The 68,051-nt window shown below is 45.2% G+C and overlaps 2 protein-coding genes and 1 pseudogene across 2 annotated transcripts; all 3 read left to right on the forward strand.

The window, feature by feature from the left end:
- Positions 1 to 27,445: 27,445 nt before the first annotated feature.
- Positions 27,446 to 45,796, forward strand: LOC103235191 (uncharacterized). The gene is made up of 5 exons (XM_073016048.1): positions 27,446 to 27,569; positions 30,203 to 30,321; positions 31,523 to 31,609; positions 36,309 to 36,435; positions 43,187 to 45,796. The coding sequence occupies exons 3-5, from the start codon at positions 31,595 to 31,597 to the stop codon at positions 44,698 to 44,700; spliced, it is 1,656 nt and encodes a 551-aa protein (XP_072872149.1). The 5' UTR covers positions 27,446 to 27,569; positions 30,203 to 30,321; positions 31,523 to 31,594; the 3' UTR covers positions 44,701 to 45,796.
- On the forward strand, positions 31,872 to 33,536 carry LOC140711945 (zinc finger protein ENSP00000375192-like). The gene is made up of 3 exons (XM_073017203.1): positions 31,872 to 31,920; positions 32,069 to 32,223; positions 33,185 to 33,536. Exons 1-3 carry the CDS (start codon positions 31,872 to 31,874, stop codon positions 33,341 to 33,343), a joined length of 363 nt encoding a protein of 120 aa, XP_072873304.1. The 3' UTR covers positions 33,344 to 33,536.
- Positions 45,003 to 59,168, forward strand: LOC103235192 (uncharacterized; annotated as a pseudogene).
- Positions 59,169 to 68,051: the final 8,883 nt, after the last annotated feature.

The following is a 68,051-nucleotide window of genomic DNA, read 5'->3' on the forward strand; positions in this document are numbered from 1 at the left end:
AGGTTGCAGTGAGCCAAGATCACGCCATGGCACTCCAGTCTGAGAAACAAGAGTGAAACTCCTTCTAAAAAAGAAAAAAGAGAGAGAGATAATGGACAGTGTTGTGGAATGAATGTGTCCATCCCAGAACATATATGTTGAAATTCTAACCCTCAATGTGATGGGATTAGGAGTTGAAGACTGTGGGAGGTGATTAGATCACAGAAGGGAACCCTCAGGAATGGATGCATGCCCTTAACACAAGAGACACCGAGCACTTGGTTCCTTGTCTCCCTGCTCTCTGTCTGCTTGAGGCCACAGCAGAAGATATATCACCCAGCTACATCTGGACCACATCGGCTGCAAAACACGTCGTTAACCTTGGCAAAGTAAACTTTCTAAATTGAGACCTATTAGATTCTTTTGGTTCACAAGCTCATGAACACAGAAGAAATCAAGATGGAAAACAAACGATCTAATGAAAAGCATAAAATAAGTTCATAAATCTGAACTCCATATATATTGAACATAGAGGAAATGGTCTTCTCAAACTGTGTGTGTTTATATTAGATCGCATTTTTGAAAGACATTTCTAATATTTGATTAACCATCCTATGTAGTTTTAGCCAATATAAAACTGAAAATAATAAATGATCAATTGTATACATACATTTAACTTCTTAATATTTCCCATAGCATTGCTATTACTATTTTATGTTATTGGAGTAGGTACTTAGTCTATCTTTGATATATTACTGGAGTGGTGTCTTCCACAATGGTGCTCAGACTCTGTGGTGTACGAGTGGATAAACTGTTAAGCAGGAACCTAGGAGAGCCAGGATGTCAAAACTCAAGTCCTTTAAAACTAGGAAGACATACTCCTTACTGCACAAGTCAAGGTCATAAGATGTTAATGGTTAAGGAAAGCAGCTTATGGTATCTGCAAGGACAAACTCCTACAGAAACACAATGTCCACATGACCCAATATCCCATGACAATGTATGCTTCTAAGATAATTACAGTCATGCTTTCAAGTACTTGCACACTAAAATACCAAGGATCGCTTTAAATCAACAAAGTAGTAAGTTTTGTCACACTATCAGCCCACCAGCAGTTAGCTTAGCTTTTACGTAAGCCCCTAAACAAGAAAAACTTGAAACAAGAGGCATTCCCCCTGCTTTCTGAGGAACCCTACTGTGTAACTAGTAGCATTTAAAAAAAAAAAAAAAAAAAGGAGTTTCGCTTTTGTTGCCCAGGCAGGAGTGTGATGGTGTGCTCCGGGCTCACCACAACCTTCACCTCCCGAGTTCAAGCCATTCTCCTGCCTCCGCCTCCCGAGTAGCTGGGATTACAGGTGCCCACCACCATGCCCGGCTAAGTTTTGTATTTTTAGTAGAAAAATACAAAATTAGAGACCAGCCTGTTGACTAGGCTGGTCTCTAACTCGACCTCAGGTGATCCGCCTCCGGAAGTGCTGGAATGACCTGTTTTTCTTCTTAATTTGAAAGTGGTTTAAATGCAAAGCGCCTTTTGTGAGCAGGTAAAGACGCCTGCGGGGGGGTAGGTGGTGGTGTGGTGGCGAGCTCCCCACAGCCTGGGGTAGCTGGGGTAGGGGGAGGGCGAGGTGGCAAGGACCTCGGTAAGGGGGTGGAGTGCGGCGCTGGTTGCAGCCAGGACCGAGATTTAGAACGGCTTGTTTAGGTATCCGGAGCGGTGGCTCACGCCTGTAATCCCAGCACTTTGGGAAGCCGACGCGGGTGGATCACGAGGTCAGGAGATCGAGACCATCCTGGCTAACACGGTGAAACCCCGTCTCTACTAAAAAACACAAAAAACTAGCCGGGCGAGGTGGCGGGCGCCTGTTGTCCCAGCTACTTGGGAGGCTGAGGCAGGAGAATGGGGTGAACCCAGGAGGCGGAGCTTGCAGTGAGCAGGAAATCGCGCCACTGCACTCCAGCCTGGGCGACAGAGCGAGACCCGTCTCAAAAAAAAAAAAAAAAAAAAAATATGCTTCTTTAAGCAAGGACCTGTGTTGTTTGAGTGGATAATGGAAAATGGAGGGTGACATGCATGTGGAACTGCCTATTGCACACTGGAGGTGAAGGACAACATTCCCGTCCTTTCTTTTCTCAGGACATTTACTTAGAAAACTTGTAACTGTATTTTCTCTGTCTTCTTTGTTTTTTGTTTGTTTTTGTTTTGTTTGTTTGTTTTTAGACGGAGTCTCGCTCTGTGGCGTAGGCTAGGGGCGATCTCTGCTCACTGCACCCTCCTCCCTGGTTCAAGCGATTCTCCTGTCTCAGCCTCCCGAGTAGTTGGGACTACAGGCGCAAGCCACCACGGTCAGCTGATTTTTGTGTTTTTAGTAAAGACGGGGTTTCACCATGATGGCCAGGTTGCTGTTGATCTCCTGACTTCGTGATCCGCCCGCCTCCGCCTCCGCCTCCGCCTCCGCCTCCGCCTCCCAAACTGCTGGGATTACAGGGTTGAGCCACCAGGTCCGGCCTCCTATAATTCTTAAACTGGAAATTACCCAGATAGCTAATGTCAAATAATAACCTTAGATCCTAAATTATGACAAGTTTGTTTACAAGCATGTAAACAAAATTACATTTACCCGGCTAATTTTGTAGTTTACCTGGATTATTTACACACAGAAAGAAACCCCGTGCTAGCTGATGTTTAAAGTTATTAAAGTTTACTTTTTTGGCCGGGCGCGGTGGCTCACGCCTGTAATCCCAGCGCTTTGGGAGGCTGAGGCCGGCGGATCACGAGGTCAGGAGATGGAAACATGGTGAAACCCCGTCTCTACTAAAAATACAAAAAATTAGCCGAGCGTGGTGGCACGCGCCTGTAGTCCCACCTACTGGGGAGGCTGAGGCAGGAGAATTGCTTGAATCTGGGAGGTGGAGGTTGCAGTGAGCCAAGATGTCGCCAGTGCACTCCAGCCTGGGTGACAGAGCAAGACTCCATCTCAAAACAAACAAACAAACAAACAAAAAACCAGAGGTTGTTTCGTTTTTGCAGGAACTCTGATGAAGCAGGCATTTTAGGTAAAAACGATTATAATTTTATTCTGACATCAGAGCAGAACTTATTGTTAGAGAAGATGGAGCCATATTCTACCTATTATTAAACTGTTTTTTAAATTTTAAACACCACACAATGTATGTATGTGTTGTGTAGTAAAAGTCTAAAGAAAAGTGCATTTATGCGTCCCCTTTCCTGTCCAGACTTCCACCCGTTCCCATGGCTCAATGGGGAATCACTGCTGAGAGTTCTGTGGCAAGTCAGCATAAGTCCTGCAGAAATATATTCAGACATCATTTTGAGATTTTAGAAAAAATTCGTTGATGAATGCGCCTGTCGCCCAGACTGGAGTGCGGTGGTGCAATCTCAGCTCACTGCAGACTCTGGCCCCCAGGTTCAAGCGATTCTTGTGCCTCAGCGTCCCGAGTCGTTGGAGTAGTTGGGACTACAGGTGTGCGCCACCAAGCCTGGCTAAGTTTTTTTATTTTTAGTAGAGATGGGGTTTCACCATGTTGGCCAGGGTGGTCTGGAACTCCTGGCTTCAAGTGATCCTCCCTCCTCTGCCTCCCAAAGTGCTGGGATTACAGGCGTGAGCCACTGAGCTTTGCATGAGAAATGTTTTGTTGCGGTATTTTATCCTACAAGTTTTGAAAATTTCCATGTTTTGAAGGTAGGAAACAAGAGAGCTTGCTGTTTTTCATCTTTTTTGGTGCATTCTCTGAATAAAGACACGTGAGTCCTTCCCAGTTTTTCGCTGTTACCGCGGACGCCACGCTGGCCGCCTGTGAGTGTGCTGATTTCGCTACATGTATCTGGAGGGTTTCTGCAGGGGGAGCTATTGAGAAACTGATGGCTTCTTCTAGGATGTGGCATTTCCTCTTTTCTTAGATCTGGGAAGATTCCATCTCTACTCCCAGCTGTAAAAGCGCCCTCTCTGAGAACATGAGAGAGCACCATGTGTCCTGCAGCCTCTGCATTTCAGGCCCAAGCGATTCTCCCAGCTCAGCCTCCCAAGTAGCTAAGACTACAGGTGTGCACCACCATGTCCAGCTAATTTTTGTATTTTTGGTAGGAACAGGTTTTCAGCATTGTTGCCCAGGCTTATTTTGAATTTTTGGTCTGATTATTTCTAAGTCTCTGTTTTGTTAATTTGTGTTTAATTCCTTGGGATCATCCATGTTATCTCTTTGTATATCTGGTTAAGGTTGGAACTTCAGCAGTTCAGAAATCAGCCAGCTTTCATGGTTTTTGGTGTCTGACTTCAGTGAGGAAGGACACTCTCCAATCAGGCTGGCTAGAGATTCCTGAGACCTCTCCAGATTTTTCTGTATTTTCATTTTTTAATTAATTAATTTGAGACAGAGTCTCTGTATGTCACCCAGGCTGGGGTGCAGTGGCACAATCTCAGCTCACCACAATTTCTGCCTTGCAGGTTCAAGTGATTCTTCTCTCTCAGCCTCCTGAGTAGCTGGGACTACAGGTGAGCGCCACCACACCTGGCTAAGCTTTGTATCTTTAGTAGAGATGGGGTTTTACCATGTTGGCCAGGCTGGTTTCACACTCCTGATCTCAGGTGATCTGCCCACCTCGGCCTCCCAGAGTGTTAAGATTACAGGCATGAGCAACTGCACCCAGCCTTACGTTTATTTTCCTTTTTTAATTTATTTTAATTTATTTTTTTGTTTTTGGGGACAGAGTCTCGCTCTGTCGCCCAGGTTGGAGTGCAATGGCTTGATTTCAGCTCATTGCAACTCTGCCTCCCGGGTTCATGCCATTCTCCTGCCTCAGCCTCCCGAGTAGCTGGGACTACAGGTGCCTGCCACCATGTCTGGCTAATTTTTTGTATTTTTAGTAGAGACAGGGTTTCACCGTGTTAGCCAGGATGGTTTTGATTCCTCAGGTAAGTGATATTCCTCAGTGGATTATTCTGTCTTTTTGCTTTCTGAAATGCCAAGTATTGTAGCCAATCTTCTCGGAGCCTGAAGCATCCTGCCTCAGTGGTGCACACCTGCAATCCCAGCTACTCAGGAGGCTGAGGCAGGAGAATTGCTTGAACCCGGCAGGCGGAGGTTGCAGTGAGCCGAGATCACAACACTGCACTCCAGCCTGGGTGACAGAGTGAGACTCTGTCCCAAAAAAAAAAAAAAAAAAAAAAGAAAAAGAAATGTTTTATTTTTATAATAGTTGAAATGATGTTAGGTATTTTCAATTGTCATCAGCTATCACAGTAGTGACTTAAAAGTAAGAAGAATTGGGCCAGGCGTGGTGGCTCACACCTGTAAACCCAGCACTTTGGGAGGCTGAAACGGGCAGATTACTTGAGGTCAGAAGTTCAAGACCAGCCTGGCCAACATGGTGAAACCTCCTGTCTACTAAAAACACAGAAATTATCTTGTGGTGGCAGGCACCTGTTATCCCAACTACTGGGAAGCTGAGGCAAGAGAATCGTTGGAACCCAGGAGGCACTGGTTGCTGTGAGCTGAGATCATATCACCACACTCCAGCCTGGGTGACAGAGCAAGACTCTGCTTCTACCCTTGGAATTCTCTCATGTTCTCTCCACTAGGTAAACCCCTGTCAGTTTAGTTTTGAAGCTGTATCTGTTACTTAGGTGGTTATATTCAAAGCTGAATCCCAGACATCTGGATTCAGGTGCTTAGGTTGACATTTTTAGCTCTTTGATATGTGGCCACTTTCCCAGAGTGTGTGTGAGGCAGTTCTCTCCCAGTACAAATCTTGTCTCATGGGACAGTGTTTTCAGCTGAGGACATGGGAAGCGCTTAGAAGAATGTATATAGCACATGGGAAGCATTCACAAATGCTCGTCATGGCTATTGCTGTGATCATGACAGTTTTCCGATTTGGACATTCCTTTCTTTTTCTTTTTCCTTTTTTTTCCTGTCTTTTTCTGCCTCCCAAAGTGCTGGGATTACAGGCGCGAGCCACTGCGTCCAGCCCTGACTTTCCTTTCTTTAAACCCACTGAACTTTGTCCTCTCTGAGACAGCTCTTGTGTTTTAGCTCATCCAGATAATGAATATCACATGTTATGTTTAACATAATATCTAACATATCTGTAGACCCTCTGGATTGCTGAGGCTAACAGGTCGATGATTCGCCGGGCCTGGCATTCATTCTCTTTGTGGTTTTCCTTACAGCTAACTGCGTCCCTGTTTACAAACACCTGGTTATCTATCTATCTATCTATCTATCTATCTATCTATATCTGTCTATCTATCTATCTATTTTTGAGACGGAGTCTTGCTCTGTCACCCAGGCTGGCGTGCGGTGGCACGATCTCGGCTCACTGCAAGCTCCACCTCCCGGCTTCATGCCATTCTCCTGCCTCAGCCTCCCAAGTAGCTGGGACTACAGGCGCCCGCCACCACTCCTGGCTAATTTTATGTATTTTTAGTACAGACAGGGTTTCACTGTGTTGGCCAGGATGGTCTCAATCTCCTGACCTCGTGATCCACCCACCTTGGCCTCCGAGAGTTCCAGGATTACAGGCGTGAACCACCGCGCCTGGCCTCTGGTTAGCTATTTCTAATAACTGTGACGTATTCATCCCTGCAAACCCAGCCTGTTTCTACAGTTTTCTTCTAATGTTTTCTGCGCTTTGACTAAAGTCATGCTAATCATGCGCTGATTTTCAGGGCTATCGGGATGGAAGGGAGTATACATACCATAGGCCTCACACAGCCTCTCGTAGAATTGTGCTGGAGTTTCTTCTTTTCCCTGGATGACCTCAGAGACCTTGTTAACGTTTATGGCCTTCCGGGCTCCCTCTTTAATCCTTCCAGGAGAACTTCCCTGTCTTGGTTCAGCCTTTGCATGTCCTCTCTTTCATTTGGATCCCACCGGGGGTCGGTTCCTGGGAACTGGGTCCTTACATACTCTTGGGGGTTTTGGTAATTAGCTGGTGCCTATTCCTCCAGCCACTTAGTCGCTGCTTAGAGCACTCTCCACCTTTCATCTGTGTTAAAGAGGAACATGAGCATGTTCTTCCTGATGAGGTAGCATCAGCCTAAGTGGGGTTATAGGTCAGGATGATAGTTTGGAAAAGAACAAGTAGAACTTGTGGCTTTTCAGTATAGGACAAAGTGTTTTTCCAGTTGAGAAGGTCGGCAGAGGTGAAGGGCTGATACACAAAACATGCCTCTCCACCACGTGACCATCCTCATCTATCCCAGTATACCGCTGTTCTCTTAGGGGCATTTGTATCCCAGTTTTGGGTCGTAAAGGAGCTGCCAAGGGAGGGGTTTCTCCCTAGGCTTCACATCCTCTCTTGTCTACTCTGGGTGGCCTAGAGGTGTGTGTGTCTTGTGGACACGCAAGTTCTGTGGCCTAAAGAGTGGGGAGCCTGTCTCCCTGGTAAGGGGAAGGCACCACCAGGATCACTGGTGCCATCTCCTGCAATGGGTCTTCTGGTGTTGGGTCAGACAGAACTTTAGGAGTTTTTTTCCTCTGGCAGGTGGAGCAGGATCCTTCCTTGGCTATCTGTCCCTTTGCTACTAGCACTGCTGCTGCCAGCCTTCTTAGCCACTGTGGGGGGTCTAGTACCAGCTGTAACCAAGTGTCTATGTACGGGAACTGGTCTGGGTGTCCTGGCTTTCCAGTTACCTTGTGCCATTTGAAACAAGAGACCTGTCCAGGCTTCCTTCTGAGGGCCAACCCACTTCTAATGCTGGCCAATCTATCTCACACAAAGTTCTAAGTTTCTCTGGTGTCATAGTAACTCCATAGTCTCTGTTAAATCCTTTCTTGAAATTTTTCAACACAGTTCGTAGCAGAGTGGGCTTACTTTGTGTCTGACCCATTTATCCTCAAGCAAAACAACACTCACGCTACAAGAAAGAAAGGGTAAAAGGTCACCGACTCATCTAATTCACACTAAATCAAAATCAAAACCAAAGCCAAAGTGTCATTAAAGGCACACCTGTTCATCAAGCAATTCAAGCCGAGTTAAAACCAAAACCAAAGTGCCAATGAAGGCACGCCATGGGTGATCAGGCCACGCTTCCACTCAAATGGAGTGGGCAAGTTCCCAAGACCAGTCTTACTGTGTTTCAGATGACTGGGTTCCAAGTGCCAGTTCCTTCCCAGTGTTCAGCCCCTGCATTGATCCTCCATGGGGGCCTGCCAGGCACTGCTCTGATGAGGTGTTCCACTGGGGCAAATGCCTACCCGGGAGCACTCTCAGGATCCATGTCGCTCAAGCTGGCCAGAGTTCTGGAGGGATGCTCCACAGGACAGGGCTAAGCCGCCTAAGGGGCTGCCTCAACCATCCATTAATCACCTTGCTTCCCACTCAGGGAATCAAGAAATATAGCAGGACGAGCAGAAGACAAAACCCCTCAGACACTGGGTTAAAGAAAGACGTGGCTTTATTCGGCCGGGAGCATCAACGGACTTGCGTCTCAAGAACCGAGCTCCCTGAAAAAGAAATTCCTGGCCCTTTTAAGGGCTTACACCTCTAAGGGGTCTACGTGAAAGGGTCGTGATAGATTGAGCAAGCATGGGGAATGTGACTGGGGGCTACATGCATCAGCTAATAGAACAGAAAGTTTTGCAATGCTTCTTCACACAATGTCTAGAATTTACAGATAACATAAGTAGTTTAGGTCAGGGGTTGATATTATTATTACTATTTTTTTTAACCACCAGGGCCGAATGGTGGTGCCAAGGTTGTCTGGCTATTTATCTTTCTTCTGTTTCTTTCTAACTTTTTGTTTTCTTCCTTTCCTCCTGTCTTGAGAACTAGGCAAGGGGGAAGGAGGAGGGCCTTCTCCTATCTCAGAATATTCTCCTGTCTCAGAATAGAAAGAATGGGAATGGTCAACTTTACACCAAGACATTCCATTCCCAGGGACGAGCAGGAGACAGAAGCCTTCCTCTTATCTCAACCTCAAAGAGGCCTCCCTCTTTCACTAATCCTCCTCAGCACAGACCCTTTATGGGTGTCGGGCTGGGGGATGGTAAGGTCTTTCCTTTCCCACGAGGCCATATCTCAGGCTGTCTCATTGGGGAAACCTTGGACAATACCCAGGCTTTCTTGGGCAAAGGTCCCTGTGGCTTTCTGCAGTGCATTGTGCCCCTGGTTAATCGAGAATGGAGAATGGCGATGACCAAGCATACTGCCTGCAAACGTGTTGTTAACAAGGGGCATCCTGCACAGCCCTAAATCCGTTAAACTTTGATTCGATACAGTACATGTTTCTGTGAGCACAGGGTTGGGGCTAAAGCTACAGGTTAACGGCATCTCAAAGCAGAAACAATTTTTCTTAGTACAGATCAAAATGAAGTTTTTCATGTCTTCCTTTTTTACATAGACACAGTAATAATCTGATCTCTCTTTCTTTCCTCACACAGGAAATTGAGAAAGATATGCATGACTTTGAGTTTCAGTGGCAAGAAGATGAAAGAAATGCCCATGGAGCACCCATGACAAAAATAAAAAAGTTGGTCGGTAGTACAGACTGATATGATCAAAGGCATGCTGGAAACAAGCCTATTAAAGACCAGCTTGGATCAAGCTTTTATTCACATTGGTCTGAACTCCACATATTTCAGACCGAAGGGAAAATTGGTAATCAAGTTGAGAAGTCTACTAATGCTGGTTCTTCAGTTTCAACATCCCAAAGAATTTATTGTAGGCCCCAAACCCATATTTCTTATAACTATGGAAATAATTTCCTCAATTCATCATTACTCACACAAAAACAGGAAGTACACATGAGAGAAAAGTCTTTCCAATGTAATGAAAGTGGGAAAGCCTTTAATTGTAGCTCGTTTTTAAGAAAACATCAGATAATCCATTTAGAAGAGAAACAATATGAAAGTGATGTATGTGGCAAGGTCTTGTTATTGCAGTGGAGATGGTATCTCATTTAGGGGAATTTTTGTTTGTTTGTTTTCAATTATATTTTCTCAACATTTAAAAAGTGAAGTGAAGAGTATTTCTTGGCCAGGCGCGGTGGCTCACGCCTGTAATCCCAGCACTTTGGGAGGCCAAGGCGGGCAGATTACAAGGTCAAGAGTTCAAGAACAACCTGGCCAACATAGTGAAACCTGGTCTCTACTAAAAATACAAAAAATTATCCGGGCGTGGTGGCAGGCGCCTGTAATCCCACCTACTCGGGATGTTGAGGCAGGAGAATAGCCTGAACCCGGGAGGTGGAAGTTGCAGCAAGCCAAGATCGTGCCACTGCACGGCAGCCAGGGTGACAGTGCGAGACTCTGTCTCAAAAAATAAAATAAAATAGGGTGTTTCTTGGGCCAGGCACGGTAGCTCACGCCTGTAATCTCAGCACTTTGGGAGGCTAAGGGAGGCAGATAACTTAAAAGTCAGGAGTTCGAGACCAACCTGGCCAACATGGTGAAACCCCATCTCTACTAAAAATACAAAAAAAATAGCCAGGTGTGGTGGCTGGCGCCTGTAATCCTAGCTACTCAGTAGGGTGAGGAAGGAGAATCACTTGAACCCGAGAGGCAGAGGTTGCAGTGAATTGAGATTGCACCACTGCACTCCAGCCTGGGTGACAGGGCGAGACTCCATCTCAAAAAAATAAAATAAAAAGCTACTTCTCAAATAAGCTTTGGTAGAATTTTATGAGCTCATATCGGTTTTCTTTGTTTTTTTGTTTTTTGTTTTTTTGAGATGGAGTCTTACTGTGTTGCCCAGGCTGGAGTACAATGACACGATCTTGGCTCACTGGAACTTCCACCTCTTGGGTTCAAGTGATTCTCCTGCCTTAGCCTCCTGAGTAGCTGGGACTACAGGTGCCCGCCACCACGCCCGGCTATTTTTTGTGTTTTTAGTAGAGACAGGGTTTCACCATATTGTCCAGGCTGGTCTTGAACTCCTGACCTTGTGATCTGCCGACCTTGACTTCCCAAAGTGCTGTGATTACAGCTGTGAGCCACTGCACCCCAGCCTCACATCATTGTTTTTTAACTATGTGTTCAAAATTTTCTCCTTTGACCCCACATTTCATTAGAAGTATATATTTTTAACTATTTTAATATAGTTTCTCTATGAAATGTATTGTGTTCAGTTTACATCGAAGACTGCATGCTTTCTAGTCTGTATCATATATTGGAAACTTTTTCTTGTACCTGATAAATGATTTTAGGTTGTTTCAATGTGTATTTGATAAAGATGTCAAGGACCTACTTTCTTTCTCTTTTATTTATTTATTTATTTATTTTTGATGGAGTTTCACTCTTGTTGCCCAGGCTGGAGTGCAATGGTGTGATCTTGGCTCACCGCAACTTCCGCCTCTGGGGTTCAAGCGATTCTCCTGCCTCAGCCTCCTGAGTAGTTGGGATTACAGGCGCCCACCACCACGCCCGGCCAATTTTGTAATTTTGGTAGAGATGGGGTTTCTCCACGTTGGTCAGGCTGGTCTCAAATTCCCGACCTCAGGAGATCTGCCTGCCCCGCCTCCCAAAGTGCTGGGATTTCAGGTATGAGCCACTGTACCTGGCCCTAGGACCTATTTTCTTTACACTAACATAAAAATTTAGTTCAAGTAGCCTGTCACTCCATTCTCTTTCCTTATGTCATCTGATAAAATGGTGAACTGTGAGCTTCTAAGTAAACATTCCCCTCAAGTTCCTCTAGTCCATAATATTCTTTGCAGATGTTGAAGGATGGGCTGGATTGACCTGGAACCTTGTTTCAGCAGAGCCCATGTGTTCATGAAGAAAACATTTGCTCACAGCTTAGTTCTACCGCTGCCTCAATTTCAGTGTTTTAAAAACCTATAGCTATATGTTCACAATTGTGTTTATTTTGAACGTTATTACTGTCATTTTTCTGGGAAAATAATTACATGTTTACGATTCGTGCCATCAGAATCTTGGATGTTGAAAGGGACATTTCTTTTATATAAATGATGGTCCTGAAATTGTTTTTTTTCCTTTTTCTGAGACGGAGTGTCACTCTGTCACCCATGCTTGAGTGCAGGGGCACGATCTTGCCTCACTGCAGTCTCTGCCTCTGAGGCCCAAGTGATCCCCCCCGGTCAGCCTCCCGAATAGCTGAGACCACAGATGCACACCACCAGGCGTGGCTAATTTTCTGTACTTACGTTAGAGATGGGGTTTCACCATGTAGCCAGGTTGGTCTCAAACTCCTGGGCTCAACTGAGCCACTTGCTTCAGCCTTCCAAAGTGCTGGGACTACAGGAGTAAGCCACCACACATGGCCAGTCCTGGAATTTTCTAGAGGAGGATGACCAACGCAGCCTGTTGACCCCTCCTGGCCATCACATGAAAACCAGCGACTCCTCCTTCCAAAACTCAGAGCTTCTCAGGATGACTTGGTGAAACATCCCCCGCTGTGAACCTCAGTGAGCCCACCTGTAATATACAGGTTAGGGAGAAGACCAGAAAAGCTCAGTCAGAGTGACACTGACCCTGAAATGATGAGCACAATGGAGTGTGTGGCTTTTCCTGTAGGAGAGGGAGGTGCTTAGTTGTAATTTGAATTTTAAGTGGATTCCAGTCCTCCAAAAATGTAAAAAACAAAAGCACAAGAATGGGAAAAACAGGGGATTAGACTCAAATCACCTTGAACCTTATCATCTCATGGCTTCAATGCACCTACACGGCTCCATGTTCCCTGCAGGCCTCTCCCCTGAGCTCTACAATTCTGTGTCCAGTGGCCTCCTCTTCTCTCTACTGGGAGATCAAACAGTCATCTCCACTTTCAGGCGTCCATAAGTGACTTCTTAAACCCCAAACACATTCCCTTGCAGTCTTACACGTCTCAGATGAGGATGACAGTGCACTTCTGGGAGCTTAGCTGAAATTGACAGCGTGTATTTTAAATATGGGAAATAAATTCCATTATTTGTAAGTGTTGTAATTTATAATGTAAAGAGAAAGTTGCATGTATACATGAAAGGAGTGAGAAAATACATCATTTCCAAAATTCTTTTGAGATATGAGAGAAAAATGTTTCATAACCTCATCCTTAGGGATCTGTGCTCCCAGGACCCCTCTGACCTCATCTCCTGCCTGTGTCCTCCTCACTCCCTCTGCTCCAGCCACGCAGGCCTCTTTCCTTTTTCTGGGACTGAGGTTGCTTTTGTCTCAGTGCCTTCACCTGAGATGTCCCTCTTCCTAGGACTCTCTGGCCCCTCAGCTGCAAGTAACAAGCAGCGTTTCATCCGTAAGTCTTTGTTCTGACATTACTTTCTCTATGGAAACGTTTGTGATCGCCCACAGTCCCCATTTGACATGGTAGCTCCACCTTCACCCCCACCTCTGGTCCACGTTGCCTGTTCTGTGTGATTCTTTTTTCTCCTTCGCTGTTCACTGGATCCTGGTGGGAACAAGTAGGGAAGCAGAGAGCAGAGCCAGAAGGTAGGGCTGCGCTGGGCTGGTGCCGTCTGAATAGAGCAAAACCCTAGCTTCACATTAGGGTTCTCAGGCATTTTGCAAATACATCTTTTATGCTGTTTTATCGGAGATTGCTGTTATTCACAGGATTAAACCCACCCTCAATAATTCTTACAATGATGTTGGTGATTCTCATCTGTGTCCAGCACTGAACGTCAAGGAAATTTCTTTCATCTTGAGAACTGAGATCAGCCTGTGATCCACAGGGAAGTGAGGGGACTGTGCTCTGCATGGGGTTTGGTTAGGGCCAGATCTGTGCCCTGAAGATCTGTGCCCTGCTTCAGTGTGTGTGGACTTTTCCAGGAGGGGAGCAAGATCTGAAGACAGGTCAAAATTACCCTTGTAGACCTTCCTGTGGGATGTTCTTATCTCTGCATGATCTCTGGTGCAGTGGGCAGCAGAGGACCATCTTTCTCCCGGGTGCGGTCTCCCCTGTGTATATGTTTTGTCACAGGAAAGGAGTGAGTGGTTTCTAAGCATTAAATCTCTTTTTTTTTTTTTTTTTTTTTCACATACAGGATTGATTTCCAAAGAGTCATGTTACTTGGCTTGGTGGAAGCCACCAAGAAGAGCAAAGAAAAGGATCCAGGGATGGCTCTTCCTCAGGTGAGTGATATTCTTTGGTGGATTCTGCTGTCTCTTTCCTTTCTGAAATGCCAGGTATTGTAGTAGCCAGTCTTCTCTGAGTCTGAAGCATCCTGCCTCACACATTTACTCACACTCACCCATGCCTTTTCTCAGTCCTTGTCATCTTCACTTAAATTCCATCTCCTATAACCTAGTGAATGAGCTTGGGAAGAGGCTCCCCTGGGCATGGTCCTGGGAAGGGCTCACACCAGACATGGATGGAGATGGGGTGTGGACCCCATGCTGTCAGTGATGTTGGGCAGCAGGGATTGTTCAGGGGCCACATCTGGATGCACGTTCAGTACTTTGTGGACCAGATCAGAGAAACTGTGACCAGATCAGAGAAACTGTATATGAAAGTCATACATTAATGTGCAGTAATATCTGGTAAATTCTGGAAATGGAGACAAATTAGGGGAGATATTTTGTGTCTGATTTTGTAATGGATTTGAAGCTACACTAGTGAGTCAATATGTCTGACTTGAAACTTTCTTTTTTTTTTTTTTTGAGACGGAGTCTTGCTGGGCTCACTGCAAGCTCTGTCTCCCAGGTTCATGCCATTCTCCTGCCTCAGCCTCCTGAGTAGCTGGGGCTACAGGCGCCCGCCACCATGCCCGAGTAATCTTTCATATTTTTAGTAGAGATGGGGTTTCACCGTGTTAGCCAGGATGGTCTCGATCTCCTGACCTCATGATCCACCCGCCTCAGCCTCCCAAAGTGCTGGGATTACAGGCATGAGCCACTGCGCCCAGTCGAAACTTTTTTTTTAAGAGACAGAGTGTCACTCTTGGGCCCAGTCTGGAGTGCAGTGGAACAATTCTAGTTTACAGCAACCTCAGATTTGTGGGCTCAAGTGATATCCACATTAGCCTCCTAAGGAGCTGGGATGACAGGCATGTGCCACCACACCTGGCTAATTGTAATTTCGGAGAAGGTGAGAAAGAGCTATGTACAGAATGAGGGAGGGAAACAGTAATGAAGACAAAGGGGGACCCTGGGTGCAGATGTGCGGTGAGTTGATTGGATGTGATGATGAAGTGATGACATGTTGCTTTCTCTGTTTGGAAGGTAACAAATTTAAAATTTGTTTAAATTATACAGATGAGAATGAGAGTTGCCAAACTCCTGGGTCTAAGTGTGGTGCATTTTATAATTAGGGCAGCAGAGGCGAGCTTCCCTTTGCAACCCCTCTTCAGCCAGAGGACAGTGACTTGACTCATTAGTTATGGATCCCCCTCTTCCCTTTTCATGGATGGGGTAGGGGATGGGAGAGTGGGGTAAGAAGCGACTGAGTCTCTGTTACTACATCAAACCTGATGAAAGAAATATTAAAAGTGCTTTTGTTCTCTTTTTGTGCTGGGTTTTCTTTTTTTTCTAGTTCCTCCTCATTTCATTAGTTTTTTTTTTTTTTTTTAATTTTAATTTTTTGAGACCCTCTTACTCTTGCCCAGGCTGGAGTGCAGTGGCAGGATCACTCCTCACTGCAGCTGTAACCTCCTGGGCTCAAGTGATTTTCCCACCTCAGCCTCCGGAGTAGCTGAGACCACAAGTGTGCCCCACCATGCCTGCCTAATGTTTGTTTTATTACTATTGTTATTTTTTGAGACTCTCTTTGTCACCCAGGCTGGAGTGCAGTGGAAGGATCCAGGCTCACTGCAACTTCTGCCTCCTGGGGTCAGGCGATTCTCCTTCCTCAGCCTCTCAAGTTGCTGGGATTACAGGCGTGTACCACCACGCCCGGCTAATTTTTGTATTTTTAGTAGAGATTGGGGTTTCTCCACATTGGCCAGGCTGGTGTCAAACTCCTGACCTGAAGTGATCTGCCCACCTTGACCTCCCAGAGTGCTGGGATTATAGGTGTGAGCCATTAAGCCTGGCCAGATATTTGTATTTTTTTGTAGATACCGGATTTTGCCATGTTTTCCATGCTGGTCTCGAACACCTAGGCTCAAAAGATCCAGCTGTATAGGTCTCCTAAACTGATGCAATTACAGGCATGAGCCACCACGTGCAGCCTGTTTTTTAATTAAAAAAAGAATTACTTGCTGGGCGCGGTGGCTCAAGCCTGTAATCCCAGCACTTTGGGAGGCCGAGACGGGCGGATCACGAGGTCAGGAGATCAAGACCATCCTGGCTAACACGGTGAAACCCCGTCTCTACTAAAAAAATACAAAAAACTAGCCGGGCGAGGTGGCGGGCGCCGGTAGTCCCAGCTGCTCGGGAGGCTGAGGCAGGAGAATGGCGTGAACCCGGGAGGCGGAGCTTGCATTGAGCTGAGATCCGGCCACTGCACTCCAGCCTGGGCGACAGAGCGAGACTCCGTCTCAAAAAAAAAAAAAAAAAAAAAAAAAAAAATTACTTATGAAGTAAGTTTTGGTAGAATCGTTTTTTTGAGATGGAGTCTTGCTCTGTCACCCAGGCTGGAATGTAGTTTTGCGATCTCGGCTCACTGCAACCTCCACCTCCTGGGTTCAAGCAATTCTCCTTCCTCTACCTCCTGAGTAGCTGGGACCACAGGTGCATGTCACCACGCCCACCTAATTTTTGTATTTTTAGTAGAGACAGAGTTTCACTGTGTTGGTCAGGCTGGTCTCGACCTCATGATTTGCCTGCCTCAGGCTCCCAAAGTGCTGGGATTACAGGTGTGAGCCACTGCGCCTGGCCTCTTTTTTTTTTTTTTTTAAGACGGAGTTTTGCTCTCGTTGTTCAGGCTGGAGTACAATGGTGCAATCACGGCCTATTGCAACCTCTGCCTCCCAAGTTCGAGTGATTCTCCTGCCTCAGCCTCCCAAGTAGCTGGGATTATAGGCGCCTGCCACCACATCTGGCTAATTTTTTGTGTTTTTAGTAGAGACAGCATTTCACATTGTTGGTCAGGCTGGTCTTGAACTCCTGACCTCAGGTGATCCACCCGCCTTGACCCCCCAAAGTGCTGGGATTACAGGCATAAGGCATCTTGCTTGATCATCCATGTATTGTTGATTGAAAAATTTTGCTTGTGTTCTACAGCTGACCTTCTTTCCCTGTTCTCACAGTCAATAACTGTGTGTTCACACTTCTTCATTTCACAAATGTTACTGTATTTTCTTGTAAGAAAGAATTAAATGTTGGTAGTCAATGGCATCAGAGCCTTGCAAAAGAAGTTTCTTTAGCCCAGGTTTGTGAAAGATGCTTCTCTAATTTTCAAGGACAGGGGTGATAAAGACCAGCCCTCCCATTAGCCCTTCCAGGCCCCCATGTAAGAATTCAGGCACACCTTCTCACTCATCTCAGACCTTCTCAGGGTAACATGGTGAAAATGTTCCCGCTCTGACCCCAGTGAGCCTCCCTGCAACTTGGAGATGACGGGCTAGACCAGAAAAGCTCAACCTGAGTGACCCTGGTCCCTGAAATGGTTGGCAAAATAGAATGTGTGTCTGGGTGTGGCTTTTCTTCTGGGAGAAAGGAGTGCCCAGTTGTAATTAGAATTTTAAATAGGATGCAGTACCCTAAAAATGAAAAAAAAAAAAAACATAAAAACGCAGAAGAATGGAAGAAACAGAGGTGTAGACTCAGACACAAGAGACCATCTTTGGAGCCTTTCTCTGTATGAGGATATCACAGTGAAATCTAAAGCAGGTCGTGTCAGTCCCTGGCAGGGAACCCTCCACCAGCTTCCCGTGTTCCCCAGGACAAAAGCCCAACTCCTCACTGTGGCTCCACAGCCCTGTGTCCAGGGCCCCTGCCAGTGTCCAGCCTCCTCCTGGGCGCTTGCCCTCATCTCATGACTCCGTCTGCCCCAGTCATGTTTGCTTTTCTGTTTTCCCAAACATCAAAACCCTTCCTGTCTCAGGTCGTTGTCCCTGCTCTTATCCTATGTCCCCTGCCCCTTTCTCCTTCAGGCCTAGGCTCAGAGATGTCTCGCATGCCCTCCCACTGCCATCTGAAGTTCCTCTGCCTGTCAGTGTCTATCATGTTACTCACGTTACTCAGGTTATTCAGGTTTTATTATCTCTACATCAGTCACATTAGAAACGCGCTTTTTTTTTTTTTTGAGACAGACTCTTACTCTGTCCTCCAGGCTGTGAGTGCAGTCTCATGACCTTGGCTCACTGCCTCTGTCTCCTGGGTTCAACTGATTCTTGTGCCTCAGGCTTCCAAGTAGCTGGGATTACAGGTGTGTGCAACCACACGTGGCTAATTTTTGGATTTTTGTTTTTATTTTATTTTATTCTATTTTATTTTTGAGTCTCACTCTGTCGTCCAGGCCGGAATGCAGTGGCACGATCTCGGCTCACTGCAACCTCCACCTCCTGGGTTCAAGCGATTCTCCTGCATTAGCCTCCTGAGTAGCTGGGATTACAGACAGCCACCAAGTCCGGCTATTTTTTGTATTTTTAGTAGAGATGGGGTTTCACTATGTTGGCCAGGCTGGTCCGGAACTCCTGATCTCAAGTGATCTGCTCGCCTTGGCCTTCCAGACTGTTAGAGTGCTAGGATTACAGGCATGAGCCACCGCGCCTGACCCAATTTTCGTATTTTTAGTAGATACGGGGTTTCCCCATGTTGGCCAGGCTGGTCTTGAACTTGTGATCTCAGGTTATCTGCCTGCCTTGGCCTCCCAGTGTGCTAAGATTACAGGCGTGAGGCCTCACTAAGGTCAGAAAAGCCCTACAGACCAGACCTTGTGTCCTCAGGCAGTGCCGAGGCATCCCCATTTTTGTCATCTGTGTCACTGCCTCACTCGAGCTCCCGGGTCTTCGTGCTCTGCACATCACCAGGGCCCAGTTTGGCCATCAGGGGCAGGGGCTTTGCCACCAGCAGGTGATGTGCTCAGAGTCAGGGGTGCTGGATTCCCTTCAGGAAGGATGAGGAGAAGGTCAGAGGCCTTGGAGGCGTGAAGGACACACCTCTACACAACTAGTTCTGTTCCAGAGGAGCTAGAAGCTCTACGACTTCAGGAAAGATTCTTCCAAGGATCAGAGTGCAAACAGCACAGTGAACTGCAGCCCGAGGGCCACCTCCTCCTGCCAGGCCAGTGGCAATGACTCTCTACTGGCTCTTCCTTGCCTGTCACAGCACGTGAGTGCGCGCGCGCGCACACACACACACACACACACACACACACACACACAGAGTCACAAGGCAGCTGGGGAGCCAAGGGTCAAGATGTTATAATGTAAATATGGGCCAGGCGTGGGGGCTCACGTCTGTAATCCCAGCACTTTAGGAGGCCAAGGCAGGCGGATCATGAAGTCAGGAATTTGACACTAGCCTGGTCAATATAGTGAAACCACTTCTTTACTAAAAATACAAAAAATACAAAAAAAAAAAAAAATTAGCTGGGCATGGTGGTGTGCACCTGTAATCCCAGCTACTCAGGAGGCTGAGGCAGGAGAATCACATGAACCCAGAAGAGGGAGGTTTCAGTGAGCCGAGATAGCTTCATTGCACTCCAGCCCGGGTGACAGTGCAAGACTCTGTCTCAAATAAAGATGAAAAATGAAAAATGATGGCCGGGAGTGGTAGCTTATGCTTGTAATCCCAGCACTTTGAGAGGCCGAGGTGGGCAGATCACAAGGTCAAGAGATCAAGACCATTGTGGCCAACATGGTGAAACCCCGTCTCTACTGAAAAAATGTAAAAATTAGCTGGGCTTGGTAGCACATGCCTATAGTCGCAGCTACTCAAGAGGCTGAGGCAGGAGAATTGCTTGAACTCAGGAGGCGGTGGTTGCAGTGAGCTGAGATCGTGCCACTGCATTCCAGCCTGGCAACTTAGTGAGACTCCATCTCAACATAAATAAATAAATAAATAAATAAATAAATAAATAAATAAATAATAAGATGCTATAATCTAAATGTGGAGCACAGATGTTTTTCCCACAAAGAGGGAACACTGGGTCCTGGGAAGGGAGTTTGCGTATTTATCCTCACAGGATGCCTCTGTGCTCAGCAGTGGGTAGAATAGATGGGCTAAGCTAATGGAGTCCCATTTAGGGAAAGGAGTTTTTCTCCAAACAGTACACACCATCACCCACCCTATGCACACTCCCCGCTTTCCCATTGTCTTCTCAAGGATAGCAAAGTTGGTGCTTCCCCAGGTGGGTGTCTGAGGGAGGGGAGTGGTTTCTCTGTGCCTGTTCTTGATCCCCTCCCTCAAGTCTTCTACATTCCTGTCCACTGGTCTATTCTGACACTCATTGCCTGCAATTCTATCAGTTTGCATCATCCCAAGACCCAACCTAAGACCCAAGGATTTGAGTCTGGGAATATTTAAGCCAATGTCATTGCCAAGTGAGAAGTCTCAGACCCCAGGAATTTTTCTTCATTGAGAGTCTGGGCAGCAAGGAAGCCTCTCCTCTTTCTGCAGAGTTTAGGGTCTTTAATTGCCAATGTAAGTTTGCTCAGAGTCCAGCAGTTACTCCTTGGGTCAGCCAGATGTGTTTCAGAGTGAACATGCACTTGTCCTTCTTACTGATTGGGCAAGCAGAGTGGTCTGCCTGAGGGACCCTGGGCTGTCCTGCTCAGCTGTTCCTGCTCACCTCCCTCATCACGATGAAGACCATTCCAAGGTCAAACAGGGCCCTGGCACACATGAGACCCCAGAGAGGACATACTAGTATCACTCTGTCATTCTCATTCATTCACTGACTCAGTAGCTATGGAGCCTATACTGTATGCCAGGGGACAGGAGTAGAGGAGCTGTTTGTATCAGGGATAAAAATGGTAAACCAAGGCCGGGCGTGGTGGCTCAAGCCTGTAATCCCAGCACTTTGGGAGGCCGAGACGGGCGGATCATGAGGTCAGGAGATCGAGACCATCCTGGCTAACACGGTGAAACCCCATCTCTACTAAACATACAAAAAACTAGCCGGGCGAAGTGGCGGGTGCCTGTAGTCCCAGCTACTCGGGAGGCTGAGGCAGGAGAATGGCGTGAACCCGAGAGGAGGAGCTTGCAGTGAGCTGAGATCCGGCCACGGCACTCCAGCCTGGGTGACACAGCAAGACTCCGTCTCAAAAAAAAAAAAAAAAAAAAAAAAAAAAAAAAAATGGTAAACCAGCAGACTATACTCTGCTTTCTTCAGGTTATCTTTCATTTTTATGCTGTGTTGTTGAAGTTGGTCTTGATCTCCTGGGCTCAAGAGATCCTCTTTGGCCTCCCGAGTAGCTGGAATTACAGGCCCTAACCCCCATACCTAATTATTGGTTTTTACTTTTTAAATTTTAGCTTATGTGTGTCCTTAGGGCTAATACGAGTCTTCTGTGGGCAACATGTAGTTGATTCCTGTTGATTGAGGCAGTCTTTGCCTTCTGAGTGCAGAAGTAAATATTTACATTTTAATAATTACTGATGGAGAAGACCTTACCGTTGTGTTTTTGTTCTGTATTTCTTCTAGGATTTTTTTGTTCTTCATTTCTCATTTCCTACTTTTTGGGTTTAATTGCTTTTTTTGTGTAGACATGCGTTGATTCCCTTCTTTCTTACTTTTTTTTTTTTTTTTTTTTTTTGACAGAGTCTCAGTCTGTTGCTCAGGCTACAGTGCAGTGGTGCTATCTTGTCTAACCGTAGCCTCCATCTCCCAGGCTCAAACGATTCTTGTGTCCCAGTTCCGAGTAGCTGCGACTACAGGTGCCCACTACCACACCCAGCTAATTTTTGCGTTTTTATTAGAGATGGGGTTTCATCATATTGGCCAGGCTGTCCTCGAACTCCTGATCTCAAGTGATCCACCTGTCTCGGTTTCCCAAAGCACTGGCATTACAAGCACAAGTCACCATGCCCAGCCATTATCATTATTTTAAATAGTTTTGTCTTTTAGTTTTTAGTAAACTTATAAGTGGTTTAAGCATAATTCCAGTGTGAATATAAAAACCATGTTAGTGTCCATTTCTTTCAGTATGAAGAACCAAAGTGTGGGCCGGGCATGGTGGCTAACGTCTATAATCCCAGCACTTTGGGAGGCTGAAGCAGGCGGATCACAAGGTCAGGAGATTGAGACCATCTTGGCCAACACGGTGAAATCCTGTCTCTACTAAAATACAAAAAATTAGCCAGGCGTGGTGGTGCGTGCCTGTAGTCCCAGCTAGTCAGGAGGCTGAGGCAGTGGAATTGCTTGAACTCAGGAGGCAGAGGTTGCAGTGAGCCAGGTGGCACCGCTGCACCCCAGCCTGGAGACAGAGCAAGATTGTGTCTCAAAAAAAAAAAAAAAAAAAAAAAGAACCGAAGCATGTTGTATAGATATTTGAGGGGAGGTTATTGTTGTAGGTATGTTAAATATCTTAAAGTTATAGCATAAAAATGAAACTTGAAATTTCCATTACCTGGCTGGCTCACTCCTGTAACCTCAGCACATTGGGAGGCCAAGGCAGGGCAAATCACCTGAGGTCAGGAGTTCAACACCCGCCTGGCTAACACGGCAAAACTCCATCTCGACTGAAAATACGAAGCACGGTGGTGGGCACCTGTAATCGCAGCTACTCAAGAGGCTAAGTTCTTTGAATTCAAGAGGTGAAGATTGCAGAAGCCAAAATGGCACCATTACACTCCAGCCTGGGCGACAGAGCAAGACTCCATCTCAAAAAAACAAAGAAAGAAAGAAACAAAAATTTCCATAACCTGCAAAAACTACTGTTTCTCCACTAGAACTCTTTGTTATTTATGTCAGAATTACTTCTGTGTATGTATGTTGCATTTTCATTAACACATGTATAGTGTTTTTTCATGCTTTTTTCTGCTAAATAATTGGAAAAAATGTTGTGTTATAACGAAAAGATACACTTATACCGGTCTCTGTATCTGTTTGTCTATTTATTTATTTATGAGACAAAGTTTTGCTCCTGTCACCCAGGCTGGAGTGCAATGGCACAATCTCGGCTCACTGCACCCTCCACCTGCCGGGTTCAAGCAATTATTTTGCCACAGGCTCCCGAGTAGCTGGGATTACAGGTATGCACCACCACACCCAGCTAATTTTGTATTTTTAGTAGAAACAACGTTTCTCCTTGTTGGTCAAGCTGGTCTCGAACTCCCAAACTCAGGTGATCTGCCTGCCTTGGCCTCCCAAAGTGCTGAGATTTCGGGCGTGAACCACCTTTGGTGGGTGCACGGCAACATAATCAAGCTTATGTACAAGGCATTTGAGATTGAGGCATGGAAAAATACTGAGGCACTGTGTATATGTTGTTTGTGTATGAGACTAACTCCTTGACCCTGAAATCAGGACAAGGAGTAGACTGTGTGATAAGGAATGCTGAAAACAGTCTCCTGTGAATGTGGTCTGAGTGCTTTCACAAGGCCATATGTGCCTCATGATCTGCCTGCAAAGAGCTCCATGGTGGATGTCTTTTGTTTGTCTGAAGTGTAGTTTAAACAAGCCCTTTCAATAATCACTTGGAGGACGGATTCTGGGGTGGCTCTCTCTCAGAAGGGTTGCTCCCCGCCCCACTCAGCTGGAATTATCTGAGTACTTCATTCTCTGCATTCACTGCAAGCTGTAAGCTGCGTCACTGCACCCAGCCTATCTGTCCTTTTATTTACCTTTTCTGGGGAACTTTATATATATTTGTGGGTTGGAGTTACTCTTTAGCCTTCTTTCATTTCTTTCTTTTTCTTTTGTATTTTGAGATGGGGTCTCCATCTGTCGCCCAGGCTGGAGTGTAGTGATGCAATCTTGGCTCACTGCAACCTCTGTCTCCTGATTTTAAAGGATTCTGCTGCCTCAGCCTCCCAAGTAGCTGGGACTACAGGTGCGTGTCACCACACCCGGCTAATTTTTTGTATTTTTTTAGTGAAGACACGGTTTCCCCGTGTTAGGCAGGATGGTCTCAATCTCCTGACCTCGTGATCCTCCTGCCTCAGCCTCCCAAAGTGCTGGGATTACAAGCGTGAGCCACCATGCCCTGCTTGCCTTGAAAACTTGTTAGTGCTATTAGATGGCTTCAAGTATTGCAAGTTTCATAGTACAGACTGTTAACTTCCTTTGTTTTTTTGTTTGTGTTTTTTTCCTGAAACGGAGTCTCGCTCTGTCACCCAGGCTGGAGTGCAGTGGCCAGATCTCAGCTCACTGCAAGCTCCGCCTCCCAGGTTTACTCCATTCTCCTGCCTCAGCTTCCTGAGTACGTGGGACTACAGGCGCCCGCCACCTCACCCAGCAATTTTTTTTTTTTTCTTTTTGTATTTTTTATTAGAGACTGGGTTTCACCGTGTTAGCCAGGATGGTCTCGATCTCGTGACCTCGTGATCCACCCATTTCAGCCTCCCAAAGTGCTGAGATTACAGGCTTGAGCCACCGCGCTGAGCCAACTTCCTTTGTTTAATAAGATTTGTAAGGCTTTGGTGAGGCTGATGATGATGCTCCTTTTCCTGTCTCAGTCATTTCACTGTCCTGTCAAAAATAGCTTAGACTGGCCGGCCCTGGTGTCTCACGCCTCTAACCCCAGCACTTTGGGAAGCCAAGGTGGGTGGATCTCTTGAGGTCAGGAGTTTGAGACCAGTCTGGCCAACGTGATGAAACCTTGAATCTACTCAATACAAAAAATTGGCCACGTGTCGTGGCTCACACCTGTAATCCCTGTACTTTGGGAGGCCAAGACGGACAAATCACCTGAATTCAGGAATTCGAGACCAGTCTGGCCACCATGGTGACTCCCTGAAAACTGCACAAACTCGCGTGGGGATTTCAACATCCCGAAACACCCAGATTCCTGGTGTGGCTGGACTCAGGGCTGGGGTCCTGCGAAAGACAGGCTTGAAGCAGAAACACACAAAAAACCACTCATTTGAGTCAGCCCCGGGCGCTGCAAAACAGCCGTGGGCGGGCCCTGGACGCTGTCTGGGCCGGTTCTGGACAGTGGGCGGGGACGGAACGGAAAGGGGAAAATGTCTCCTAGCGGGCGGGGCCAGAACAGGTGCTTGGGCGGGGCGAGAGGGTGGAAGCCGCTTTGGGGACGGGGCCTGGAACAGGACTGGGGCAGGGCAAGAGGGAGGAGGCTGCCTGGGGGCTGGGCCGGACAGCGGGAAGGGGCAGGGCCAGAGGGGGCGGTCCAGGCTCTCTTCTCAGCTTGGCCCCGATGTCGCCTGCTGTCATCCTCTTGCCCCCCAGGACTGGATCCTCCGGGTTCTGATTGGTGGATTGTTTCTGATGTGTCGTGATATTACCCCTAATATCATAGGATGCTTCCTGCCCGTTTTAAGTTAATATTTCATATGAAGTTAGTATTTCAATGGAAGGTAAAACAACATATTGTAGTGGGCCACCAGTACCAAACGCTGAATTGTTTTTCCTTTTAAGTTGAAAATGGTTTTAATGCAAAGCGCTTTTTTGGAGCAGGTAGAGTTGTCCTGCAGGCGGGGCGATCTCCCCTCAGTCTGGGGTAGGGCGGGGGAAAAGGGTAGGAACCTCGGTAAAGGGGTGAAGTGAGGCGCTGGTTGCAGTGGGGACTGACAATTAGAACGGCTTATTAAACTAATCAAAATCATGAGTTGAGTGGATAATGGAAACTGAAAGGTGACATGCAAAACTCTCTATTACACACAGGAGGTGGAGGACAATTTCACATTTTGTGGAAATAAAGCTAGAACCTGGAGGGGTGGCTCACATCTATAATCTCTGCACTTTGAGAGGTCAATACGGGAGGATTGCTTGAGCCCAGGAGTTCGTGATCAGCCTGGGCAACATAGTGAGACCTCAACTCTACTAAAAATCAAAAAACTCAGCCAGGTGTGGTGGTGCACACCTGTGGTCCCAGCTGCTCAGGGCGCTGATGTGGGAGGATCACTTAGCCACGGAATTGGAGGCTGCAGTCAGCCCTCTTCTCGCCACCACACTCCAGTCTGAATGACAGAGCTGGACTCTGTCTCAAACGAACAAGCAAATAAATAAGAGATATAAGTCCTCCTCTGAAAATAAGGGAAGACTTTTTTTTCCTTGCATCTCTTTTATTAGGACATTTATTTAGAAAATTCGTAAATGCATTTTCTCTCTCTTCCAAAGTGGTTTTTATTTTTATTTTTTTGGACGGAGTTTTGTTCTTATTTCCCAAGCTCTAGTGCAATGGGACGATCTCAGCCCACCACAACCTCCACCACAATCTCCACCACAATCTCCACCACAATCTCCAGCGTTCAAGCGATTCTCCTGCCTGAGACTACCAAGTAGTAGTCTCCGGAGTAGTGCTCTGGAGACTGAAGCAGGAGAGGGGTTCAGCGGGGAGGGGTTGCAGTGAGCCGAGATCTTGCCACTGAACTCCAGCCTGGGTGACAGCGAAATACTCTGTCTCAGAAAAGACGAAAAGAAAAAAGTATATATAATGAAAGAAAGTAATAGATCTCTTCCACAAATGTGCTGGGACAACTAACTGGATATTCACATGGAAAAAAATGTTGCATCCCTATGTCACACCATCAAAAATTTTATTTTAAAAAGTTAAAAAAAAAAAAAAAGAGACTAGTAAGGGTAAGGGAGCCCAGCGGGAGGGGGTGTTACTTTGTCGCCCAGGCTGAACTGGACCCCCAGGCTCAGAGATCCCCGCGCCACCCGGAAGCAGATCGCCTCAGTGACGGTCATAACCGCAGGGCGTGAGTTTCGCTCTGTCTCTAGTTAAGTCGGCTCTTCGCAGGCCGCCGACTCTGCTATATTCGAGAGGTGGGGTCCCCAGAGACCTGGAAATTCCCACCTTCCTTCCTCCACACAGACCATATTGAGACGTCCTTGTAGAGTCCGGGGGTCGCTTCCTTTTGAGTCAGTTTGTTTGAGACTCAGTCTCAGTCTGTCGCCCAGGCTGGAGTGCAGTGGCGCAATGTCGGCTCACTGCGACCTCTGCCGCCCAGGTTCAAGCGATTCTTCTGCCTCAGCCTCCCGAATACCGGGATTACAGGCGCCTGCCACTTTGCCCGGTTAATTTTTGTAGTTTTTAGTGTAACAGGGTTTCGCCATCTTGGCCAGACAGGTCTTGAAGGCCTGACCTCCTTATCCGCCCGCCTTGGCCTCTCAAAGTGTTGGGATTACAGGCATGAGCCACCGCGCCCAGCCTCCTTTAGGGATTAACGTCAGTCTGAGGCTGGTCCAATCCCTGCGCCTTCTATCGCGTAGTTCTCCTGCTCAAAACCGTTTCCTGACCCCGCCTCCTGCCCGCGCTTTTTAAAGTCCTCATCCCGGAGGTGGATTCCCGTCCTGGGCGCCTCCCAGCCTCTCCCTTGCTGGCCCCTGGAGCGCAGCCTCGCAACCCTAGTCCCCGGGAGGCCGTTCCACATAATTCCAGGGCTTTCGAATCACGCCTCAGTCTTCCTGGCAGTTCTCGCCTAAAAACCCCGAAAAACACTGGCGCTGGGAAAAAGGCTGAGAGACGCACAGGTCCCGCCCCGGCCCCGCCCTCTGCCGGTTCTAAAGGGTGAGGTCTCTCCGCCTCGCGCCCAGCCTCTACCTCACCCAGGCCCCACCCACCTCCTCGGGGGTCCCGCCCAGGTCTGGCTTCTGCCCTGCGCGCGCAGATTCGCGCAAACCCGGAAGCGGATCGTGTGGAGTAAAGGTCCTACAACCGCGCGTGAGTTTCGCTCTGCTTTTATTAAGTCTGCGTTTCGCAGGCCCCCGGCGCTCTTTTTTGTTTGTTTGTTTTTGTTGTTGTTGTTGTTTTTTGAGACAGCGTCTAGCTCTGTCGCCCAGGCTGGAGTGCAGTGGCTCGATCTCGGCTCACTACAAGCTCCGCCTCCTGGATTCACGCCATTCTGCTGCCTCAGCCTCCCGAGTAGCTGGGACTACAGGCGCCACCACGCCCGGCTAATTTTTTTCTATTTTTAGTAGAGATGGGGTTTCACCATGTTAGCCAGGATGGTCTCGATCTGCTGACCTCGTGATCCGCCCACCTCGGCCTCCCAAAGTGCTGGGATTACAGGCGTGAGCCACCGCGCCCGGCCTCCCCAGCGCTTCTTTACCTGGAATGTCGGGTCCCCACAAACCTGGAAATTCTCGCCCATCTTCTTTCACCAACAGCAAATTGAGACGTCCCCGTGAGAGTCCGGAGGTCATTTCCTTTTGGGTTTAAAGTCGCCCTGAGGCTGGTCCTGTCCCTGGTCTTTCTGCTGTAGGACAATATATAGACTTCCTATCGCGTAGTTTTCCTGCTCAAAACCGTTTTTTGACTCCTCCCGCCCCGACTTTTTAAAGTCCTCACCTGAGAGGTGGATTCCCGCCCTGGGCGTCTCCCAGCCTCACCCTCGCCGGACCCTGGAGGGCAGCCCCGCGACCCCAGTCCCCGGTAGGCTGGGTTTTCTGCCTGGTGCTGGGATCCTGCGGACCCCACGCTTTTCCGAAGGCGTCGTTGTCCCCCACCTCCCTCCTACTCAGACTAGGCCCTGCTGCTCTCCATGTCTCCCCTCTGCAGTCACCGCTTCCCCTGAGCCCGCGCTGGGGAGTGGTGCCCGGGGCCTGTCCTGGGACACGGGGGTGTTCTTGTCTGCCCAGCTCCAGCCCCTGGAAAACGCGCTCCTTCCGGATGCAGGCGTCTTCCTCCAAACCCTCCTGTGATTGTGTGGGCCAAAGGGATCAGGAGACAGAGAGAGGGACTGAGAGAGCAGTAGAAAACCTGAGACAGAAAAGAAGAATGAGAAAGACCCATAACAGATAGCAAAGTAGAGGATGGGTGAGGGATTTGCCAAGAGACAGCAAAAGTGATTAAACAAAAGATAAGAAAGCAGGAGGAAAAAAGCAACTGGAGAAATGTAGAGAAAAGCTAGATGTACAGAGAGATGAAGAACAGCAAGGTAGGGAGAGGGGCAGCAAAGAGGGAGGCTCATCAGAGTGAGGGAGAGGAGGAGGGATTTGGAGCCAGGGCATACAGAGCAGAGTGGTGCTGGTGGCAAAGAGAACAGAGGGGAAGGACAGCAGGGAGGACAACTGGGGATCTGCGGTGCCTGAGAGTGAGGACATGGGGGTATAACACGGAAGAGAAAATTTAACAGGGAGAGCAGAGGAGGCACAGAGATGGGAGAAGAGGTGGAAATCTATGGAGATTGAACACGATCTAAAGATTGGGGAGAAGGAGAAAAAAGAGGTCAAATGAGTTGGGAGGATGGAGCCTGGCTAATTTTTGTATTTTTAGTAGAGACAGGGTTTCACCGTGTTGGCCAGGCTGGTCTCGAGCTCCTGAACTCAGGTGATCCACCTGCCTCGACCTCCCAAAGTGCTGGGATTACAGGCGTGAGCCACCATACCCAGCCACCCATGTATTCTTGATTGAAAAAATTTGCTTATGTCTTAGTTCTACAACTGACCTTCTTTCCCTGTTTTCAAGGTCAATAGCTGTGTGTTCGCACTTCTGCATTTTATGAATGTTACACTGATTTTCTAGTAAGAAATAATTGAATGTCGGGAATCAATGGCATCAGAACCTTTCAAAATAAGTTTCTTTAGCCCAGGTGTGTGAAAGATGCTTCCCTAATTTTCAAGGATGGGGTGATAAAGACCAGCCCTTCCCATTAGCCCTTCCAGGCCCCCATGTAAGAATTCAGGCACACCTTCTCACTCATCTCAGACCTTCTCAGGGTAACTCAGTGAAAATATCTCCAGCTCTGAGCCCCAGTGAGCCTCCCTGCAACTTGGAGATGACGGGCTAGACCAGAAAAGCTCAACCTGAGTGACCTTGGCCCCTGAAATGATTGGCAAAATAGAGTGTGTGTCTGGGTGTGGCTTTTCCTCTGGGAGACGGGAGTGCCCAGTTGTAATTAGAATTTTCAATGGGATGCAGTACATCCACAGCTACATCTAAAGCAGGTCATGTCAGTCCCTGGCAGGGAACCCTCCACCGGCTTCCCGTGTTCCCCAGGACAAAAGCCCAACTCCTCACTGTGGCTCCACAGTCCTTTGTCCAGGGCCCCTGCCAGTGTCCAGCCTCCTCCTGGGCGCTTGCCCTCCTCTCCTGAATCCCTCTGCCCCAGTCACATTTGCTTTTCTTTTTTCCCAAACATCAAAACCCTTCCTGTCTCGAGTTGTTGTCCCTGCTCTTACCCTATGTCCCCTGCCCTTTATCCTCCTTCAGGTCTGGGCTCAGAGATGTCTCCCATGCCCTCCCACCCCCATCTGAAGTTCCCTCTGCCTATCAGTCTCTGTCACATTACTCAGGTTTTATTATCTCTGTGTCAATCACATCAGAAACGCGCTTTTTTTTTTTTTTCCAAACAGGTTCTCACTCTGTCCTCCAGACTGTGAGTGCTGTCTCGTGATCTTGGCTCACTGCAACCTCTGTCTCCTGAATTGAAGCAATTCTTATGCCTCAACTTCCCAAGCAGCTGAGACTACAGGTGTGTGCGTGCCACCACACCCCGGCTAATTTTTGTATTTGTATTTCCTTTTATTTTTGAGTCTTACTCTGTTGCCCAGGCTGGAGTGCAGTGGCACAATCTTGGCTCACTGCAACCTCCACTTCCCAGGTTCAAGCGATTCCCCTACCTCAGCCTCTCGAGTAGCTGGGATTACAGATGCCACCAAGCCTAGTTACTTTTTGTATTTTTACTGCAGATGGGGTTTCGCCATGTTGTTCAGGCTGGTATCGAACTCCTGACTTCAAGTAATCCAACCCCCTTTGCCTTCCAGAGTCCTAGTATTACAGGCGTGAGGCAACGTGCCCAGTCTACTTTTTGTATTTTTTTTTTTTTTTTTTTTTTTTTTTTTTTTTTTTTTTTTTTTTTGAGGCGGAGTTTCGCTCTGTCGCCCAGGCTGGAGTGCAGTGGCCAGATCTCAGCTCACTGCATAGCTCCGCCTCCCAGGTTCACGCCATTCTCCTGCCTCAGCCTCCCGAGTAGCTGGGACTACAGGCGCCCGCCACCTCGCCCGGCTAGATTTTTGTATTTTTTTAGTAGAGACGGGGTTTCACCGGGTTATCCAGGATGGTCTTGATCTCCTGACCTCGTGATCCGCCCGTCTCGGCCTCCCAAAGTGCTGGGATTACAGGCTTGAGCCACCGCGCCCGGCCTACTTTTTGTATTTTTAGTAGAGACAGGGTTTCACCATGTTGGCCATACTGGTCTCAAATTCCTGAGCTCAAGTGATTTTCCCACCTCAGCTTCCTAAGTAGCTGGTACAACAGACAAACAGGCGTGCACCCCCAGACCTGGCTGTTTTTGTATTTTTGGTAGAGATTGGGTTTCACCATGTTGCCCAGGCTGGTCTCAAACTCCTGAGCTCAAGCGATGTACTCACCTCGGCCTCCCAGAATGCTGGGATGACAGGCATGAGCCACCGCACCCAACCTCTGCATGGGGTTTGGTCAGGGCTGGGTCTGTGCCCTGAAGGGGAGCTCATTCCAGCCCAGCTCCCCACTCCTGTAGTGTGTGTGGAGGCTTCTCCAGGAGAGCCGGAGTTTTCCTGTAGGAGTTTATCATCCCTGCTGCAGTGGGCAGCAGAGGGGACTGTATTTCCTCAGGGTGAGGTCTCCTTTGTATGTGTCCTACAGGGATGGGGTGTGTTGATTCTGAGCAATAAACAACATATTCTGACATTCAGGATTGACTTCAAAGACTCTTAGTCCGTGGGGAAGAAACCCAGAAGAGGAAGAGGAAAGCAGAGGAGTCAGGGATGGCTCTTCCTCAGGTGAGATGATATTCTCGGTGGATTGTTCTGTCTCCTTCCTTTCAGAAACGGTGGGCCTTGGAGTAGGGAATCTTCTCTGAGTCTGAAGCGTCCTGTCTGACAGGTTTGCTCACACTCACCCGTGCCTTCCCTCAGCCTCTCTCATCTCGCTTAGATTCCATCTCTCATGACCCAGTGACATGAACTTGGGAAGAGGCGGCAATGGGTGTGGGCCTGGGAAGGGCTCACACCCAGACATGGATGGAGACGGGGTGAGGGTCCCATGGTGTCTGGGCAGCAGGGATTGTTTAAGGGCCACATCTGGATACACTGTGAGCTCTCTGTAGACAAGGATTAGAGCAGCTGCCAATAGAAGTCACATATTAATGTGCACAAAGTACGTGGAAAATTCTAGAATAGGAGAACAATAATGGGAAATCTTCTGCTTAATTTCTTTTTTTATTTTTATTTTTTCTTGAGACGGAGTTCTGCTCTTGTTTCCCAGCCTAGAGTGCAGTGGCGCGATCTTGGCTCACTGCCACCTTCGCCGCCCAGGTTCAAGCGATTCTACTGTTTCAGTCTCCCGAGTAGCTGGGATTACAGGCGTGTGCCACCACCCCTGGCTAATTTTGTATTTTTAGTAGAGAGGAGGTTTCTCCATGTTGGTCAGGCTGGTCTCGAACTCCTGACCTCAGGTGATCCGCCCGCCTCAGCCTCCCAAAGTGCTGGGATTACAGGCATGAGTCACTGTGCCCAGCCGATTTCTATCTGCTTTTATACTACATTTTTAGGTAATTGAATGAGTTACTGTGTTTCTGACTAAAAAAACTTACTAATTGGAATAGAAAGTTCTTAGATTGACATGAATGACACATGAATGATTCCGTCAGTTTTTGTTTGTTTAGTTTTTTTTTTTTTTTGAGACAATTTTGCTTTTGTTGCCCATGCTGGAGGGCAATAGCGCAATCGCGGCTCACCACAACCTTCACCTCCCACTTTCAAGCAATTCTCCTGCCTCAGCTTCCCAAGTAGCTGGGATTACAGGCATGCGCCACCATGCCTAGCTAATTTTGTATTTTTAGTAGAGACAGGTTTCTCCATGTTAATTAGACTGGTTTCGAACTCTTGATCTTAGGTGATCTACCCGCCTCGGCCTCCTGAAGTGCTGGGATTACCGGCATGAGCCACCGCACTCAGCCAATTCCATTATTATTTTAAGAATATGAAATCAACCTCAGTAATAGCAGGAGATTCATTCAACCATTCTTAGCCCATTTAGCTTATGGAGACTGTGGAATTGCTGTGGAGAGCCTTGTGAAACAGGTGTTTTTGATAAAAATGGTTACAATTTTTCTCAAATATGGGAGCAGTACTTCTTTTTTGTCCTATGGGATAAAGCCATATTCTCATTCCACCTATTATTGTTATTATTATTATTTCTGAAACAGAGTCTTGCTGTGTTGCCCAGGTTGGAGTGCAGTGGCATGATCTCGGCTTACTGCAACCTCCACTTTTCGGGTTCAAATGATTCTCCTGCCTCAGCCTCCCGAGTAGCTAGGATTATAGGTGTGTGCCAGCACACCAGGCTAATTTTTTTTTGTATTTTTAGTAGAAACGGGGTTTCACCATGTTGATCAGGCTGGCCTTGAACTCCTGACGTCAGGTGATCTGCCCACCTCAGCCTCCCAGAGTGCTGGGATTGCAGGTGCACCAATTGTTATTAAATATATATTGTTATATTTAAACATCTCATGATGCATGTATTTGTTTTGTGGTAAAACTCCAAGCAAAGCTGCAGCTTAGGCTCTTAGCTATAAAGCATCTCCTCTCCCTGTCACGTCCTCCACCCTCCTTCCAGCCTCACTGGGGAGCCGCTACTGCCAGTTCTGTGCCATGTGTCAGAGCTAGTCTCGTACTCGTGTATTTCTGCATCGTTATGAGACTTAAAAAAAAACCTGTACTAAATTAAAAAAAGAAAATTTTATATGTATATATATTTTTTACTTTAGGTTTGAGACTACATGTGAAGGTTTGTTACATAGGTAAACTCATGTCATCAGAGTTTGTTGTACAGATTATTTCATCACTTCAGCATCAAGCCCAGTACCCAATAACTTTTTATTTATTTATTTATTTTTGAGACTGAGTTTTGCTCTTGTTGCTCAGTCTGGAGTATGATGGCACGATCTCAGCTCACTGCAGCCTCCATCTCCAGGGTTCAAGTGAGTCTTCTGCCTCAGCTGGGATTACAAAAAACCTGCCACCACGCCTGGCTAATTTTTGTATTTTTAGTAGAGACAGGGTTTCAACATGTTGGCCAGGCTGATCTTGAACTCCTGACCTAAGGTGATTCACCCTCCTCAGCCTTCTAAAGTGCTGGGATTACAGGAGTGAGCCACCACGCCCGGCACCCAATAGTTATTTTTTCTGCTTCTCTCCTTCCTCCCACTCTCCACCTTCAAGTAGACCCCAGTGTCTGTTGTTTTCTTCTTTGTGTTCCAGGAAACATTTTACTTTGATATTTGATCCTGCTATTTGTGAAAATTTACAAGTAAATATGGATAGCTTGCTCTTTGGCATTGGAAATTGGCTGAGTGACAACCTGTGGGTCATTTGCGATTTTTCTCTGTATAAAGAGTGCCATAGTGGCTGCCTCTGCGCACGCTTGCATTCCTGCAGATACCTGAACATTCCTCCAGGTCAGGCAGGTGAAGGAGTGATTGCTTCCTCTAGGATGGGGCATTTCCTGTTTTCTCAGATCTCTCAAGATTCCCCCCTGCCCCCAACTGCCAAAGTGTCCTTTTCCAGCAAGATGAGATTCCTCTTCAGTTAAACAAAACTTGCTACTTTTTGTATTTTTTTTTTTTTTTTTTTTTGAGACGGAGTCTCGCTGTGTCACCCAGGCTGGAGTGCAGTGGCACGATCTCGGCTCACTGCAAGCTCCGCCTCCCGGGTTTACGCCATTCTCCTGCCTCAGCCTCCGAGTAGCTGGGAGTACAGGCGCCCGCCACCACGTCCGGCTAGTTTTTTGTATTTTTAGTAGAGACAGGGTTTCACCATGTTAGCCAGGATGGTCTCGATCTCCTGACCTCGTGATCCACCCGCCTCGGCCTCCCAAAGTGCTGGGATTACAGGCTTGAGCCACCGCGCCCGGCCTACTTTTTGTATTTTTAAAACTCATATATATATATACATACACACACACACACATATACATATATATACACACACACACACATATATATACACACACATATATATATACACACACATCCCCACACATATACACACGTATGACATACACATACTTATATAAACACACATGTATGTGTTTTGAAAATCTGGGACAAAGGATATAGCAGGACGAGCCGCAGAGAAAACCCCTCAGACACCGAGTTGTAGAAGGAAGGGCTTTATTCAGCTGGGAGCATCGGCAAGCTACTGCCTTAAAATCCGAGCTCTCCGAGTGCACAATTTCTGTCCCTTTTAAGGGCTCATGACACTAAAGATTTCACATGAAAGAGTCGTGATTGAGCAATCTAGGGGATAGTGACAGGGGTTTCATGCACTGGTGGTCAGAGAGAAACAGAACAGGGCAGGGAGTTTCACAGTGATCTTCTATACAATGTCAGGAGTCTATGAATAACATCGGTTTCTAAGTTATGAGTTGATTTGTAACTACTGGGTTTAGGCCAGGCAGACCCAGGCCTGGTTTTGGGCCTGGCACCGGGCTGCCTGTCTTTGGTTTTAGTTCCTTGTTTTTTTCTTAAAACAGGCACTGAGTATAAAACAATATACAACAATGTGAGAGGGTCTCTCTCTTTCCTCATTGACAGTGCTTTGTATTAACATCTAGTTTTTTGTCAGTCTGAGTAGGTTTTATTATTTTATAAACATATATATGTTTATAAATGGATTTTTGTGTTTTGGATTTTTGTACAAATTGTACAATTTGTACAAATTTTGTACAAAAATCCAATGTAGATGGATTTTTGGACTTTGAATAATTTTGTTTTCATGTATTTTATTTTATTTTGAGACGGGGTCTCGCTTCGTTGCCCAGGCTGGAGTGCCCTGGCATGATCATGGCTCACTGCAACCTCCACCCTCAGGGTCAAGCTGTCCTCCCACCTCAGCCTTCCAAGTAGCTGGCACCACAGGTACCTGCCACCACGCCAGGCTAATTTTTTTTTTTCTTTTTTTTTTGAGACGGAGTTTCTGTTGCTTAGGTTAGAGTGCAGTGGGGCCATCTGGGATCACTGCAACCTCTGCCTCCTGGAATCAAGCGATTCTCCTGCCTCAGCCTCTGGCATAGCTGGGATTATAGGCATATTTCACCGCACCTGGCTGATCTTTTCCTGTGGACGTTGTCATCTCTGAAGACATCACTCGTGCTGTGTCTCATCTAGATACTGAATGTCACTTGGTGTGTCAATATAAGTTTCAGACATTTCTATAACAGGGAACCTGCTTTCATTTTTTACTTATTTCTTGTATTTTTCACAAACATAAATTCATACTGAGAGGGTGCCATGACCTCTTCAAAAAGTAGAATCAGACACAACTGGGAAGACATCATGTGGTGAAAAGTCCCTTACTCGGATTTGTCAGAACATTCACTGCAATGAAATCTGTGCTTTCCCCTCTCTCCTCTTCTCATTTTCTGTAAAGATAAGAACTCCTCCCAGAACCATTTGGTTAAAATGTGTTTTCATTTCAGGGTCTGTTGACATTCAGGGACGTGGCCATAGAATTCTCTCAGGACGAGTGGAAATGCCTGGACCCTGCTCAGAGGACTCTATACAGAGACGTGATGTTGGAGAATTATAGGAACCTGGTCTCCCTGGGTGAGGATAACTTCCCTCCTAGGGATGTGCCCTGTGTGTCTTTGTATTTTCTCTTATTTCTTTTGGGAACCCCTTTCTTGCTTGACTAAAATGGAAACTGTATTGAGTTTGAAGTGAAACGCTTCATGATGTAGCATCTGGACTTTCACCGTCCCCTTTGTTTAGATGTTCTGCATTCTTCATGATACCTCAGCGTGGGTTCCAGAACTAAAGTATGCATAGAACATTATGGCAGGCTGGGCGTGGTGACTCACACCTGTCATCCCAGCACCTTGGAAGGCCTAGGTGTGTGGATCACGTAAGGTCAGGAGTTCGAGACCAGCCTGGCCAACATGTAGAAACCCCATTTCTACTAAAAATAGAAAAGTTAGCCCGGCATGGTGGCACGTGCCTGGCGTGGTGCATGCCTCTAATCCCAGCTCCTAGAAAGGCTGAGGAAAGAGAATCACTTGAATCCAGGAGGCGAAGTTTCCAGTGAGCTGAAAACACTCCACTGCACTCCAGCCCGGGCGACAGACTGAAGAAACAAAAACAAAAATAAAACCTTCTGGCAGACTTTAAAGATATCCAGTTCCCTGTTTGCTTCTCCTGTGCTTTGGATTCAGTAGTTCTTGGAAGAGAGCTCGATGTCCACATATTACATATTATAATGCTCCCCAAGCATTCTGAAGGAGGCGGCCAGCAGAGCAGTCAGTGAAATATTTTCCTAGATCCATCTGTAATGTCTTCTTTCCTACTGAAACGTAGGGCTGGGACTCTAGAAAAGCTCCAGCATGTTATGGTTTTTTCTTTTTATAAGCAGAAGCCTCTTTCTCACCTGTTATCTCTATGTTGGAGCAAGGGAAAGAGCCCTGGACTGTGGAGAGTGAAGTGAAAATAGCAAAAAAAATTCAGGGCTGGGCACAGTGGCTCATGCCTATAATCCCAGCAGTTTTTCAGTCCAAGGTGGGTGGATCACTGGATGTTGGGAGTTCGAGAACAGCCTGACCAACATGGAGAAACTCTGTCTCTACTAAGAATACAAACTTAGCCGGGCGTGGTGGTGCACGCCTGTAATCCCAGATACTCAGGAGACTGAGGCAGGAGAATCGCTTAAATCCAGGAGGTGGAGGTTGCGGTGAACCAAGATCGCACCATTGCACTCCAGCCTGGGCAACGAGAGCAAAACTCCGTCTCAAAATAAATAAATAAATAAATAAATCCAGCTGGGTGGGAATGTGTTACAGGTATAAAGGCAGGTAAGAGCTCAGATGGGCAGAGTGGAAGCTCCACCTTCAAATAGTGTGTGGGGAAACTCTCTGCAAGTGGGAGAATTCTGTGGGAAAAGGAAAGGTTCAATCCTGAGATCTCTGAATAGACATCTTTTTTCCCCCGCTTATTTCTCTGTTCTTTTTTTCTCCTCTTTCTTTCTTTTCCTTTTCTATCTTTTCTTTGTCTCACACTGTTGCCCAGGCTACAGTGCATTGGCGCAGTCTTGGCTAACCGTAGACTCTGCCACCCGGGCTCAAAGGATTCTTGTGCCCCAACTTTCCATGTAACTGGGACTGCAGGCACTCACCACAATGCCCAGCTAATTTTTGTGTTTTTAGTAGAGACTGGGTTTCGCCATGTTGGCCAGGGTGGTCTCAAACTCCTGATCTCAAATGATCCACCTTCTTCGGCTTCCCAAAGCACTGGGATTACAGACGTGAGCCACCATGGCCCAACCATTGTTATTATTTTAGATAGTTTTGTCTTTTAGTTCTTAGTAAACATGTAAGTGGTTGAAGCATGATTCCAGGGTGAATATAACAACCACGTTAGTGTCCATTCCTTTCAGTATGCAGAAGTGAAGTGTGTTGTATAGATATTTGGGCCAAGGTTATTGTTGCAGGTATGTTAAACATCTTAAATTATAGCATAATGATGAAACTTAACATTTTCGTAACCTGGCCGGGTGCAGTGGCTCACGCCTGTAATCCCAGCACTTTGGGAGACCAAGGTGAGTGGATCACCTGAGGTCAGGAGTTAAAAACCAGCCTGGCTAACATGTCGAAACTTTGTCTCTACTAAAATTACAAAAATTAGTGAGGCACGGCAGTGCGTGACTGTAATCCCAGCAGAGGCAGGCAGGTCACCTGAAGTCAGGAGTCTGAGACCAACCTGGCAAATGTGGTGAACTCCCCGTCTACTAAAAATAGAAAACTTAGCCAGGCATGGTGCCAGGTGCCTGTAATCCCAGCTACTCGAAAGGCTGACACAGGAGAATTGCCTGAACCTGTGAGGTGGAGGTTGCAGTGAGCTGAGATTGCACCATTGCACTCTAGCCTGGGATCTAGGGCAAAACTCCATCTCAAAAACAAACAAACAAAAACAGAAGAATTTGATAACCTGCAAAAACTAATCCCTCTCCACTAGAACTTTTTTTTTTTTTTGAGACGGAGTCTCGCTCTGTCGCCTGGGCTGGAGTGCAGTGGCCGGATCTCAGCTCACTGCAAGCTCTGCCTCCCGGGTTTACGCCATTCTCCTGCCTCAGCCTCCCGAATAGCTGGGACTACAGGCGCCCGCCACCTCGCCCGGCTAGTTTTTTGTATTTTTTAGTAGAGACGGGGTTTCACCGTGTTAGCCAGGATGGTCTCGATCTCCTGACCTCGTGATCCGCTCGTCTCGGCCTCCCAAAGTGCTGGGATTACAGGCTTGAGCCACCGCGCCCGGCCTAGAACTTTTTTTTATTTATGTCAACATTATTTCTGTGTATGTTGCATTTCGGTTGACATATATGTACAGTGTTTTTTCATGCCTTTTTTTTTTTTTTTTTTTTGAGACGGAGTCTTGCTCTGTCACCCGGGCTGGAGTGCAGTGGCCGAATGTCAGCTCACTGCAAGCTCTGCCTCCCGGGTTTACGCCATTCTCTTGCCTCAGCCTCCCGAGTAGCTGGGACTACAGGCGCCCGCCACCTCGCCCGGCTAATTTTTTGTATTTTTAGTAGAGACGGGGTTTCACCGTGTTAGCCAGGATGGTCTCGATCTCCTGACCTTGTGATCCGCCCATCTTGGCCTCCCAAAGTGCTGGGATTACAGGCTTGAGCCACCGCGCCCGGCCTTTTCATGCCTTTTTATTTTAAATAATATGAAAAAAGTTTAGTTATGAAGAAAAGGTACACGTGTGCCAGTTTCTGTATTTGTCCTTTTATTAATTAATTAATATATGTATTTATGAGACAGTTTTGCTTTTGTCGCTCAGACTGAAGTACAAGGCTACAACCTCAGCTCACCCCCACAACCTCTGCTTTTTGGGTTCAAACGATCCTTCTGCCTCAGACTCCCAAGTAGCTGGGATTACAGGCATGGGCCACCACGCCTGGCTAATTTTGTATTTTTAGTAGAGACAGGGTTTCTCCTTGTTGGTCAGGTTGGTCTTGAACTTCCGACCTCAGGTGATCCGCCTGCCTTGGCCTCCCAAAGTGCTGGGATTACAGGCATGAACCACCATGCCCGGCCTATCTGTTTTTTTATTTACCTTTACTGGAGAACTTTATGTTTGTGTGTTAGAGTTACTCTGTAGCCTCTTTCATTTCCTCTTTTTTTTTTTCCTTTGAGATGGAGTCTCGCTTTGATGCCCAGGCTGAAGTGCAGTGGTGTGATCTCAGCTCACTGCAACCTCCGCCTCTCATGTTCAAGCAATTCTCCTGCCTCAGCCTCCCAAGTAGCTGGGAGTACAGGTGGGTGTCAACACGCCACGCTAATTTTTTGTATTTTTTTTTAGTAAAGACAGGGTTTCACCTTGTTAGCCAGGATGGTCTCGATCTCCTGACATTGTGATCCTCGTGCCTCAGCCTCCCAAAATGCTGGGATCACTGGCATGAGCCACTGCACCCGGCCTGTCTCAAGGTTTTTAACATGTTAGTGCTATTAGATGGCTTCAAGGATTGCAATTTTTATGGTACAGACTCTTAACTTCCTTTGTTTAATAAGATTTGTAAGCCGTCAGTGATGTTGATGATGAGATTCTCCTGTTCCTGCCTCAGTCATTACACTGTCCTGTCAGAAATAGCTTAGAATCGCCGGCCATGGTGGCTCACCCCTCTAATCCCAGCACTTTCAGAGGCCAAGGTGGGTAGATCACTTGAGGTCAGGAGTTTGAGACCAGACTGGCCAACATAGTGAAACCTCGAATGTACTAAATGCCAAAAATGTGCCAGGCGCAGTGGCTCACACCTGTAATCCCAGCAATTTGGGAGGCTGAGACAGGCCGATCACTTGAGGTCAAGAGTTTGAGACAAGCCTAGTCAACATGCTGAAACCTCGTCTCTAGTAAAAATTAAAAAAATTAGTCGTACATGGTGGCGTGCACCTGTAATCCCAGCTACTTAGGAGGCTGAGGCAGGAGAATCACTTGAACCTGGGAGGTGTAGGTTGCAGTGAGCCAAGATCATGCCACTGCACTCCAGCCCATGTGACAGAGTGACTCTGCGCTGAGGTGGGAGAATCACTTGAGGTAGGGGAATCATGCCACTACATTCCAGCCTGGGTGATAGAGCGTGACTGAATCTGAAAAACAAACAAAAAAGGAAATAACTTAAACTGGGAGGCTTAAGATGCAGAAATTTATTTCTCATGAATTTGGAAAGTGGGAAATCCAAGAGCGAGGTGCCAGCCAAATTGGTTCCTGGTGAGAGCCTTCTTCATGGTTTAGCCCAGCCATCTTCCTGCCCTGTCCTGACACAGTGGAAAGAAGAGGCAGTGAGCCCTTTAATATCTTTTTTTATAAATGCACTGGTCCTATTCATGAGTAGTCAACACCCATGACTAAATTCTCTCAAAGTCCACATCTGCAGGAACATACTATTAGAGAATACTAAAACTACCAGAGCGAATTTGAGAAGTAGTTGTGTAGTTTGAGTCTTATCCTGTCGCCCAGGCTGGAGTGCAGTGGCCTGATCTCAGCTCACTGACACCTCCACCTCCTGGGTTCAAAGGATTCCTGCCTCAGCCTCCCAAGTAGCTGGGATTACAGGCCCCCTCCGCCATGCCCAGCTAATTTTTTTGTATTTTTAGTAAAGATGGGGTTTCAGCATGTTGGCCAGGCTGGTCTCGAACACCTGACGTCGTGATCCACCTGCCTCAGCCTCCCAAAGTGCTGGAATTACAGGCATGTGCCACTGCACCTGGCTGTTAGTCAGTTCTTATTCGTTATAATGCTGTGTATTTCCTTGACCTCATCAGAGGTCAATCTGTTAAAATCAGAAGGTAGTGATCTTAACATGTAATTCAGTTCTTGTATTGAGTGCTGGTGGTGAGTAGAAATTGTGGCTTTTTTCTTAAGTGGAAATTGTTTACAACTCTGCAGACTGTATGAGTGTATGTATTCTTGTTTTATCATTGGTTACAATATTTTATTAATTGAATTTTATGACTTTACATGTGAGTATTCAGTATGTGGCATGCAATATAACTGACACACTGCACTCACTAATGTCACAAAGTGCCACTGGGCGCAGTGGCTTACGCCTGTAATCCCAAATGGCCAACATGGTGAAACCCCATCTCTACTAAAAATACGAAAATTAGCCAGGCATGCTGGCACTTGCCTGTAATCCAAGGTACTCAGGAGGCTGAGGCAAGACACTCACTGGAACCCAGGAGGTGAAGGTTGCAGTGAGCCAAGATCGTGCCATTGCACTCTAGCCTGGGTGACAGAGCAAGACTCTGTCTCAGAAATATAAAAGTAATAAAATATTTTTTAAAAAGTCACAAAGTGCCTGTTCCACATGGATATAGGAAATATTTCACAGTTATTCAGGAAAATATGGTATTAACATTTTCTTTTTTTTGAGACGGAGTCTCACTCTTTCGCCCAGGGTGAAGTGCAGTGGCACAATCTCAGCTCCCCACAGTCTTCCTCTCTCGGATTCAAGCAGTTCTTCTGCCTCAGCCTCTGAGGTATCTGGGATTACAGGTGCACACCACTATGCCCTGCTACTTTTTGTATTGAGGTGATCCGCCTGCCTCGGCCTCCCGAAATAGTGGAATTACAAGTGTAAGCCACCATGCCCTGCCTTTTTTTTTGTTTTGTTTTTGTTTTGTTTGTTTGTTAGTTTGTTTTTGAGACGGAGTCTCACTTTGTCATCCAGGCTAGAGTGCAGTGGTGCGATATTGACTCACTGCAGCCTTTGCCTCTTGGCAATTCTTGTGCCTCAGCCTCTCACGTAGCTGGGACTACAGGTGCGGGCCGCCATGCCTGGCTAATTTTTGTAATCTTTTCTTACCTTCTCAGTGCTATGATTGTTTGACAATACAGAATTTCCATTGATTTTGATTATCGTTACAAGGGCTTGCTGTGGATTATTTACCAATATAGTACGTTGTCCGGTCCTTTAGCACTTATTTGTATACTCTGAATATGCTGTAAATATAAAGAATATATATTTTTTCCTTCTTTGATGTGACAGTAATTTTTTTTTTTTTTTTGCAAATTGTGATATACTTTAGGGTCACAGTGGAAAAACACTCCTTACTTCAGGCTTACACATGTTTGTGCCCTGTCAGTGTCTTGTCATGATATTGGGAATAGGCTTCCGTAGAAATGATTTGAAGTACATGTAATTGCCCTTTATTTATTAAAGAATCTTAGTTCTTTTGTGTTCCTAAACTTTGAAGGTCATGTTTGGGAATTTCAAAATAAGTATTGTTATTTGTGTCCTATTTACACATTTCAGTATTATTTACCGTCTGCACTTAATTGGAAACCTATTGGTGTTTATATTTTGTAGCTATCTCTTCCAAATGCATGACAAGGAAGTTCTCATCAACAGGGCAAGGCAGTACGGAAGTGATCCACACTGGGACATTGCAAAGACAAGCAAGTCATCACATTGGAGATTTTTCCCTCCAGGAAATTGAGAAAGATTTTCAGGACTTTGAGTTTCAGTGGCAAGAAGATGAAAGAAATGGCCATGAAGCACTCATGACAGAAATAAAAAAGTTGACTCGTAGTACAGACAGACATGATCAAAGGCATGCTGGAAACAAGCCTATTAAAGATCAGGTTGGACAAAGCTTTCATTTGCATCTGCCTGAACTGCAGGTATTTCAGAGCAAAGGGAAAATTGATAATCAAGTTGAGAAGTCTATCAATGATGCTTCCTTGGTTTCAACATCCCAAAGAATTTCTTGTATTCCTAAAACCCATATTTCTAATAAGTATGGGAGTAATTTCCTCCATTCTTCATTACTCACACAAAAACAGGAGGTACACATGAGAGAAAAATCTTTCCAATGTAATGAGAGTGACAAAGCCTTTAATTGTAGCTCACTGTTAAAAAAACGTCAGATAATCCATTTAGGAGAGAAACAATATAAATGTGATGTATGTGGCAAGGTCTTTAATCAGAAGCGATACCTTGCATGCCATAGTAGATGTCACACTGGTGAGAAACCTTACAAGTGTAATGAGTGTGGCAAGACCTTCAGTTACACGTCGTCCCTTGTAATTCACAAGGCTATTCATACTGGAGAGAAACCTTACAAGTGTAATGAATGTGGCAAGGTTTTTAATCAGAAAGCACACCTTGCACGTCATCATAGACTTCATACTGGAGAGAAACCTTACAAATGTAAAGAATGTGACAAAGTTTTCAGTCGCAAATCACACCTTGAAAGACATAGCAGAATTCACACTGGAGAGAAACCATACAAATGTAAGATTTGTAACAAGGCTTTTGGACGTGATTCACACCTGGCACAACATATTATAATTCACACTGGAGAGAAACCTTACAAGTGTAATGAGTGTGGCAAGACCTTCGTTCAAAATTCATCTCTTGTAATGCATAAGGTCATTCATACTGGAGAGAAACGTTACAAGTGTAATGAATGTGGCAAAAGCTTTAATCACAAATCAAGTCTTGCATATCATCATAGACTTCATACTGGAGAGAAACCTTACAAGTGTAATGATTGTGGCAAGGTTTTTAATAGAAAATCAAACCTTGCACGTCATTATAGACTTCATACTGGAGAAAAACCTTACAAATGTGAAGAATGTGACAAAGTTTTCAATTTCAAGTCACTCCTTGAAATACATAGGACAGTTCATACTGGAGAGAAACCATACAAATGTAAGGTTTGTGACAAAGCATTCAGGTATGATTCACATTTGGCACAACATACTGGAATTCACATTGGAGAGAAACCGTACAAGTGTAATGAGTGTGGCAAAGCCTTCTGTGGCCAGTTAACACTTATTCACCATCAAGCAATCCATGTTGTAGGGAAACTTTACTAATGTAATGATTGTCGCAAAGTCTTCAGTAACGCTACAACCATTGCAAATCATTGGAGAACCATAACGAAGTGAGATCTTACAGGTGTTATAAATGTGGCAGATTTTTCAGGCATCATTCTTACCTTGCAGTTTATCAGCGAACTCATACTGGAGAGAAACCTTACAAATGTGATGACTGTGGCAAGATCTTCAGTCAAGTTTCATCTTACACAAAACATAGGAGAATTCATACAGGAAAGAAACCTCACAAGTGTGATGATTGTGTCAAAGCCTTTATTTCACGTTCATGCCCCATTACACATCAGAGAATCCATACTGGACAGAGATCTTACAAGTGTCATGTGTGGCAAGGTCTTTAGTCTGAGGTGACTCCTTGCAGGACATCAGGAAATTCATTTTTGAGGTAATAGTTCCAAATGCAGTGAGTATAGCAAAGCATCAACCATTAATTGACATTAGATTCAAATCAGCATTGACTTAAGTTTGAGTTGACTTAACATTGAGTTCAAGCATTAATTGAGATTAAAGTGTTTATATTCAGAGGATTAGGCCAGGTGCGGTGGCTCACACCTGTAATCCCAGCACTTTGGGAGGCCAAGTTGAGTAGATCACTTGAGGTCAGGAGTTTGAGAGCAGCCTGGCCAACAGATGTGAGCCATTTTCCCAGCCTGTTTTTTGTTTCTTCAACAAAAATGGATAGGGATTTTTATGGGTATCGTGTTGAATCTAAATCACATTGAGTTATATAAACATTTAACAATATTAATTTTTCCAAAACATCAATATGGGTTATATCTTTATATATATTTTTAATCATTTCGATCAATGTTTGTAGATGTCAGTGTATGAATTTCTCACTTCTTTCTGTTTATTCCTAGGTATTTCTTTAAGTTCTCTAGCTCATGGAAGTGTTTTTAAATTTTCATTTAAAATTGTTTATTGTTAATGTATGAAAATTCAACTAATTTTTGGTGTTGATATTGTATTGTGCAAATCTACTGATGTGTTTATTAGTCTCAGTAGTACTTTGACTCTGTGATTTTCTACACAGAAGATCGTGTCATCTACAAACAAATATAATTTTACTTTTTTCTGATTTCGAGGCATTTCATTTATTTTGCTATTTCATTGCTCTGGCTAGGACAGCCTGTATTTATTGAATAGAAAAAGTGAGAGCATTCTTGCATCATTTGAGATCCTGCAGGAAATCATTCCATTTTCCCTGCTTGGTTATTTCCACGTTGGTCACTTCATCAATGGTCAGGTAAATTTCCTTCTCTATTTTGTTTAAGATTTCTTTTTATTTATTTATTTTTTTTGAGACGGAGTCTCACTTTGTTGCCCAGGCTGGAGTACAGTGGCGCAATCTCGGCTCACTGCAAGCTCCGCCTCTTGGGTTCACGCCATTCTCCTGCCTCAGCCTCCGAGTAGCTGGGACTACAGGCGCGCACCACCACGCCCAGCTAATTTTTTGTATTTTTAATAGAGACGGGGTTTCACCGTGTTAGCCAGGATGGTCTGGATCTCCTGACCTCATGATCCGCCTGCCTCAGCCTCCCAAAGTGCTGGGATTACAGGCGTGAGCCACCGCGCCCAGCTGTTTAAGATTTCTATGATGATCAGACGTTGAATTTTGTGAAATGATTTTTCTCCATCTGTTGAGATGATGTGGTTTTCACCTGTCATTCTGTTCAAGTGGTATATCACATTGATTTGCTTGAATATGTTGAACCATCCTTGGATGTCAGAAGTAAATGGCACTTGCATATCTACAATCCTTTCATATAGCCTCTTGAATACAGTTTTCTAGTACAAGAGGTTTTCAAGAAGCTCATGGAAAAATACATATTATGAGAAAATTGTGCATGGATTTCACAGTTTTTGCACCAAAATAAACTGGTACGAATCTGTTATAACATGTCTGAACAGGCTGTAGTTTGAGGCACTAAGAAGGATAAGGCATGAGTTTGAAAAGAGACTCTATCAAAGCAATATAAATTCTGCTAAAATCGAAATAATAAGAAACATCAAATTTACGATGAGACCAGATGCAGTGTCTCAGGTCTCTAATCCCAGCACTTTCAGAGGCTGAGACAGGTGTGTCACATGAGCCTGGGTATTCAGGACCAGCCTGGGTAACAGAGTGAGAACCCCTTCTATACAAAAAAATACAAAAATTCGCTGGGCATGGTGGCACATACCTGCAGGGCCAGCTACTGTGGAGTCTGCAGCCCAAGGATGGCATGAGCCTGGGAGGTCAAGGCTGCAGTGAACTGTGATCTTGCCACTGCTCTCCATCATGTCTCAAAAAAAGAATACTTATGGTAAAATTTGGGTAGACGAATAATGATATCATTGATGCTTTATGAAAAGGTTATGGGGACGATGCCCAAAAGAAATCAACAGTTTGTAAATGGATAACTCATTTTGAGTTGTGAGAAGACAATGTTGAAGGTTATGTATGGAGCAGCAGGCAGACCATCCACATCAGCTTCACGGAAAAACAATAACCTTGTTTGTGCTGCAATGAAGAGGACTGATAGCTAACAGCAGAAACAATAGTCAAGAGGTTGAGAACAGGCTGGTTAACACGGTGAAGTGCCATCTCTACTAAAAATATAAAAATTAGCTAGGTATGGTGGCGGGCACCTGTAATCCCAGCTCCTCGGGAGGCTGAGGTGGGAGAATCGCTTAAACCCAGGAGGCGGAAGTTGCAGTGAACCGAGATGATGCCATTGCACTCTAGCCTGGGCAACAAGAGTGAAACTTTCTCTCAAAATAATAATAATAATAATAATAATAAATATCAAGCCCCTTCTCTTCCTTTGTCTGCCATCGTGGTGTGTACTTGACTCCACTTCTAGCCATATCTTCTCATAAGACTTTCAGGATTAAGTGATTCCTGGCCAAGAAAAAAAGCAAAATCGTTCCATTCCCCAGTGGATTCAGATGAAAACTGGTATTAAAATCAGGTACAACTTTAAAAGAAGACACTGGAGAAGAGCCAAGCTGGGTCTATAAGGAATTGCACATGAGACGACATACATATTTATGCTGTCTGAGCATTACAATCACGTTACCATATCAAGCAGAAAATGTCACCACTATCTGAAGAGTGGGACATGTTTTATTGGGAATACATTTTTTTCTCTCTGAATCTGTTATGAACACGTTGGTTGGCTGGGTTCAGTAATAAATACGTCAGACTTTTCATTTCCAAAAAAAAGTCAAATGATGTAATTCCATTGAGTACCTTAACTCTTGTATTGCTTTTTTTTTTTTTTTTTTGAGATGGAGACTCCACTGGGTTCAGTGGATCACACTTGTGTTCGTCACACATTGGGAGGCTGAGGTGTGAGGTTTGCTTGAGACCAGGAGTCTTCTGGGAATCTTCTTGCCTCCACTAACCCAGTTCATGACAGACCCTTGGACTTTACTGTTCTGGAAAATCTATATAAAGCAATATCAGTGTGTCAAAGCATTATGTCTGTCAGAAGCTTGTGAAAGAAACTAAAAATTACTAAGTCAAAGAGAAAAGTCAAGCTGGGAACAGTGTCAGGCAAACCTTCCTCCAATTTTATTCCTAAACAAGATAGCTACAAGGATTTTTTAAAAAGCTACATAGAGGCTGGGTACGATGGCTCAGGTCTCTAATCCCAGCACTTTGGGAGGCCTCAGTGGGCGGATCACTGAGGTCAGGTGTTCGAGACCAGCCTGACTAACATGGAGATACCCCTTCTCTAGTAAAAGTAGAGAATTAGTCAGACATGGTGGCATATGCCTGTAATACCTGCTACACGGGAGGCTGAGGCAGGAGAGTCACGTGAACCCAGGAGGCAGAGGTTGTGGTCAGCTGAGACCACACCATTGTACTCTAGCCTAAGCAATAAGAACAAAACTCCATCCCCAAGATGAATGAATAAATAAATATTTAAAATATAAAGATGAGGTTTCACCATGTTGCCTGGGCTGGCCTCCAACTCTTGGCCACTAACTATCTGCTTTAGCCTCCCATCATGCTGGAATTACATGCACGAGCTGCCACCCCTGGCCACATTATGCTTTTTCAAACTTGCTAATATTTTAGATATGCTAATTTCTTCCTAAACGTAATTATGTTTTAGCTAATTACTAGTGTTTGATAAATGAAACCTTTGATAACTAGGGATATGAGTGAAAAATAGAGTTCATAGTACATGTTTACTTACGGATATTGCCATAAAATTATTGCATGCAGAAATGAGGTGATTTAAAAGTTTATAATTTTTTTTTTCTTTTTTTGAGATGCAGTCTCACTCTGTTGGCCAGGCTGGAGTGCAATGTGAGATCTCAGCTCACCGCAACCTCCGCTGCCTGGGCTCAAGCGATTCTCCTGCTTCAACCTCTTGAGTATCTGGGATTACAGGCGCGTGCCACCATGCCCAGCTAATTTCTGTATTTTTAGTACAGATGGGGTTTCGCCATGTTGGCCAGGCTGACCTCGAACTCCTGACCTCAGGGTGATCCATTCGTCTAGGCTTGCCAAAGTGCTGGGATTACAGGCGGGAGGCACGGCGCCCAGCCAATTTTGTAATTTAGTTATATTTTCTTCATGGCCCACGTAAAACAGAATAACCTGACTGGGATGTATCCTTAGTAATATCTCATAATTATTCTCTATATGAAAATAAATCCCAATGTTTGAAGACTGCCTATTTTACAGCCTTTATTATTCACACCTGATAGAACACTCAGGCAAGAACAATAAAGAAAACACCTAAAATAGATTACAGTTGGATGGGTATGGTGGTTCACCTGTAATCCCAGCACTTTGGGAAGCAAAGGTGGGAGGATTGCTTGAGTCCAGGAGTTCAAGGCTAGCCTGAGCATCGTAGTGGAACCCTGACTCTACAAAATGTTAAAAAATTATCCAGGCATGGTGGTGAGGGCCTGTGGCCCCAGCTAGTTGGGAGGTGTAGTGGGAGGATTGCTTGAGCCCCAGAGGTTGAGGTTGCAGTGAGCAGCGTTCCCACCACTGCATTCCATCCTGGGTGACAGAACTAGGTCCTGTTTCTAGGGGAAAAAAAAAAAAAAAAAACAGCTTGAAGATAAAAAGTAAAAAAAAAAACAGCTTGAAGATAAAAAGTACATTTTCTACTTATTTTCAGAAGGCACGTAAAGTGAATATTACATTTAGGAATTGATATGTTGTCAACGTTTATCGCTTAAATATATTGCAGGAAGAAATGTTTAAAAAAAAAGTTTGAGAATGAGGACTAAGGTCTGATTTTTTATCTTGCCTAAATTCCTATCTGAGGAGTCTGGGGAGTCATGCCCTACAAACCATAAATACTCATCAGATGGTTTTATTTAGTCCTATATATCCTGTCTTATTTCCAGTCTGACTCTGGAATAACATGTGACAAAGAAGAAAGTCAAAATATTTTACCCCAAAACATGTTTCTTTGCCATATTTTGAAATGGTCCTGCAAAGCTGTCCTTTGTGAGGGGTTCATGTGCATCTGTAAAGAATCTCTAACATAGCTAGATCTTTTTCTTCTAGGCCCTCTCAATCCTGAAGAGAGTAAGTAAGAAGCTAGCACCTTTTAAAGGTCTGAATAGAAAACACTTGTCATCTGTTGTCTCTAAGGCAGCCAGTAGAAGACTTCAAAACAGCCTTTGTCTCCACAATCTTCTATCTTAACCTGAACATTTCTGCTACTGATCCCAGGTATTTAGACAAACTCAACCAATTGTCAATCAGAAAATGTTTCAATTTACCTATAGCCTGGAAGACCCGCTTTGAGTTGTCCCACTTCTCTGAGCCAAAGCAGTGTATTTCTTAAATGTATTTGATGTCTAATGCCTCCCTAAAATGTCTAAGAACAAGCTGTTCCCCATTACCTTGGGCACATGTTCTCAGGACCTCCTGATTGTCATTCATATTTAGCTCAGAATAAACCTCTCAAAATATTTTACTGAGTTTGACTCTTTTCCACGACAAGAATAATTCATTTTAAGTGCAGCGTGAAATAACAAATGTAAGGAACAACTGGGCAATTTATATGTTTTTTTTGTTTTTTGTTTTTCTTTTAAATCACCTTTTTTCTTATTGAGAGGAAGGAGGGAGCTCTGGGGTAGAGGGTCTTTGTCTGGCCAGGCTGGACCTCTGCGCTCAGCGATCTTCTTGCTCCTGCTTCCTGAGTAGCTGGGACCCCAGACTCCCACCACCTCACCTGCATCCCTGTTGTGTTTAAGCAGCAGGTGGTGACCTCACTCTTCCTAGGCCTGGGCGTCCGCTCCGCACCCCATGGGGTGGCCCTAGGGAAGTCTCTGGAGCTGAGCACAGGGTGGAGTCTCCCACCCCAGTAAATGGAGAATAGAAAGGAGGAGCATTTCTATTCTGTTCTGTGGGCCATCGGCATGAAATTGTACCTTTCGCTCAGGGAAGCCTTTGCATTTCGCATTCTAGCTTGCCTTCCTGCCCTAGACAACTTAAAGGCTTTGAAATTAAATTGGTAAAATTAATTTCAATAGCAAGGAACTTTCCTGGATCCAATTACCGCCCCACGTCGACTTCTCAGGTACTATTTCCATGACTGCTGAGCTGCTCCAGCCTTACTGGCGGGTTTCGTCTCCAAAACCCGGAAAACTGATGCGCGGGGTTTGGATGGAGAAAAGCGCAGGCCCCGCCCCCGCGGACTCCTCACAACCCAGGACTCTTCTCCTCCGCGCCAGGCTCCTTGTCACTCTCCCTGGCCCCCTCCTCAATCATACCCAGTCCACCTCCTAGGGGTTCCGCCCAGGTCTGGCTTCTGTCCTGCGCTGATTGGCACAGACCCGGAAGCGGATGGTGTGGCCTGAGGGTTGCACCGCGGCGTTGCGCTTCCCAATTCTCAGGTGCTGCTATACCAGGGAGGTGGGGTTCCCACAGACCCGGAAATTCCGGCGCGACTTTCTCAACCCAGAGCAAGTTGAGACGTCCAAGTAGGAGTTCGTGAGTCCCTTCCTACTGAGTTTAAAGTCGCACTGAGGCTGGTCCTATCCCCGGTCTTTCTGCAGTGGGGCCGTGAAGACACCTCCTATCGCGAAAATTTCCTTCGCAAAACCCTTCCTGACCCGTCCTCCCGGCTCGCGCTGTTTCAAGTCCTCACCCGCGAGCTGAATTCCCGCCCTGGGCGCCTCTCAGCCTCGCTCTTGTCGGCGCCTGGAGCGCACCGCGGCAGCCCCAGTCCCGGGGAAGCTGCGTTCTCTGCCTGGTCCTGGGGTCCTGCAGACCCCACCGTGGTCTGAAGGCGCCGTCGCCCTCCACCTCCCCCCTCGTGCCGGGCCCTGCTGCTCCCCAATTCCAACCCTTGGAAAACCTGCTCTTCTTGCAGGCAACCCTCTTATCCCATTCTGTCCCTGTTGTTACCGGAAGGCGGGCTTTGAGTTTGAAGTTTCCAGGTTCTTCGCTGTTGAACATAGAATTAAAAAAAAAAAAAACAAACCCTCCCAAAGTCACAAAAGAACGAAGCGGCGATAGCAGGAATTTATTCAATCAAGACAGCACTCCACAGGGAGGAGTGGGCCCGAGCGAGCGGCTCCAGGGCCCCGTTTACAAAGTTTTTCGGGGTTAAAGTATTTCTTTTGAGGTCTGTATGGGCTACCCCTTATCTGTGCCCTATGTCCTATGCCCTATGCAGATGGGTGTCCTATGCAGGTGGAGGGGTGGCCGGTGCTTGGCCTTGGCCACTCCTGGGCTCTTTCCCTTTCCATCTGAGACGTGGTTGAAGGGGCAGGGCGGTAGGGAGAGCAGCCTTTGATTCTTTGTTGCTCCGGATGGAAAGATGGGGTTTTTCCTTTTGGCCTAGTTTTGGAAAGTTCACGTTAATTGGCCTTAGATTCCCCGCCCCCAGACCCAGGACCCATGTGTTTCCTTTTTCTTCTTTTTTATTGGAGATGGGTCTCTGTTGCCCAGGCGGGAGAGCGGTGACAGGATCACAGCTCACTGCATCGTCAACATCCTGGGCTAGAGGGATTCTCCCACCTTAGCCTCCAAAGTAGTTGGGACCACAGCCACGCACCACCACACCGCGCTAATTTTTGTATTCTTGATTAGAGACGGACTTTCGCCTTGTTGCCCAGCTTGGTCTCCAACTCCAGGGCTCAAGCGATCCAGCCGCTCCGGCCTCCCATTGGGAGGCAGAGGTGGGCGGATCACCTGAGGTCAGGAGTTCGAGATCAGCCTAGCCAACATGGTGAAACCTCGTCTCGACTAAAATACAGAAATTAGCTCGGTGTGGTGGCGGGCGCCTGTAATCTTACTCCCAGCTACTTAGGAGGTTGAGGCAGGAGAATCCCTTGAACCCGGGAGGCGCAGGTTGCAGTGAGCTGAGATCGCGCCACTGCGTGTCAACCTGGGCAACAGAGCGAGACTCTGTCTCAAAATAAAATAAAATAAAATAAATTAATTAAAATAAAATATAAAATAAATCTTCTCAAGCTTTAGTGGAATCTTATGAGCTCACATCATTGTTTTGTAACTATGATATGTGTTCAAAATTTCCTCCTTTGTCCCCACAATTCATTAGATGTATTTTTTAACCATTTTAAAATAGTTTATGAAATTTATTTTATTCAGTTTACACTGGGGACTGCATGCTTTCTAGTCTGTATCATATATTGAAAACATTTTCTAGTACCTGATACATGATTTTAGGTTGTTTCAACGTGTACTTGATAAATATATCAAGGAACTATTTTATGTATGTATGTATGTATGTATGTATGTATGTATTTTGACATGGAGTTTTGCTCTTGTTGCCCAGGCTGGAGTGCAATGGTATGAACTCTGCTCACTGCAACCTCTGCTTCCTGGGTTCAAGCGGTTCTCCTCCCTCAGCCTCCCGAGTAGCTGGGATTATAGGCGTGCACCACCACACCCGGCTAATTTTGTATCTTTAGTAGAGATGGGGTTTCTCCATGTTGGTCAGGCTGGTCTTGAACTCCTGACCTCAGGTGATCCGCCTGCCTCAGCCTCTTAAAGTGTTGAAATTTTAGGCACGAGCCACTGCACCCAGCCCCAGGAAGGTTTTTAATTTAGGGTCTTTAATTGCCAATGTGGGTTCGCTCAGGGTCAGGCAGCGACCCCTTAGATCAGCCAGATGTGTTTCTGAGCGAACATACACTTGTTCTTCCCACCTGTTGGGCAAGCAGACTGGTCTGGGTGAGGGACCCTGGGCTGTCCCCCTCAGCTGTTCCTGCTCATCTCCCTCGTCAAGATGAAGACCATTCCAAAGTCAAACAGGACCCTGATACACATGAGACCCCAGAGAGGACATACTAGTATCACTCTTATTCATTCACTCACTCAGTAGCTATTAAGCGTATACTATATGACTGGGGGCAAAAATAGAGGAACTGTCTGTGCCAGGGATCAAAATGGTAAACCAGCAGACTATCCTTCCCTGCTTTCTCCAGATTATTTTTCATTTTTATTTTTTTGAGACGGAGTCTCACTCTGTCACCCAGGCTGGAATGCAATGGCACGATCTCAGCTCACTGCAGCCTCACCTGCCAGGGTTCAAGTGATTCTCCTACCTCAGCCTTCTGAGTAGCTGGTTCTGCAGGCCCACACCAGCACACCCATCTTATTTTTGTATTTTTAGTACAGATGGAGTTCTGCCATGTTGGCCAGGCTGGTTTCCAACTCCTGACCTCAAGTGATCTGCCCGCCTGGGTCTCCCAAAGTGTTGAAATTACAGGCGTGAGCCACCACACCTGGGCTTTTTTGTTTTTAAGATAAATCTCACTCTTGTTACCAGGCTGGAGTACAGTGATGCAATCTTGGCTCACTGCAACCTCCGCCCCTGGGCTCACGTGATCCTCTCACATCAGACTCCTAAGTAGCTGGGCCCAAAGACCCACAGATGTGCACCACCACACCTGGCAAAATTTAGGTAATTTTAGTACAGATGGGGTTTTACTGTATTACCCAGGCTGGTTTTGAACTCCTGAGCTCAAGCAATCCACCTGCCTTGGCCTCTGAGTGCTGTGATAACAGGCGTGAACCACCACATCCAGCCTCTGTGTGGGGTTTGGTCAGGACTGGGTCTGTGTCCTAAAGGGGAGCTCATTCCAACCCAGCTCCCACTGCTGCAGCGTGTGTGTGGGCTTCTCCAGGAGGGAAGTGGGTTCTGAAGAAAGGGCTCAAAATTCATGTAGTTTTCCTGTTGTCCCTGCTGCAGTGGGCAGCAGAGAGGACCATATTTCCTCAGGGTGAGGTCTCCTTTGTATTTGTCATTGTGTTACAGGGAGGGTGTGTGTTGATTCTGAGCAATCAACAACATATTTTTAACATTCAAGATTGACTTCTAAAGACTCTTGGTACGTGAGGAAGAAACCCTGAGGAAGATACCTGGAAAAGGAAGAGGAAAGCAAAGGAGTCAGGGATGGCTCCTCCTCAGGTGAGATGATATTCTCGGTGGATTGTTCTGTCTCATTCCTTTTTGAAACGCTGGGCCTTGGAGTTGGGAATCTTCTCTGAGTTCTTCCAGCCTGGGCGACAGAGCGAGACTCCATCTCAAAAAAACAAAAACAAGAAACAAAAAAAGGAAAAGTATAACAAAACACACTGGTAAGACAAAATGTGGTGGAAAATCCCTCACTCGGATTTGTCAGAACATTCACTGCAATTAAATCCATGCTTTCACCTCTCCTCATTTTTTCTAAAGATAAGAACTCCTCCCATAACCATTTGGTTAAAATGTGTTTTCATTTCAGGGTCTGTTGACATTCAGGGTTGTGGCCATAGAATTCTCTCAGGAGGAGTGGAAATGCCTGGACCCTACTCAAAGGACTTTATACAGAAGCGTGATGGTGGAGAATTATAGGAACCTGGTCTCCCTGGGTGAGGATAACTTCCCTCCAGAAGTGGGGATGCGCCCTTGCATATGTTTGTATTTTCTCATTTTTTCTTTTTGATAGAGCGTCTTGCTCTGTCACCCAGGGTGACATTAGCCTGTTGTTGATTATTTACCAATATAGTATATTGTGTGGCCCTTTAGCATTTGTATACAGTAGATATGCTATAAATATGAAGAATATATATTTTTCTCTTTCTTGATGTGACAGTGATATGTTTTTTGCAAACTGTTTCACACTTTAGGGTCACAGTGGAAAAATACTCCTTTTAAACTTGTTTGTGCCCTGTCAGTGTTTCGTCATGATATTGGGAGTAGGCTTCAGTTAAAAACAATTTGAAGTACATGTAATTGCCCTTTATTTATTAAAGAATCTTACTCTTTTGTGTTCCTAAACTTTGAAGATCATGTTTGGGAAGTTTAAAATGAGTATTGTTTTTAGTGTCATATTTATACAGTTCAGTATTATTTACCATCTATACTTAATTGGAAACCTATTGGTGTTTACATTTTGTAGATATCCATTCCAGATGCATGATGAAGGAGTTCTCATCAATAGTAAAAGACAATACAGAAGTGAATCACACAGGGACAATGCAAAGACATAAAATTCATCCCACTGGAGATTTTTGCTTCCAGGAAATTGAGAAAGATATTCATAACTTTGAGTTTCAGTGGCAAGAAGATGAAAGAAATAGCCATGAAACACCCATGACAAAAATAAAATGGTTGACTGGTAGTACAGACCGATATAATTGAAGGCATGCTGGAAAGAAGCCTATTAAAAATCAGCTTGAATTAAGCTTTCATTCACATCTACCTGAACTACACACATTTCAGAGCAAAGGAGAAATTAGCAATCAAGTTGAGAAGTCTATCAATGATGCTTCCTCAGTTTCAACATCCCAAATAATTTCTTGTAGGCCCAAAACCCATATTTCTAACAACTATGGAAATAATTTCCTCCATTCATCATTACTCACACAAAAACAGGAAGTACACATAAGAGAAAAATCTTTCCAATGTAATGAGAGTGACAAAGCCTTTACTTATAGATCACTCTTTTTTTATTTTATTTTTTTTTTTTGAGACGGAGTCTCGCTCTGTCCGCCCAGGCTGGAGTGCAGTGGCGCAATCTCGGCTCACTGCAAGCTCCGCCTCCCGGGTTCACGCCATTCTCCTACCTCAGCCTCCCCAGTAGCTGGGACTACAGGCGCCCGCCACTGCGCCCGGCTAATTTTTTTCTATTTTTTAGTAGAGACGGGGTTTCACCATGGTCTCGATCTCCTGACCTTGTGATCCGCCCGCCTCGGCCTCCCAAAGTGCTGGGATTACAGGCGTGAGCCACCGCGCCCGGCCTAGATCACTCTTAAGGAAACATCAGATAATCCATTTAGGAGACAAACAATATAAATGTGATGTATGTGGCAAGGTCTTTAATTGGAAGCAAAACCTTGCATGTCATCATAGATTTTACACTGGTGAGAAACCTTACAAGTGTAATGAGTGTGGCAAAACCTTCAGTCAGATGTCATCCCTTGTATACCATCGTAGACTTCATACTGGAGAGAAACCTTACAAATGTGAAGAATGTGATGAAGCTTTCAGTTTCAAATCAAACCTTGAAACACACAGAAGAATTCATACTGGAGAGAAATCTTACAGGTGTAATGAATGTGGCAAGACCTTCAGTCACAAGTCATCCCTTACACGCCATTGTAGACTTCATACTGGAGCGAATCCTTACAAGTGTAATGAGTGTGGCAAGATCTTCATTCAGACGTCATCCCTTATATACCATCGTAGAGTTCATACTGGAGAGAAACCTTACAAATGTGAAGAATGTGATGAAGCTTTCAGTTTCAAAGCAAACCTTGAAAGACATAGGAGAATTCATACTGGAGAAAAACCTTATAAGTGTAATGATTGTGGCAAGACATTCAGTCAGATGTCATCCCTTGTATACCATTATAGACTTCATACTGGAGAGAAACCTTACAAATGTGAAGAATGTGATAAAACTTTTCGTTTCAAATCAAACATTGAAAATCACAGGATAATTCATACTGGAGAGAAACCTTACAAGTGTAATGAATGTGGCAAGGTTTTTAATCGAAAACCACACCTTGCACATCATCATAGAATTCATACTGGAGAGAAACCTTTCAAGTGTAATGAGTGTGGCAAGACCTTCAGTCAAAATTCAGTCCTTGTAATTCATAAGGCAATTCATACTGGAGAGAAATCTTACAAGTGTAAGCAATGTGGCAAGTCCTTCAGTCAGAAGTCATCCATTACAAGCCATCATAGACTTCATACTGGAAAGAAACCTTACAGATGTGAAGAATGTGACAAAGTTTTCAGTCACAAATCAAGCCTTGAAAAACACAGGAGGATTCATACTGGAGAGAAACCATACAAATGTAAGGTTTGTGACAAAGCTTTCGGGCGTGATTCACACCTGGCATGACGTACTAGAATTCACACTGGAGAGAAACCTTACAAGTGTAATGAATGTGGTAAAGTTTTTAGTCAAAAAGCAAGCTTGCATGGCATCATTGAATTCATACTGGAGAGAAACCTTACAAATGTGAAGAATGTGACAAAGTTTACCGTCTCAATCAAGCCTCGAAAGACAGAATTCATACTGGAGAGAAATCATACAAATGTAAGAGTTTGTGACAAGGCTTTCAGGAGTGATTCACACCTGGCAGAACATACTAGGATTCACACTGGAGAGAAAACTTAAAAGTGTAATGAGTGTGACAGAGCCTTTAATGGGCAGTCAACACTTATTCACCATTAAGCAATCCATGGTATAGGGAAACTTTACTAATGTAATGATTGTCACAAAGTCTTCAGTAACGTTACAACCATTGCAAATCATTGGAGAATCCATAATGAAGTGAGATGTTACAACTGTGACAAATGTGGGAAATTTTTCAGACATCGTTCATACCTTGAGAGAAACCTTACAAATGTCATGATTGTGGCAAGGTCTTCAGTCAAGCTTCATTGTATGCAAAACATAGGAGAATTCATACAGGAAAGAAACCTCACAAGTGTGATGATTGTGGCAAAGCCTTTCCTTCACGTTCACAGCTCATTACACATCAGAGAATCTATACTGGAAAGAAAGCTTACAAATACTGTAAGTGTAAAATATCTTCACTCTGAGGTCACTCCTTGAAGAACATCAGAAAATTCATTCTTGAGATAATCGTTGCAAATGCCATGAGTATAGCAAACCATCACACGTTAATTGATATTAGAGTCAATTCAGCGTTGACTTCAGTTTGAGTTGACTTAACTTTGAGTTCAAGCATTAATTGATATTAAAGTGTTTATGTTAAGAAGATTGGACTGGGCAGGGTGGCTCACGCCTGTAATCCCAGCACTTCGGGAGGCCAAGGCAGATAGATCACTTGAGGTCAGGAGTTTGAGAGCAGCCTGACTAGAAGATGTGAGTCATTTTTTCCAGCCTGTTTTTTGTTTAACGAAAACTGATAGGGATTTTTATGGGTGTTGTGTTGAATCTGAATCACACTGGTTTGTATAATTATTAAACAATATTAATACTTCTAATCCATCAATATGGGTCGTATCTCTAGTTTTTTTGATCAATGTTTGTAGATTTTAATGTAAAAGCTTCTCACCTCCTTAATTAAGCTTATTCGTAATTATTTCTTTAAGTTCCATAGCAAATGGAAGTGTGTTCTTAATTTTCTGTATGCCCTATGTAAATGAAGTGGATGAAGGAAAGATACGAGGTCATTTACTCAGCGTGGGCCATATGGAGAGGATATTTTCTGTCTTGAATGAAGTGTGAATGGACCTTATGTTCCCTGTCTCCAGATCCTATTCTCTTGCCTCAGGACAAGGGGGAGATTGGGGACAGTGAAAAGATTAGTGAGAAAGAGGAACAAGAGGTGAAACAAGTTTTAAGAATGGGGTAGGAGAGAAGTGGGACACAAAATGAGCAGAAACCCATGGGGAAATGCAGAGAAGAAATAGAGAAGGTGAGAAAGAGCTATGTACAGAATGAGGGAGGGAAACAGTAATGAAGACGAGGAGGGACCCTGGGTGCAGATGGACGGTGAGTTGGTTGGATGTGATGAGGAAGTGATGACAAGTTGCTTTCTCTCTTTAGAAGGTAAGAAATTTAAAATTTGTTTAAATTATACAGATGAGAAGGAAAGTTGCAAAACGGCTGTCTCTAAATGTCGTTCATTTTATAACGATGGTGTCAGAGACCAGAGGACAGTGACTTAACTCGTTAGTTGTGGATCACCCTCTTCCCTTTTCATTGATGGGGTGGAGAGTTGGGGAGTGAAGTGACTAAGTCTTGGCCAGGCTCACGCCTGTTATGCCAGCACTTTGGGAGGCCAAGGCGGGCGGATCACGAGGTCAGGAGATCCAGACCATCCTGGCCAAAATGGTGAAACCTCGTCTGTACTAAAAATACAAAAAAAGAAAAAAAAAAAGTGACTAAGTCTCTGTTACTGCAGGAAACCTGACAAAAGGAATGTTAAAAATGCTTTTGTTCTCTTTTTGTAATGAGTTTCCTTTTTTTTCTAGTTCATCTTCATTTCATTAGTTGCTTTTTATTTTTATTTTTATTTTTTTTTTTGAGACGGAGTCTAGCTCTGTCACCCAGGCTGGAGTGCAGTGGCGCGATCTCGGCGCACTGCAAGCTCCGCCTCCCGGGTTCACGCCATTCTCCTGCCTCAGCCTCCCGAGTAGCTGGGACTACAGGCGCCCGCCACCTCGCCCGGCTAGTTTTTCGTACTTTTTAGTAGAAACGGGGTTTCACCGTGTTAGCCAGGATGGTCTCGATCTGACCTTGTGATCCGCCTGTCTCGGCCTCCAAAAGTGGTGGGATTGCAGGCTTGACCCACCGCGCCCGGCCCTTCATTTTAATTATATTGAGACACTCTAACTGTTGCCCAGGCTGGAGTGCAGTGATAGGTTCACAGCTCATTTCAGCTGCAACCTCCTGGGCTCAAGTGATTTTACCACCTCTGCCTTTGGAGAGCAGCTGGGACCACAGGCGTGCCCCACCAGACCTGGCTAATGTTTGCGGGTTTTTTTCTCGTTTTTTTTTTTTTTTTTTTTTTTTTTTTTGAGATTCTTTTTGTCACCTAGTCTGGAGTGAAGTGGCATGATCTTGCCTGACTGCAACCTCCATCTCCCAGGGTCAAGTGATTCTCCTGTCTCAGCCTGCTGAGTAGCTGAGACTACAGCTGTGCACCACCATGCCTGGTTAATTTTTGTATTTTCAGCAGAGATGGGTTTCTCTATGTTGGACAGGCTGGTCTTGAACTCCTGACCTCCAGCGATCTGCCCACCTTCACCTCCCAGAGTAGTAGGATTACAGGCATGAGCCACCTCGCCTGGCCAGATGTCTTTGTTTTTTGTAGAGACCGGGTTTTGCCATGTGGTCCAGGCTGGTGTTGAACTCCTGGACTCAAGTGACCCAGCCGCATCGGCCTCCCAAAGTGATGCGATTACAGGTAAGAGCCATCATGTGAGCCTGTTTTTTAATAAAACAAAAAACAATTACTTCTGAAATAAGTTTTGGTAGTATCTTATCAGCTCACATCTTTTTTTTTTTTTTTTTTTTGACAGAGTCTTGCTCTGTCGCCCAGCCTAGAGTGCAATCGCATGATCCCGAAGTGATGGGATAACAGGCATGGGCCACCACGCCCGGCCCAATGTTTTCTTTCTATTTGTATATTTTTTATATTGTCCATAAAACCAAGACTTCCACAGTGACTTACAGAATCTGATAATCTTTCTGAAAAAGTACAATAAAATGCAACAATAGAGAAAAAATGTTCAAAAATACCTTCACGTGGATTTGTGAACACAGTCTTTGATCAAATCGATACTTAATTTCTTTTTTCTCATTTTGTGTGAGGGTGATAACTCACTCCTTCATAATGTTTTGTTGAAATGTGTTTTTCTTTTATCTTTTTTGAGATGGAGTCTTGCTCTGTCGCCCAGGCTGGAGTGCAGTGGTGTGATCTCGGCTCATGGCAGGCTCTGCCTCCTGGGTTCACACCATTCTCCTGCCTCAGCCTCCCTAGTAACTGGGACTACAGGCGCCTGTCACCACGCCCGGCTATGTTTTTTTTTTTTTTTTTTTTTTTTTGTATTTTTAATAGAGACGAGGTTTCACCATGTTGGCCAGGATGGTCACGATCTCTTGACCTCGTGATCTGCCCACCTCAGCCTCCCAAAGTGCTGGGATTGCAGGCGTGAGCCACTGCGCCCAGCCCTGAAATGTGTTTTTCATTTTAGGGACGCTTGACTTTCAGGGATGTGGCTATAGAATTCTCTTTGGCGGAGTGGAAATGTCTGAACCCTGCACAGAGGGCTTAGTACAGGGCCATGATGTTGGAGAACTACAGGAACCTGGAGTCTGTGGGTGAGGAAAATGTCCGTGCAGATGTAAGGAGTCTGCCTTTGTCTATCTTGGCTCTTCCTGGTTTTGTATTCTCTTTAGTGATTTTGTTCCATACATGGTTTTTTTTTTTTAAGATAGTTTCTGTCTTGTTGCATAGGGTAGAGTGCAGAGACGGGGTTTCTCCGTGTTGGTCAGACTGGCCTCGAACTGCTGACCTCAGGTGATCTGCCCACCTCAGCCTACCAAAGTGCTGGGATTACAGGTGTGAGCCACCATGCCGGGCCCTTATACATGCTTTTGATGTACATGTCATTATTTTCTGCAGTGATGACCCTGCTATCGGTCATGGATAGCTTCTTAGGGACTCTTCTATAGAGTGGGTTTACATAAAAACAGAAAATTCATGAAGAATACTTTGACTATTATGATTGAGCATCATGCTGCTCTAGGCGGAGATGCCCCTGGAAGCCCTGAGCAGAATTGTCAACATGGCCCAGGATATGAAATAGAAAGCATGACACTGACTGACAAGTGTTTCTGACTGTCATGCTGATTTTTTTTTTTTTTCCCCAATAGAGTCTCCCTCTGTTGCCCAGGCTGGAGTGCAGTGGTACAATCTTGGCTCATTGCAACCCCTGCCTCCTGTGTTCAAGTAAGTCTCCTGCCTCAGCCTCCCTTGTAGCTAGGATTACAATCGTGCACCACCACACCCAGCCAATTATTATATTTTTAGTAGAGACGGGGTTTTACCTTGTTGCCCAAGCTGGTCTTGAATTCTTGACCTCAGGCGATCTACCGTCCTTGGCCTCCTAAAGTGCTGGGATTACAGGCATGAGCCACCATGCCCAGCCCATTTTAGTTTTTGAGGAGCATCACAGAAGCATCTCTCACTGGCACTGTGACAATATTCATCCCATAAACTAATGATCATGTTCTCTAAGCAGCAGTCAGTGGTGTTGAAATTCTTCCTAGCGAGGATGTCATTCGGGCTCACAGCCTCCTATGTATGAGGCTCTTGACTGAACTCTTGTTCATTTCACATTTTTTTATGCTAATATGTGTCATTGTTCATTTGTAACAAGAAAACCTATGTTCAGTTTGTTGTGGGATCAACACTGTGACAGATATGGTTTTCATCAATCTTATTGAGGGAGCTTGTGAGGTTGAATGAAGTCTCCATATTTTAGTTCTACTGTAATTTGTTTAAGACACAGTGGCTTTCAACTTGTTCTTTTCTATGTTTTTTTTTTTTTTTTAATTTTTGAATTGGAGTTTGCTCTGTTGCCCATGCTTGAGTGCAGTGGTGCAATCTCGGACCTCTGCAAACTCTGCCTCCCTGGTTTAAGTGATTCTCCTGCCTCAGCTGCCCGAGTAGCTGGGATTACAGACATGTACCATTATGCCTGCCTACTTTTGTATTGCTAGTAAAAACGGGGTTTCTCCATGTTGACCAGACTGGTCTTGAACCCCCGACCCCAGGTGATATGCCTGGCCACGCCTCCCAATGTGCTGGAATTACAGGCGTGAGCCACTATGCCCAGCCCATTTCTATGTATTATAAATGCATTTTTATTTTATTTAATTTTCAGTTCCTTATTCTTGGTGATAGTCTTCATATTTTTCTTTTATAACTGCATGGTTAATATTGTATCAGGGAGTGACTATTTACTTTTTTTTCTCTTTTTTTTTTTTTTTTTTTTTGAGGCTGAGTCTTACTTCATTGCCCAGGGTGAAGTGTAGTGGTGTGATCTCAGTTCACTGCAACCGCTGCCTTCTGGGCTCAAGTGATCCTGTTGCCTCAGCCTCCCAAGTAGCGGGGATTACCAAGCCTGGCTAATTTTTGGTAATTCTATTACAGACGGAGGTTTTACTATGTTGGCCAGGCTGTTTCGAACACCTGGCCTCACGTGATCCACTTGCCTTGGATTCCCAGACTGCTAGGAATATGGGCATGAGCCCCTGGCCACATTCGAGTTTGTTTTTAAGGCTGAATAATATTCCATTGTATGTGTATACCACATTTTGTTCATATATTTTTCTGTCGATGGACATCTGGGTTAGTTCCTTCTCTTTACTATTATAAATAATACTGCTAGGCCGGGCGCAGTGGCTGACACCTGTTATTCCAGCACTTTGGAAGTCTGAGGCAGGCGGATCACCTGAGATCGGGGGTCCAGACCAGCCTAGCCAACGTGGTGAAACTCCATCTCTACTCAAAATACACACACACACACACAAACTAGCCGGGCATGGTGGCAGGCACCCATAATCCTAGCTACTCAGGAGTCTTAGGTAGGAGAATCGCTTGAACTGGGAGGGAGAGGTTGCAGTGAGCCAAGATCGAGCTATTGTCCTTTAGCCTGCGTGACAGAGCGAGACTCCGTCTCAACAACAACATCAACAAAATACTGCTAGAGATATTCTTGAAGATCCTATTTTCAATTCTTTTGGGGCATGCAGTTATTCAATTATGAATTACTTGAATTCAGTTATGAATTATATAGGGGTTTTCAATTATGAATTATTTGAGGAACTGTGATACATTTTTTCAAAGAGGCTATTTCATTATACATTCCCAGCAACAGTGCAAAAGGCTTTTCCATCTCCACATTTTTACCAACACTTTTTATTATCTATTCTTTTGGATAGTAAATATTTTAATGTACTTGAAGTGATATTTCATTGTAGTTTTGATTGGTTTTTCCCTACATGCTCTGTTTTTCACTTTTTTTGTGCTTATTGGTTCTATGCTTATTGGTCATTGGTCTATGATTTCTGCAGAAATGTGTATTCAGTTCCTGGACTCATTTTCTTTATTTTTTCTTTTTATTTTTTTGAGACGGAGTCTTGCTCTATTGGTAGGCTAGAGTGCAGTGGTGCGATCTCAGCTCACTGCAACCTCCGCCTCCTGGATTCAAACAATTCTTCTGCCTCAGGCTCCTGAGTAGCTGGGACTACAGGTGTGCGCCACCACGCCTGGCTAATTTTTTTGTATTTTTAGTAGAGACGGGGTTTCACCATGTTGGCCAGGATGGTGTCAATCTCTTGACCTTGTGATCTGCCCAACTCGGCCTCCCAAAGTGCTGGGATTACAGGTGTGAGCCACTGTGCCCAGCCCCTGGACTCATTTTCTAATTTTTTTTTTTTTTTTTTGATTGTTGTTGTCAAATTGTAGTAATTCGTTATGTATTCTAGATATTAATCCCTGATCAAATATGTATTTTCCACAGTTTTTCCGTGGAATCTTTAGTGTTTTCCACATATCAGGTGACATCTTCTGTGAACACAGAGCATTGTACTTTTCCTTTTCTGCTGCTTGGCATTTATTTCTTTTTCTTGTCTAATTTCTCTGGTCAGGATTCCAGTAGTATGCTGAATAGAAATAGCGGAAGCAGGCTTCTTAGTCTCTTTCCTGATCTTAGAGGAAAAGATCTCAGTCTTTCACCACCCGGTGTGATGGTAACTGCGGGTTTCTCCTAAATGGCCTTTATTATGTTGAGGTAGGTTTCTTGTATTCTTTGCGTGTTGAGTATTTTTATTTCAAAATAATGTTGTGGTTTTTTTTTTGATTTTCAATAGTTTGTTCATAATGTGTCTCTTCAGTGGTGTGTTGGGGTTCATTCTAGTTGGAGTTTATTGAACTTCAAGGCATTGTAAATCCATTATTTTCTTTAAACGTGGGATGTTGTCACTGTCATTTCTTCAAATGAGCATTCTGAATGTGTGTGTTCTCCTTGTGGAGCTGCTGTCATGTGTACGTTCTCCTGCCTCTCAGTGAAGCAAAAGTCTGTGAGGCTCCACTGGGCTGTCTCCTTATCTGTTCATTTTGCTCCTCAGACACAGCGATTTTCAAGAACCTGTCTTGAAGTCTGCTCATTCTTTCTTCTGCCTAATTAGCTCTGCTTTTAAATTATTCTAGTAAAACTTTCACTTTATTTCTTACGTTGCTGATCCAGAATTTTCATTTTTTATTACAGTTTGTCTGTTGATATTCACGTTTTGTTCATGTATTTGTTTCTTGATTTTGTTTAGTTTACTACTTCTGTTTCTCTTCAGTTTCCTGAGTGTCTCTAAGACAGTTCTTTCAAGTTTTACTCTTGCTTCTCAGAAGCTTCAGTTTGTGCTATGCTTCAGTGTCCATAATTTCTCTCTCCCTCCACCCTCCCAACCCTGCTGGCGGTGCAGAATATGTGCTTCTCTAACCTGTTGCAGAGCCTGGTAGTATTTTTGGCAACCTCCAAGCCGATTTACAAACTGTACCAGTGTTTCTTTCAATAATCCCAGTCGAAAAAGAAAGAATCCAGTTCTTCATGCCAATGGCAGACAAGCCAGAACAGTGAATGCAAGTTTTACTTTTCTTTTTTCCCAAGAAGAGAATAATGAGGGGAGGATACTGCCCTGTGCTGGGGAGGAGGGTGGGCAGAGATGAGCAAATTTCCACAACCTGGCCTTCCAATTCAGTTCAATTTTGTATTGGTGTTCGTTGGATACTGCAGTTTCCTTACTGGTTTCTAGACATTTCCCAAAGATTTAAATATATATATTTTGAGATGGAGTCTTGTTTTGTCATCCAGACTGGAGTGAAGTGATGCGATCTTGGCTCACTGCAACCTCCGCCTCCTGGGTTCAAGCGATTCTTCTTCCTCAGTCTCCTAAGTAGCTGGGATTACAGGCATGCACCACCACACCCAGCTAATTTTTGTATTTTTAGTAGAGACAGGGATTCACCATATTAGCCAGGCTAGTCTCGAACTCCTGACCTCAGGTGATTCACCCACCTCGGCCTCCAAAAGTACTGGAATTACAGGCATGAGCCACCATACCTGGCCTACAAAGATTTTTTTAATGAAACATTTGGTTGAGTTGGTGTTTCCATGAGGATATGAGGGCATGGCATTTGCTAGTCTTTCATCTTCACTTTTCATGTCTCATTTATTCCAGAGACTGTGTTTAAAAGCCCAGGGATATGATTTCAAATAATACAGGAACCAGGAAAAGAAACACCATTTTTGTTGCATAAGAAACAACATTTACCCTCAAATTTTCATATGGCAAATATTTTAGTTAGCACATTATTGTTTTTCTTCACTAATGTGACCAATGACATACATAGGCAACAATCTCCATCTCGCTGTGTTTCTTTTCTTTTTCTTTCTTTTTCTTTTTCTTTCTTTTTTTTTTTTTTTTTTTTTTTTTTTTTGAGACAGAGTCTCTCTCTGTCGCCCAGACTGGAGTGCAGTGGTGCGATCTCGGCTCACTGCAAGCTCTGCCTGCTGGGTTCATGCCATTCTCCTGTCTTGCCTCCCGAGTAACTGGGACTACACGTACCCGCCACCACGCCCAGCTAGTTTTTTTGTATTTTGTTTAGTAGAGATGGGGTTTCACCATCTTAGCCAGGCTGGTCTCGAACTCCTGACCTTGTGGTCTGCCCGCCTTGGCCTCCCAAAGTGCTAGGATCACAGGTGTGAGCCACCGCACCTGGCCTCTTTTTCTTTTTTCTTTTTTCTTTTTTTTTTTGAGATGGAGTCTTGCTCTGTCACCCAGACTGAAGTGCTGTGGTGCGATCTTGACTCAGAGTAACCTCCAGTTCCCGGGTTCAAGCAACTCTCTTGCCTTAGCCTCTCAAGTAGCTGAGATTACAGGCACGTGCCACCATGCCCGGGCAATGTATTGTATTTTTTTAGTACAGACAGTGTTTCACCATGCTGGTCTCGAACTCCTGACCTCGTCATCTGCCCACTTTGGCCTCCAAAGTGCTGAAATTACAGGCATGAGCCACTGCACTTGGCCTGGCTCTGTTTTCACAAACACATCTCTACCTACTCAGCAAGGGAATCATTGTTTATTCCCGTGGTCTCCTACACTGCTATACTCTTCATAGGGTTTACTCACGTTTTCTTGTGTGTATGCAATTCTGGAATCTACACAGGTTATATTGTTGAGTATATTCTTGAAACTAGAAATCAGAGGCATTGAATTGATCACGAGGTCAGGAGATCGAGACTATCCTGGCTAACCCGGTGAAACCCCGTCTCTACTTAAAAAAATACAAAAAACTA

The sequence above is a fragment of the Chlorocebus sabaeus genome, chromosome 6 (genome assembly GCF_047675955.1).
Source record: "Chlorocebus sabaeus isolate Y175 chromosome 6, mChlSab1.0.hap1, whole genome shotgun sequence".
Classification (NCBI taxonomy): domain Eukaryota; kingdom Metazoa; phylum Chordata; class Mammalia; order Primates; family Cercopithecidae; genus Chlorocebus; species Chlorocebus sabaeus.

Coding starts and splice junctions, on each gene's coding strand:
- LOC140711945 (XM_073017203.1), top strand. CDS start 31,872: ATGGTGTCTGGGCAGCAGGGATTGTTTAAGGGCCACATCTGGATACAC. Junction 31,921..32,068: donor GGGCCACATCTGGATACACT/GTGAGCTCTCTG, acceptor TTTTTTCTTGAG/ACGGAGTTCTGCTCTTGTTT. Junction 32,224..33,184: donor ACCCCTGGCTAATTTTGTAT/TTTTAGTAGAGA, acceptor GGCTAATTTTTT/TTTGTATTTTTAGTAGAAAC.
- LOC103235191 (XM_073016048.1), top strand. Junction 36,436..43,186: donor TAGGAACCTGGTCTCCCTGG/GTGAGGATAACT, acceptor TATATTTTGTAG/CTATCTCTTCCAAATGCATG.